Genomic DNA, 68,874 nt, shown 5'->3' with positions numbered 1-68,874 from the left:
CCGCAGTGCTGGTGCTCAGGGCTGGGACAAGAGCGAGCCGGTTTTCCTCCACTCCCCTCCCCAACCGAGCACTCCCCTGGGGTCACAGTCTGGGTCATGTGGTGATGCTGAGAGTTTAGTGGAAGAGGAAATGGGAGCTCCAGGAACTACAGAGGCCCGGCCACCTCCCTTGCTCCTAAGCCCCTGCACCAGTTCCCCTCTAAGGATAGAAGAGGGGTACAGACAGCTGCCCACCGGAGGGGCGCCAGGGCCTGGGAAGGATCTCACAGGCTCCTGGGCTCAGGCCTTCCTTTGGGGATGAAGAGGGTTCCCAGAGCAGCCAAGCCAGGGGCTCCGGGCTTAGCAGAGGGGAAGGGGCAGGGGGCGCCCCCTCCACCGACCCCAGTGCTCAGAGCTGGTGGGAGAAGGGGGCCCTATGCAGAGGGAACTTGACGAGCAGGTGCCAGAGAAGCAGAGGCTGAGGAGCAAATCACGAAGCCCAGGGGGACTTCACTCTGAGTGCAGAGAGGAGCCCAGGGGCACTCCCAAGCAGGGGAGCTTCAGTGCTGTTGGTGTTCTAGTATGTTCCTCCATCCCCCCCAGGCCTTCAGCCCAACGCATGAAGGCTGGCAGCACACGGGGCCCAGCCGGGGACCCCAGCTCCTTGCCCCTCCAAGCTAGGGCAGTCACCCCTCTGATTTGCCGTGCCCGCCCTGATGCCCTGCCTGCCGCGACCACAGGAAGCACTGCCCCAGCTCAGCACTTCCCTTTTCTGAAATCTGCCCCCAGCAGCCCGGTGGCCAGGGAAGACAGACTTCCCGCTGCCCCCCCGGGCTCTTCCCACCGGTCACAAGTGGTTTGTTCCTGAGCTTCCCTGGGCAGAGGTGACCTTCTTGCCTCAACCACAGATCAGTTATTTATCAGAACAGGAAAGATGGCACCAGAGATATGTCCTCACCGCCCCCAGGAGGGCCTGGCCTGCTCCAACGACCACACGCCCGTTCCCCACATCATACGGGGCCTGCTCACCACATCACACAGGCGTGCGTGTGGCCGGCGCGTGTGTGCAGGGCTGCACCAGGGAGGGGCCGGGTGGGAGGCCTCATGGGCAGATAGGGTGGGATGTGGGATGCACCCTGGCTCGTGGGCTCAGATGAGGCTCCCTGTGCCAGCCGGGAGCAGTCAGGATATCTGGCGTCCTTCAGATCTGATGAAAGACATCCTTTCTCCAGTCCCAGCCTCAGCTCCAAGCTTCCCCACAGGGAATACCCTGGGATAGGGCCTTAGCCAGCTTCTCTATCCCTCTACCCAGAGCGGACAGAGGGCTCACCCCCTCAGGATTCAGGTCTCACTGTGGGTGTTTGGGGTTGGATACTTCTGTGTTGTTAGGGCCATTCCATGCATTATAAGATATTTAGCTGCATCTCTGACCTATATCCACTAGATACCAGGAACAATTTTCCCATCACCACCACCAATTGCAATGATCAAAAATGTCTCCAGGGCACGGTGGTTCATGCTTGTAATCTTAGCACTTTGGGAGGCAGAGACGGGAGGATCTCTTGAGCCCAGGAGTTTGAGACCAGCCTGGGCAACATAGCAAGACCCCTCTCGCTTCAAAAAATATAAGTATTAGCCAGGTATGGCGGTGCACACCTGGAGTTCCAGCTACTCAAGAGGCTGAGGCAGGAGGATCGCTTAAGCCCACAAGGTTCAGGCTGCAGTGAGCTAGGATCATACCACTGCACTCCAGCGTGGGTGACATAGTGAGACCCCTTCTCTTAAAAGAAATGTCTGCAGACATGTCAAATGTCTCCTGAGAGTACAAGATTATCCTAGGTCAAGAATCAGTGATCCAGGTGCACCAAAAGACCCTGGCTTCCATGACTAAAAAGTTCTAGGTCTCAGTTGGCCTGCTTCACAATTTTTTTTTGTTGGAAAGCTATGGACTAAGTTGACTAATGAGCCAGAGCCTGGAGTTCTTGGGAGGTGGAGGCTGTGCCTGTCTGCAGGATCTGTGCTGTAGAGCCTGCTCTGGGGCTCTGAGCACAACTGCCTTGCAGAGCCTGGAGCCGGAAAGAGCACCCTTGTGACCGGAAGGGAGATGGTGAAACTGGGAGGTTTTATTCAAGAGCAGATCCAGGAGCTGTATCATGGAACGTAAGTGAGGCACCTTGGGGCCACAAGGCCCAGGGTTAGGGGCTTAGGCTAGAAAGAACGGGAAAAACTTCAGAATCAGGGCAGAACACAGGGCCAGGATATGAGTCCTGGACTCCCCGAGGTGGTGAGCTGGAACCGACCCCCTTCAATAAACTGCAGGGCTGGAAGGGCTGCTCTGTACAAAAGGGATGTGTAAAGCTGATCCAAAAAAAGTAGTAGCAAGGCCAACGTAGTGGCTCATGCCTGTAATCCCAGCACTCTGGGAGGCTGAGGCAGGTGGATCATTTGAGGTCAGGAGTTCAAGACCAGCCTGGGCAACATGGCAAAACCCCATCTCTACAAAAAATACAAAAATTAGCTGGGAGTGGTGGCACATACCTGTAGTCCCAGCTACTCAGGAGACAGAGGTGGAAGGATCTTGCTTGAGCTTGGGAGGTGGAGGTTGCCATGAGCCAAGATCACATCACTGCACTCCAGCCTGGACAACAGAGCAACACTCAATCTCAAAAAAAAATAATAAAAAATTAAAAAAAAGAAGTGCTAGTGAAGCTTTCTATCCTCCTGAGGCAATGACAGGAAAAAGTTAAGTGTGGATTCAAATGTACACAGTCCAATAGTTCTAAAACTCCAAATTCAGAAATTAACATAAAAATGTATATACAGCCATGGCTGGGTGTAGTAGCTCACACCCATAATCCCAGCACTTTAGGAGGCCATGGTAGGCAGATCATGAGGTCAGGAGTTCAAGGCCAGCCTGGTCAACGTGGTGAAACCCTGTCTCTACTAAAAATACAAAAATTAGCCATGCATGGTGGCACACACCTGTGGTCCCAGCTACTTGGGAGGCTGAGGCAGGAGAATCGCTTGAACATGGGAGGTGGAGGTTGCAGTGAGCAGAGATGGCACCACTGCACTCCACCCTGGGGGACAGAGCGAGACTCCATCTCAAAAAAAAAAAAAAAAAATGTATATACAGCCATGAAAGAAACTTACTTCCAAGCTACTTTGCATGGACACTTTCACAGCCCAGACACAGATCAACAGGAAAATTAACCCCGATGAAGATGAGCTCACAATAAAAAGTAATCATGAATGACGCAAAAAAGCAAGCAACTATGTCAGTGGGAGATCTTAGATCTAGAGATATTAGAACAATTTGTAAAAGACTACATAATAATAAGTATACTTAAAATAATTAAGATAGAAAAGGGAGTGGAAGACATAATAAAAATATTATTTTAAAATAACAAGTAGATTTCAAAAGAAATCAAAGAGTCCTTCAAAAAATACTCATTGCAGTATAAAATAGAAGCTCAGTGAATGGGTTATATAGCAAATTAGTTGCAGCTCAAAGGGGAATAAGAAAAATATAAAGCATATCTGAGGAAATTTCATGAAATGCAGCACACAGATATGAAAACAAGGAATATATGAGAGTCTAAGATTATTGGAGATATGAATGAGAAGGGCCAAGAAGGGCTAACACACATATAATAGGAATTGCAGAAGGTGAAAACTGGAAAACCTCAAAACCTAATTAATAATTGAGAAATTTCCAGAACTAGGGAATGAAGTCCTCACATTGAAGATGCACACTGAGTCCTAAGAAGGATAAATTAAGAACAAACACACCACAGTAAAACTAAAGACCACTGACAATTAGCCAGGCATGGTGGCACACACCTGTTGTCCCAGCTACTTTGGAGGCTGAGGTGGGAGGATCTCTTGAGCCCAGGAGGTGGAGGCTGCAGTGAGCTATGATTGTGCCACTGCACTCCAGCCTGGGTGACAGAGCAAGACCTTGTCAATACATAAATAAGCAAACAAATAAATAAATAAGTAATTTTTAAAAAGCATTAAAGACAAAAATACTATCTTGAAAGTACCAGAAAGAAATGCATACTACAAACGAATGCATACTACAAATGAATTTGCCTCACAATAGACATATCAGCTCAGCAACTGGTCAGAAGACTAGTGGATAACACCTTCTAGGTGCAAAGGAAAAATTTCCACCAAGAATCCTATGTAGCCAGGCACTGTGGCTCACGCCTATAATCCCAGCACTTTGAAAGGCCAAGGCAGGTGGATCACCTGAGGTCAGGAGTTCCAGACCAGCCTGACCAACATGGTGAAACCTTGTCTCTACTAAAAATACAAAAATTAGCTGGGCGTGGTGGTGGACACCTGTAATCCCAGTTACTGGGGAGGCTGAGGCAGGAGAATCTCTTGAACCTGGGGGATGGAGGTTGCAGTGAGCCGAGATCACACCATTGCACTCCAGCCTGGGCGACAGAGCGAGACTTCATCTCAAAAAAAAAAAAAAAAAAGAATCCTTTGCGATGCTTGCAGATGCTTTCTTTTGGAAAAAACCAAAAAGAATCCTATCTGTACCTAAACTACACAGTTTATACAGAAATAATGAATTGAGGCTGGGCAAGGTGGCTCATGCCTATAATCCCAGCACCTTGGGAAGCTGAGGTGGGAGGATCACTTGAGGTCAGGAGTTCAAGACCAACCTGGGCAACATAGGGAGACCCTGCCTCTACAAAAACATGTTTAAAAAAAAGAAAAAGAATTGGGATACAAAGACATGTGCTTGAAGCAGAGTGTGCAGTGAGAAGACTGGGGTCTTTACAAAAAGTCATGGGTGGTGAGACAGATGGCAAGGTGTGTTCATCTGGGCTTTTGGAGGATGGCCTCGCTTTGGATGGACACTTCAGATAGGAAAGTGCTGAAGGCCAAGGTCAGACTCTGAGCTACGTTCCTGAGAAGAATGAGATAAAGTGGCAAGAGAGTCCCAGCCAGCCAGCCCTGTGTCTGCTCCCAGCAAGGTGGTGAGAGTGCGTCAGAGGCTGCAAGGGACCCCTTTAGCCTTGGACCCGCTCTGGCTTGACACAGCCACGCTGTCGCTGCATCTCTGCCTGGGCCGTCGCCTGCCCGCAGGGCTTCTTTCCAGGGCTTCCCCGGCCTCCTCACCCACTGCAACTTCTCTCCTCTATGCCAGCTCAGATTGTTTTCCTCTGGGCCTCTATATTCCCTTCCCCTCTGAGACACCCACCCCTGGCTCAGTGGAAACTCGTCAGTGCTTTCCACCCAAGCCTCCCATGGCTCACTTTCCCTGGGGAGAGTGCCAGGAAGGGTGGATTTCTCAGTCCTCAGAGGCTGTTAACAGGCTTGGCTGCATCCAGTCAGGGCAGGCTGCAATGGGTCCTGAGAGCTGGCGTGCCTCCCGCTGCCCCAGGGCCCCCCTCCATGCCTCACACAGAGGGTCAGAAGGCCCTGTGGGTCGGCCTGGGGCACAGCGGGGAATGAGTGAGCCATCTGCTACGGTCATGTCAAGCTGCCGTCAGTGCCTGTATTTCCCCGGCCCGTCCTCCCAGGAAAAGTCACAGGCCTCCATCTATTGGTCCGTGGCAGCAGGAACCCTCCACACACTTCAAGATCCAGGGCATCCTCTGTTGACCGGAGCTAGACAGAACCCAACCCCACTCAGATCCGGGGCAAGATTCAGGTCATCTGCATGGTGGGGGTGGCTGCATCTGAGAACCACATCATCTGGTCCCTGTCTGTTCCTGAAATACACCAAACCCATTCCCGCCACAGGGCCTTGGCACTGGCGGCTCCCTCTGCCTGGTACACTCTTCCCCTTCTAGACTCTTGGTCAGCTCCTTCTTGTCCTTTACATCTTCGCTGAAGTATCACCCCACCCCACCCCCACCAGGGATCCTTTTCCTGACCTCCTTAGCTACAGTCTTCACCCTTACAGTCACTCACTCACTCATCACGCTGATTTATGTCTCTTGTGGCCTTTATTAAAAGCTAAACTGGCCAGATGTAGAGGCTCATGCTTATAATTGCAGTGCTTTGGGAGGCCAGGGTGGGAGAATCACTTGAGGCCAGGAGTTCAAAACCAGCCTAGGCAACACAGCAAGATACTGTCTCTAAAAAATAAAAAGTAAAATAAAATAGTAGCTGGATACAGGGTGCACACCTGTAGTCCCAGCTACTTGGGAGGCTGAGGCAGGAGGCTCGTTTGAGCCCAGGAGGTTGAGGCTGCAGTAAACTGTGATTGTACCACTGCACTCCAGCCTGGGTGACAAAGTGAGACTCTGTAACCAAAAAAAGCTGCAATAGATACCAGAGCTAACGCCAGCCTCCGGTGCCCCTGATGCCAAGCCCTGCCCCACTCTGGTGACCCCTCCCCACAGAGCTCCCTGGCCTCATTTTCCTGCTTCTCCCTGCACCAGACCTTGGATGGCTGGGCCTCACTCTCCTCACACTTTGATCCTGGGCTCAGATAGACCCAAGTTCAAGTCTCAATACCACTCATTCCTGGCCATGGACCCTGGGCAGGTCACCTCTTCTCCCTGGGCCTTGCCTTCCTCTTCTGCAACACAGGCTTGCCTTGCAGAGGTCCTGGGAAGATGAGCTGGAATAACGAACTCACGCTTTCAGGACATGCTGGCTTCTAGCAGGTGCCCCAGCAGGGCTGAGGGCCGGGGCTGCAGTGGACAGAACTGCGACCTCGGGCAATCAAGGTCTTCTCCAGCCCAGCAAGCTGTGTTTGAGGGTGGGGACATTCAGCAGAGTCTGGGGGCAATGACAGGGATGGAAATCCAGAGCCTGGCCCCCATGCCTCTGCCCTTTCCCTCTTAGGGCCTCAGTTTCCCCATCTGTGAAATGGAGCACTCAACACCTGTTTGGCCTGGTGGCTGCATCCTGCGGTGTCTGGGGACGTGTGAGCAGTCAGCATAAAGGGGCTGCTATCTGCATCCCCTTATGGGGTTAGAGAAGGAATCCCCTGTGCTAGGGAGCTGGGAGCCACAGCCCCAAGCGAGGAATGGGGAGGACTCCAGGCCCTGGTCTGGCCTTGTCCTCACACCAAGGACTGTGGGTACTGACTGGGCTGAGCCTTGGTGCCCTGCCTTCAGCATTGCGACTGCAGAAGAAGGGGCTGACTGCAAAAGAAGGGGCTGGGCTGAGCTGCACGTGACCTGCAGAACTTGGCTCGGCCCAACCCTGAGCCCAGCCTCTCTCTACCCGCACAGACTGTTTGGGGGCCTGGCCACTCCCTCACACCAACGGCTCCTGCTGCTCCCCACGGCCCCCACCCCGCTGCCTGTGGGAGCTTGGCCTCCTGAGTCTCCCTTTACCAGGCTTGCTGCACAGATCCTCCACAGTGGGGGTCTGCAGGGTTCTCGTGGGGGCCAAGGTCAGGGAACAGAGGTGGAGACCTTGTGCAAGGGAGAGTGGGGCTCTGGAGTCAGACACACGTGCTTCTGGCTGTAGATGTATCCAGGTGAGAGGGCCACGTGGGGAGAGGGCACAGGGCCACAGGCTGCACGGCACCCTTGGCTAGAAGTGCCTCTCACGGAGGGTGCCCAGCCCCGGCCTGATTCCTCTTCCCACATGGGGAAGCTGGCGCTCCTGGACCCCTCTCCCAGCCACTGCTGCTGGCCAGGGAGGAGTGAGAAGACAAAGATAGCATTGGGTTAGACTGCAATAGTAGCCATGGCAGTAGCTAGCACAGACGGAGCACCTGCTATCTACCCAACACTGTTCCAGGCCTCTTGCATACGAACCGATGTCACTGCTGTATGGTGTGTGCACAAACACGATCCCCATTTGGTGCAGACAATGAAAGGGGGACACAGGCGGGCTCTGAGGGCTGCTGGGACCAGACGAGCTGGGAATCAAAGTCAGGTCATCGGCCTCCAGGGCCAGCCCCCTACCCACCCCACAGGGAGGCGCAGCGGCCAGGGAGTGCCTGAAGAGGGACGGCGGGCTTCAGAGCTGCGGGGAGGGACTCCTGCCAGCCTGGGCTTCAGTGAGCCCCCAGTTCTCAGTGGATGAACAGGACTAGACAGGAGATCTACAATCTTCCAGTCTTCCAGGGAGTGTGCTATGCGCTGGTGGGATGGCCGCCCCTCACCCAGATGTTTGGGGCACCCTAGAGAGACAGGACAGCCATGGGACCTGCAGGCTAGGGAGGGGTGGGTGGGGCTGACTCTGTTGATGTCTCGGGGGTAGGACAGAGGGAGGAATGTCCAGGACCGCTTGGCTGATGCAGGGGCCAGGAACGGAGGGGGGTGGTGACAGAAGTCGGCAGCATGGAGGTGGCAAAAATCCCGAGTGTCAGGCCTTATCCTGGGTTCTTGGGAGCCAAGAAGGGCTCTGGAGCCAGGCAAGTGCAGGTCAAAGCTCTGTGCCCCACACGAAGGGTAGGCAGAGGCGGTGGGTAGCTTGGCAGTCAGCCTGGGGGCAGCAGGGACCCTGGAGAGCCAGCCTGGCCCGTTCCCAGCAGGTGTCTGCACCGTGGTCCTTGGGGTCCACCCCAGGGCAGGGTTGGGGGGTCCCGCTGGAAAAACCTGTGATGTTTCCCAGAGACTGGGCACTGGGTTCCCGGAAGCCGCTGCTGGGTGACTAAGGCCCTTCCCAGAGGCAGCCGCCCCCACAGCCAAGAAGAATGGCTGGCACCCACCAGGCACTGGGGGCCACTTCCCATTTTCAACCCATCCTGGCCATGAGTGTGACTCCTGCCCAGACAGCCCAGCCCACTGTCCTCTAGAAGGATCAGAGCCCAGGGTTGGGGACTGTGGCCTGCAGCTGACCAGGAGGAGGGCCAGGGTTCAACAGGAACCAACTATGGGCACTGTGCCCTCACCCTCAGTACCTGCCAAGACTGCATCTTCCCCTAGACCCTGTGCTGGGCAGGGGAAGCCTCTCAGGAATCTGGGCGCCTTTGCTGTCTTTATCCAGGTCATTACTCTAAAGACCTAGTGGCCACTACCACTGCCAATGCCAACCTTCTTCTGCCAGTAAAGCCCAGTAGGCAATGATTGGCACTGGCAGTTGTGAGTCTGAATGGGCAGTGATGCCCAGTCAGGAGTGCTGGCCACTAGGCCAGGTATGGTGGCTCATGCCTGTAATCCCACTGCCTTGGGAGGCCGAGGTGGGAGGATCACTGGAGGCCAGGAGTTCAAGACCAACCTGGGCAACATAGCAAGACCCCATCTCTACAAAAAATAAAAAATTAGCTGAGGACATGGTGGCACGTGCCTGTAACCCCAGCTACTGGGGAGGCACTTGAGCCCAGGAGTTTGAGTCTGCAGTGAGCTGTGGTGGCACCACTGCTCTCCAGGCTGTGTGACAGAGTGAGACTCCCATCTCTAAAAAGTAATAATAATAATTAACAAAGAGTTGGCCAGGTGCGGTGGCTCACGCCTATAATCCCAGCACTTTGGGAGGCCAAGGTAGGTAGATCACCTGAGGTCAGGAGTTCAAGACCAGCCTGGCCAACATGGTGAAACTCCGTCTCTACTAAAAATACAAAACTTAGCTGGGCATGGTGGCAGGCGCCTGTAGTCCCAAGCTACTCAGGAGGCTGAGGCAGGAGAATTGCTTGAACCTGGGAGGGGAGGTTGCAGTGAGCCGAGATCGTGCCACTGCACTCCAGCCTGGGTGACAGAGCGAGACTCTGTCTAAAATAATAATAATAATTAACAAAGAGTGATGGTGAATGACAGTGGTGACCTTGGTGAGCAGGGACGCCCCTAGGCAGCGACTGCCCTTCTCTGCCCAGGAGGGCAGGGCATCCACCCTAAAAATGCCTCAGGAGATGGAGCCCAGCACCTGCGCATTTGCAAGCCTGTTCCTGCTGTTCTGGGCCACCTCCCGGGAGGGAGGACAGCACTGGGGCTTCAGAACCCCACTGCCTAATCTCTGCAGCCTCAGGGAAGAGCCCCACCGGACTAGGGAGAAGCGGCTCCTTCCAGGACCGTGCCCCACCCCCTCCAATCCCATCACAAGTAGCCCAGGAGTATTCATATCTTCACGTCTTCATGGCGCCTTGGGCACTTTGCAGAGGAAGAATCCGGCTGGAGTGGTGGAATGTCACACGGAGGCAGCAGGTCAGAGGTCCCCGGCGCCCTGATGGCCAAGATGGGGCTTCTGCCCTGACCAGCTCAGAGTCAGAGAACTGGGTCTGGCCTGGACGAAGAGCCTGGGGAAGGCGTCTCCATGGCCTGGAGCAGAGGGTGGGTCTTGGCCCAGGCCAGGGCAGCCCCGATGGGCCAGGCCCCACACGGTGTGGGGGCCCCTTCATCTGAACTCCCTCATTCCAATCCAGGACGTCAGTGAGGTGGGGCCCGCAGGCCACCCTAGGCCAGCGTGAGGGGAATATGGAGAGTCAAAGACGAGGGCCCCCTTGGTGCCCGCCCAGACCCCAGAGGGTGCAGAGGGGGACTTGGCTCTAGAGGGGGCAGGAGGTTCCTCAGGGCAGCCCCAAGGAGGTGACAAGCCCCATGCTGGAGGCTTCAGGGGGCCGGCATCCAGCTCCCCCTCCATGAAGCCACCACAGCCCTGCCGCCAGGGAGACCCCTGGAAGCGCCCGTTTGCCCTGCATGTCTCCTAGGGCAAAGGGAGGGGCACCCAGCCCAGGAGGCCTGCCTGGAGCTCCAGCCTTGGCCAGCGGGGGCTGACGGGGCTGAGGGGTGGGGGAGGGGACGCATGGCTGAGGACCCTTGCAGGGTGGCTGACTGCGAGTCTATGTGGGCTTGTGCAGCCAACGAGGAGGCATGGTCCGTGAGTATAGGTGGACAGGGTCAGGGTGGCGTGTGTGTCTGCCTGTGTGTGTCTGTGTGTGTGGTGTGTGTTTGCTTGGTGTGTCTATTGAGTGTGGTGTGTGTGTTTATCTCTGTCTGTGAGTGTGGTGTGTGTGTGTCTGTATCTGTGTGTGTGGTGTGAGTGTGGTGTGTCTATCTGTGTGTGGGGTGTGGGTGTGTGGTGTGTATCAGTCTCTGTGTGTGGCATGTGTCTATCTGTGTCTGTGTGGTGTCTGTGTGTGGTGTGTGTCTGTGAGTGTAGTGTGTGTTTATATGTGTGTGTTGTGTGTATGTATGGTGTGTTTGTGTGTTTGGTGTCTGTATGCTGTGTGTGTGTCTGATATGTATCTGTGTGTCTGTGTGTGTCTATGTCTATGTGTATCTGTCTACATCTGTCTGTATGTGCCTCTGTGTGTGGTATGTGTGGTGTGTGTATCTGTCTGTGTGTGTGGTGTGTGTGTCTGTGTCTGTGTATGGTATGTATGTGGTGTGTATCTGTGTATCTGTGTGTGTGGTGTGTGATTTATGCATGTGTGTCTGTGTATGGTATGTATGTAGTGTGTATCTGTATCTGTGTGTGTGGTGTGTGATGTATGCATGTGTGTCTATGTGTATCTGTCTAAATGTGTCTGTGTGTGCCTCTGTATGTGTGTGGTGTGTTCATCTGTGTCTGTGTGTGGTGTGGTGTGTGTGTGTGTGTGTCTGTATTTGTCCACATATGTCTGTGTATGGTGTGTGTGTGGTGTATATCTGCGTGTGTGTGTATCTGTGTGTCTGTGTGATACGTGTGTGCTGTATATCTGTGTGTCTGCGTGTGGTGTGTGTCTGTATCTACATGTGTCTGTGTGTGCCTCTGTGTGTGTGTGGTATGTGTCTATGTCTGTGTGTGTCTATGTCTGTGTGTGCCTCTGTGTGTGTGTGGTATGTGTCTATGTCTGTGTGTGTCTATGTCTGTGTGTGCCTCTGTGTGTGGTATGTATGTGGTGTGTATCTGTGTGTCTGTGTGTGAAGTGTGTATCTGTGTGTCTATGTGGTGTGTGTGTGTGGTGTGTGTATCTGTGTGTCTGTGTGTGGTGTGAGTGTGAGGTGTGTGTCTGTGTGTGGTGTGTATCTGTCTATGCATGTCTGTGTGTGCCTCTGTGTGTGTGGTGTGTGTGTCCATATCTGTGTGTGTTGTGTGTGTGTCTGTCTGTGTGTGGTATGTATGTGGTGTGTATCTGTGTGTGTGTGGTGCATGGTGTGTGTGTTGTGTATCTGTGTGTCTGTGTGATATGTGTGTGAGGTGTGTATCTGTGTGTCTGTGTGTGGTGTGTGTGTGGTGTGTATCTGTGTATGTGTGTGGTGCGTATGTGAGGTGTGTATCTGTGTATCCATGTGTGGTGTGTATCTGTGTGTATCTGTCTACGCGTGTCTGTGTGTGCCTCTGTGTGTGTGGTGTGTGTGTCTATGTCTGTGTGTGTCTATGTCTGTGTGTATTGTGCATGTATGATATGTATGTGGTGTGTATGTATGTGTGTGTGTGGTGTTTGGTGTGTGTGTTGTGCATCTGTGTGTCTGTGTGATATGTGTGTGAGGTGTGTATCTGTGTGTCTGTGTGTGGTGTGTATCTATCTGTGTATGTGTGTGGTGTGTGTGTGAGGTGTGTATCTGTGTGTCTGTGTGTGGTGTGTATCTATGCATGTCTGTGTGTGCCTCTGTGTGTGTGGTGTGTGTGTCTATGTCTGTGTGTGTTGTGTGTCTGTGTGTGGTATGTATGTGGTGTGTATCTGTGTGTGTGTGGTGTGTGGTGTGTGTTATGTATCTGTGTGTCTGTGTGATATGTGTGTGAGGTACGTATCTGTATGTCTATGTCTGGTGTGTGTGTGGTGTGTATTTGTGTGGTTTGTGTGGTGTTTGGTGTGTGTGGTGTGTATCTGTGTGTGTGTGTGATATGTGTGTGAGGTGTGTATCTGTGTGTCTGTGTGTGGTGTGTGTGTGTGGTGTGTATCTATGCATGTGTGTGTGGTGTATGTGTGAGGTGTGTATCTGTGTGTCTGTGTGTGGTGTGTGCGTGTGGTGTGTATCTATGTGTGTGTGTGGTGTGTGTGTGAGGTGTGTATCTGTGTGTCTGTGTGTGGTGTGTGCGTGTGGTGTGTATCTGTGTGTGTGTGAGATGTGTGTGTGAGGTGTGTATCTGTGTGTCTGTGTGTGGTGTGTATCTGTGTGTATCTGTCTATGCGTGTCTGTGTGTGCCTGTGTGTTGGAGCATGGGTCTTCAGGAGCCCCCATCTGGGGCGGGGGTGTGGTGTGTTGTGCACAGCCCAGACCCCCTAGGACAGAGCCCAGACCCCCCAGGGCACAGCGAGGGGGACTAGGAAGTCCTCTAGGGCTCGTGGGACTAGAAGGAGGCTGAGACCCCCGGGTGGCACCGGGCCCCAGCCCTCGTGGGTGCCGGGCAGGGCGGGCACACGTCAGGACCCAGCTCCACGCCCTCTGCTCCTCACCTCCTCCTTCCCTCCAGATGTTGCCCAACAGCTGCGGGCTGGCCGCCCGGGGCGCACTTCCCCTCTCTGGCCAGCCAGGCAGGGGTCCTGGGCACCGGGTCGGAGGAGCTGGGTGCAGACCCGCAGCCTCCTGGGCACCCGCACAGTGCACTCTTCCGGCAGGATTTTCCTGGCAGCGGCTGGAATGTCCAGCCCCAGCTCCCAATGCGGTTCCATCTCCTGGGTCACCTCTGTGAGTCACCTCCCCTCTCCGAGGCTCAGTTCCCCGTCAGTGGCATGGGTGTCACACAGGCCCGGGTGGGGTCATCAAGTGCAAGGCTGAGCCCAAGGTAGGCAGAGAGGCTCCTTGGGCGCCCCCCGCCTGCTGCTTCTCCCACCTCCTCCTCTGCACCAGGCCCCGCGTGGCTGCTGGCTTTTCCCACCTGACTGGCCCAGGTCTCAAGTGGAGAAGAAACCAAGGTTCCCAGAAAGCCCAGAGGACTGCTTAGGGGAGAAGGGACGTCCAAGGTCATACCCGAGGCCAGTGTGAAATGTAGCCTTAGAATGACGTGTTGCTCTGTAGGGGCCTCCTGGACAATCCCCACCCCTGACACACACCCAGTGACCTCAGGGCCGGCTGCCCACACCTCCACCTGGCCTGGACTCGTCCAAATAGTCCCCTGCCTGGGTTGGTCCCTCCTGGCTCCTGAGAAGGCCCCCGTAAGCAGAGAGGCGGGCCCCGAGGGGCTCTGCAGTGCGTCAGCACTCTGCCCTGACCCAGCATACCCAGAGGTCAAGGTCGAAGCTGATGCAGTCAGGAGAAGCGAGGACCCTGGAGTCAGGTGCACTGGAGCACACATGCGTGGCTCTGCCTCTGACTACCTTCTCTCAGCCTCAGTTTCCAGCATAGTCTCCACTCCAAGCACCCCTCACCTGCCTGTCCCATTTTAGTGGGGGGCCCTGACCATCCTCCCTCCTCTCCCTCTCCTTCCTCCTCCTGCTCCTCTTCTTCCCCTCCTCCTGGGACAGGGAAGTGTCTCACTGCTGGAGTCTCTGAGCCACTGCCCCTTGTCCTACCGCAGACCCAGCTGGTGCCAGCACAGGACTGCTGGAACCCATGGCCTTCAGAATGCCCCATGGTGGAGTGGAGGTGGAGCCATCTCTTCCTAGGAGCAGGAGCAAGGGAAGGCGGGCCAGGAAAGGGCCACATGGTGAGCTGACCTGGACACCAGAGGGGCAGGTCCTGTTGTTCTGGCCGGATTTCCTGAAGGCAGGGTCCCTGGTCAGTGGTGTCTGCCAGGGAGCGCAGGACTCCCGAGGCTGTATCCCAGGGTGGTTTGGGATGTGGGGCTCCCAGCAGCACCACTGGGGTCCACCACGGTTTCTGCGAGACAGTGGACTAGACCCTTATCTTGGGCAGGATGAGTGGGCAGGACAGGGACCCTCCCAGCTGAGCTGCAAGGAACAGGGCTCAGGAAGCAATCTGTACAGGCCCCTTTGCATTCTCAGGTCAGGGCTGCAAGGCTGCTGGGTCCCAGATCGATCCGGAGGGCCCAGTGCAGAAAGGGGTGGGCACTTTTGTGGGCCTTGGAGAGAGGATGGGAAGCCATCCTCTTCGCTACTGGCTCTTCATTCATGGCTGGAGCTCCCAGGACCCCTGGGCTCCAGAAGGAACCCCCGAATCCTTCATCACAGCCTGCTTGGCATAGGTGGCACATCCCCCACTGCATCCATCCCCCCCCCAACAACACCAACCACTGTGGCCCTGAGTGTGGAGTGAAGAGAAGAGGCCAGGCTGGTGGGGACTGATGGCCTCACCCTCTCCCTGCCCCTAACAGCCCGGGCCAGAGCCAGGGGGTCAGCCCCTCACCCACCCCAGAGACTAGAGCAAGGGTTGGTGGAAAGACCAACAGGTTCAGGGGTCACTGTGTGTGGCCAGGTCAGAGGTCAAAGATTTGCTGACAGCAGCCTTGGAGGTATTGATCTGCTGGGGGAGGGGGCAGAACTGTGTCCCCTGCCAGGGACTGTGGGCATGGGCTGGTGGTTAGCAAGCTGGATTCAGCGGAACCCACCACAGCTGGCCTCCTGGGCTGAGGGGATGGGGGTGTCAGCAGAGGACCAGTTGTTATGCTGAAAATGAGCTCAGGGCCAGCCCCGGGCTGACACTCCAGGTTGGCCAGGGGACAACAGGGATCAGGAGGCCTCTGAGGCTCTCACAGGGTCGAGATGACTGAGGAATGAGGGGTTCAGAAACCCCAGCCTGCCAGCAGGGACAGAAGCCAGGAGGGAGCATCTTCAAAAGGGCAGGAGGCTATGGCTGGGCTGGCTTCCTGGGGGAGGGGGTGCCGAATGCAGCAAGCCTGGAAGGCCTCTCCCAGGCTGACCTGCTTCAGGGATGACCCCGGGTCCCTTCAATGCCTGACAGTGACCACAGCACCCACCTCGGCCCTCGGCCCTCTTCCCAGTTTGCTTCTATGGGATGCAGGAACCATCCCAGTGCCCCCCACCCAGAAAGATGCAGCCAGGGAGTCCAGCAAAGGTGCCATCGCCTGCCTCTGCCCAGAGCAGCTCCTGGGGGTGGTAGGACATTCCTGCTGCCCCTTCCTTCTCCCATACACATATGCCAACCAGTCCAGACAGGGGAGAAGCCTGGCCCGGAAGGGAGGAGCTGCCAGGACGGGGGAGGCAGGGAAGAGGCCCCTCCCCCAGCTGATCTCACCCCAAACACATTGGATGCAAAGGCGTTTCTCCATTCCTGGAGCCTGCCTGGGGAGGCAGAGTGGGGAGTGTTTGTCTGTGTGAGTGTGTGCACATATGTGATTTGTGCACACATCCCTGTGCATTTGCACATGTGTGCATTCATGCGCTTGTTAGTGCATGTGCTTGCATGTGCACGTGTTATTTGTGTGTGTGTTCCTTTGTGCATGGAGTACATGTGTGAACATGTGTTCATGCACATGTGTATTTGTGTGTGCCTGTGGACACGTGTGTGCACATTTGCACGTACTCACATGTGTTTGGCCCCAAGTCTGAGGCTGGGCTGGCCCCCTTCCAGTTGCTGACTGGAGAGACACTGCAGCTGTCCCTTGGAATGGCTTGGCCAGGACTTAGCCAGAAACTCTTACCAGTCCCCATGGTCCACACCCTGGCAGCTGTCCTGAAACTGAAGGCTTCTGATCAGCCCTAGCCAGCTGGCGGCATGGCCAGAGGGCAGCTCTGTCCACTGGGGGGGGCATGTAGTGGCGCCTGGCTCAGAGCAGACTCAAGCTTGAAGTCACTGGCACTGAGGCACAGACACAGGCACATGGGCCCACTTGGGCCTGGAGCCCTCCTTGATTACACCAGGGCCTGGCAGAGGCTTCCTCCTAGAAGTGACCCCTACTGGGGACATCAGGTACTGCAGACTGGCTCTACTAGCCATTGTCATAAAAATAGGCCTCAGAATGTGGTTCCTCCCTGCAATGAGGATAGCTTGAGTTTAATCTGTGGTTTTCAAATTATGCTCCAAGAAATCCCTGGGGTTCCTTCAGGTCCCTTCAAGGGCTCCCAAAATTTGAGGCTCCCCACCTCTCACCTTAAAAAAAGCATTGAGCTTTTCGAATACATTTCTCTAAAAATGTTTTTAAATATCTAGGCTAGATTTTGACCTTTCAGCTCTAGGAGTCACTTTATAAGTATGTCTCAATCAGATCTTTTTTTAGAATGATTAATTGGGCTCTAATGCATTACTGACACCATCTTCTCCTAAAAGGCACACAAAATTAATTTAGGGAAACTGGATAAGCCAAAAGCAAGAGGAGGCTGGTCCTGGTGGCTTACACCTGTAATCCCAGCACTTTGGGAGGCTGAGGCAGGAGGATAGCTTGAGCCCAGGAGTTCGAGGCTGCAGCCAGCTGTGATCATGCCACTGCCCTCCAGCCTGGGTGACAGAGTGAGAACCTGTCTCAAAAATAAATAAAAAGCAAGTAGAGTTCCGCTTTAAATACCTCTTGAAAATCAGAAGAGGCAATTCAGAGAGACAGGGTCCATCTTAGGGCTGCACAGCCTTGGGCTGGAGTAGATTTCATGCCCTCTAGTGAAGGGGCAGGTATGTGAGAGGCTCCTAGGGGAGGCCCTGCCTTGCCACTAGAAACTTGGCACGAGGGGACCCTGATAGCAGGACATCTTCATTCAATAGTCCACTGACACCTCCCCCAGGGGAGGCAGGACAGTTGAGGCCTGTCTCTCCCCAAGGCATCACCTCTTCCCTGCGATTCAGTTTCCTTCATCCTTCTACATGTCCCCAATGCCTCCATGTAACATGTGTGGCACAGCACATTGCCCACGTTTCACGCCTTGCAGTGTTTGCCTGAGGTGACTGAATGTGATTTGCTGCAGGTAAAACGCAGTTCCCAGGACCATCAAGCAGGAGCAGATGTGCTGTGGTCAGTGGCTCGGCCGTCTTGAGGCACACGACACCTTGCTTAGGCCTTGGCCTCTGCTGGAGATGGGTGGATGCTAAGGCCCAAATCCTGGTCCTACTGTGGCCAGATGAGGTCAGGAAGGATGGGGGAGGCTTGTCCTATTCAACCCCATTCATTCATTCAAGTATTTGTTGCTGTGTTTGCGGGCACTGTGCTAGGTGGTGTGGATGCCTCGGTAAACAAAACAGACCATTCAGCTTGCAGCCTAGTGTGGGTAGTGGGAGAGATGGGCCATACAAATAAACAAGTAAAAGATCTAGAAGTTCACATGGTGGTCAGGGGAGAAGCAGGGCAAAGAGGATAGAAAATACCAAGGTGGTTGGTCGGGCGCAGTGACTCACACCTGTAATCCCAGCACTATTGGAGGCCAAGGTGGGAGGATCCTTTGAGGCCAGGAGTCCGAGTCCAGCCTGGGCAACATAGTGAGACCCTGTCTCTACAAAAAAAAAAAAGAAAAAATCTTAAGAAATGTTAGTCGGCCATGGTGGTGCTCACCTGTGATCCTAGCTACTCAGGAGGCTGAGGCGGGAAGATTGCTTGAGCCCAGGAGTTTGAGACTGCAGTGAGCTCTGATGGCACCACTGCACTCCAGCCTGGATGAGAGAGTGAGACTTTCTCTAAAAAATAAAAAAGAAAGAAAGAGAGAAAGACAGAAAGAGAGAAATAGAGAAAAGAAAGAAAGAGAAGGAGGGAAGGAAGGAAGGAGAGAGAGAGAGAAAGAAAGAAAGAAACAAAGAAAGAAAGAAAGAAAGAAAGAAAGAAAGAAAGAAAGAAAGAAAGAAAGAAAGAAAGAAAGAAAAAGAAAGAAAGAAAAAGAAAGAAAGAGAGAGAAAGAAAGAGGGAGGGAGGGAGGAAAAAAGAAAAGAAAAGGAAAGGAAAGAAAGTGCTGAGGTGGGGAATGTGCTTTTCAATGGAACGGGCAGAGAAAGCTTCCTGGGAAGGTGGCATTTGGCAGAGTCCTGCAGTGGGGTGAAGGGGTGAGGAGCTCTGAGGGTTTTGGGGAAAGGGCATTCCAGGCAGAGGTGCCACCAGCACAAAAGCCCTGGGGCAGGAGCGTCCCTACTTAAGGAGTAATGTCGTGGTGCCAACTGGGTGACAGGGAGAGTTGATGAGGTGAACGAGCTTCTGGGGCTGCGTGTAGGGTCACTGCTGTGGCAAGGTCTTTGGTTTTACTCTGGGGTGTGTAGATACTGCAAAGAGCTGAGCAGCAGAGGGGTGCTGGGACAGGACCTCTGCCGCCCTTCCCTCTGCCCTACCCCAGCCAACCTTGCCCCCCAGCCAAGAAGACCCTGTCTAGGAGCCTGGCAGCTGGGACAGACCAGCCATGCCCTGCCTTGGGGACCGCTCAGCCAGGGAGGAAAGGGCCCCTCCATGATTTTTTTTTTTTAAGCAGGGTCTCACTCTGTCACTAGCGTGCAGTGGTATGATCACAGCTCACTGCAGCCTCAAACTCCTGGGCTCAAGCGATCCTCCCACCTCAGCCTCCTGAGTAACTGGGACTACAGGCACACACCACCGTGCCTGGCTAAGTATTTGGGGGGTTTTTCTTGTTTTTCTTTCCACCGTTGAGACAGGGTCGTGCTATGTTGCCCAGGCTGGACTCAAGAAATCCTCCCACACTGGCTTCCCCAGGTGCTGGGATTACAGGCGAGAGCTACCTTACCCAGCCTCTCTTGGGATTGTATCTGCTCCTCAGCCTACAGGGATGTGAGGGTTGGATCCTGTTTGACCCCCTGAGCCATGGCATCTTCTCCTCACCAGCCAGGACCAGCCTCGACTAGGACAGCCTCATGTGCCAGCCAGAAGGCTCCACTGCCCTGTGGCAGGGACGGTCCCTGAGGGTCTGGGGAGAAGGCAACACAGTCCAAGGCCCTCTGTCTCCTCCCACCTCCCACCCCTGCATCACTGCCCCAGTCCACACAGGTCCTGGTGTTTCACTGACAGGTTTGGCTCGTTCCTGCCTTGGGGCCTTAGCACGGACTGTTCCAGCTGCCCTAATGCCTTTTCCTGGGGTGCTCACCTAACTGATGCTCTTCCTCACCTGCTCACAAGGCCCTCCCTGGGGGTGCTTCCCTCCCCCAAGCCCCACCAAAGCTGCCACCTCACCCACGGCCCTTCCAGTTCCTCCATGATGTTTTCCTGTGTGTCACTGTCTCCATTACAAATTCTCTGGTTTAGGCCAGGCACAGTGGCTCACATCTGTAATCCCAGCACTTTGGGAGGCCAAGGCGGGCGATCACCTGAGGTCTGGCCAGTATGGTGAAACCCTGTACAAAAAATATAAATGTTAGCCGGGCACGGTGGCTCATGCCTGTATTGGGAGGCTGAGGCAGATGGATCACTCAAGGTCAGAGTTTGAGACCAGCCTAACCAACATGGTGAAACCCTGTCTCTACTAAAACTACAAAAATAAGCAGGACATGGTGGCACATGCCTGTAGTCCCAGCTACTCAAGAGGCTGAGGCAGGAGAATCACTTGAATCCAGGAGGCGGAGGTTGCAGTGAGCCCAGATAGTGCCACTGCACTCCAGCCTGGGCAACAGAGCAAGACTCTGTCTCATAAATAAATAAATAAAAACAAATTTTCTGGTTTCTATATTTGGCAGCTGACATCCCATCACACGTGAGCTCCGCCGGGCAGGGCCCTCCCAGTACACAGTAGGTCCTTGCTGTGCTTTGGATGAGTGGATGCACAGCAGGAGGGTGGGTACCAGCTCCAAAAGGCTGCAAAAGGCCCCCAGTGGTCTGGGCAGGGCTTTGGGACCCTAATTTGCTGAGCTGGACCTAAGGCGGATGGGGGGTGGTTGTGAACGAGGACCCTTTCCTCCTCCATCCTGAGGCCGGCAAGCACGGCAGGCGCAGGTCCAAGCTGCTCCCTTGGAGGGGCTGGCACGAGGGGGCCCCTGCCACAGGCACCCGGGCATCAGAGGGGCTGGGTGGGCTAGGAGGGATGCTGCATCCCCACCTGTCACTGGCTCCGTTCTCAGTCCGGGTCTGTATGGGCAGGAGGTGGGGACCGGGTGCTTCCATAGAGCATATGGCCTCCTGCACAGGGCAACACCGTGCCACCAGCTCCCCACTGCGAGTGGACCCTCAGACACTGTGACAGACCAGGGATTGCCCCCCAGCTGCGGGAGTGGGCATACCTGGGAGGTAAGGGGCTCCGACCCCTCCCCGGGGGTTGGGGGGGGGGCCTGCTTCTGTCCCATGGGCTCCGGGTGACACCTAGTGGCCAGGATTTCCTCTTGCACTGTGGGCCCCCAAGCCCCCAAACTCCTTGGCCTGGGACATCCCAGAAAGGAAGGGCACCCCTGCCCTAGGTCTCCACCCACAGACTGGTTCTCACGGTCCCCCGCCCCCGTGCCGGCTCTCCGGGCCGCACCCACAGGCGCACTCACACCCGCTGTGACACTCATCCCTCCCTCCCTCCCACGCACACGGCCACAGAGCCGTGTGGGCCCATGGGAAGGGGTGTCCTGGGGCCCTCTGGGCAGAGGGTCTTCTCCAGTGCCCTACCGGACCACATGAACCCCCCAACCACCCCTCACCCCCAGGAGTGCCTGCCCAGGAGCACCCCCTGTGACCAGCTAGTCCCCCCGGGGAGGGAGGCCTACAGGAGGAGCCTTGGACTTTCCACCCACCTCCTCCCAGCCAGGCCTCACGGTTGCTGCTGTGAAAGCCAACCTGGGACAGAGCCAGGAGCCCCAGGTGAACACCCAGCCAGAACCCAGTGGGGAAGGAGGTCACCAACCCAGCCAGAAGCCCAGGAAGGACCAGCCCCAAGGCGACGTCTGCCCCAACCAGGGCCCGTCTCCTGGTGGCCCTTGAGGACATGGGCATGGGAGAGGGCCCAGGAGCCAGGCCAGGCCCAGGAGTGGGCATGTGAGCATCAGCCAAGAGCGGCCTCCCTTCCGGGCCAGGGCCAGGCCACCTGCATCACACAGGGGAGCCCGAAGAACGGGGGGAAAGGCCTGTAGGCGGGGCTGCCCAGAACCCTGCCAACCAAGGCACGGGGGCACACGTGGCCAGCAGCACGGGGCGGCACCAGGCATCTGAGACCCCAGACCCAGCCCGCCTAAAGGGGCTGCCTTCAGGTGACACCACTGGCTTTTTCCTTTCAGAGCCACCAAGAGAGGAAGGAGAAGGTCACTTGCCCCATTTCCCAGTTGTAGGCACTGGGACTTGGCAGGAACTGACAGAAACAGAAGATGTGGGCACTTTGCTTCCCAGGCTTGCAGGGGGAAGCTGGCAGGGCCTCGGGGTCTCTACCTCCTGTGCCTTCCCAGGACCCAGGCGTCCCTCACTGCCATGCACTCAGCCCTGCCAGCTGGGAGGTGGCCTCATCCACTAGAGAGCCCCCTCCCCTGAAGCCTTCACCTGACCTCTAGTCCCCGCTTATGCAACGGAGGTGTCACAGAAGCCGGGCACCCACGGGGCAGGCTGGGGTCTCAGCTAGTGTTGGGCTAGGGGCCTAGTGGGCTGAGGACCTGCCGGGCGGGGCCAGCTGCAGCCTCTGTGTGCTCTTCCCCACAGCACTCACCTGTGTGCGTGGTATCGACCTTGGCTAGAGATGGGCAGGCATGGGCAGGATGAAGAGTGAGTGGGCACCCCAGTGTGCCTGCAGCTGCTGCCCAGGCTGTGCTCAAAGCCCGGGGGCTTAGGGGCTGGAAGTTCATACTCCACAAGCGGTGTGTGCCAGGGAGCTGGCCTGGAGGCCTGGGCCCCTAAAAGGGTTCTATGGGTGGAGTTAGAGGGCCCCTGCGTCCCCAGTGCCCTCCCTCAGCCCCAGTGCCCTCCCTCAGCCCCAGTGCCCTCCCTCAGCCCCAGTGCCCATCGGGATTGGCGCAGTTCTTCCCTGGTGGGCACTTTCAGATGGAGAAATTCCTATGTCCACCTGAAGGGACTCCCATTCCTGTAGAAGGGGCAGAAGCCTTGGGCAGGCAGATGAGATTCCAGGTGGCTCACAGATGGTCTCCTCCAGCGCTGGGACCCTGTCCACCCCGCCTCCACTTCTCCTCCCTCTGGTCTGCCCCACTTTAGATGGGGGAGGGGCATTGGAAGCTTCAGTGAATGAACACAGAATTGAAGGGCCAATCGAATTGAAGTTCACACTCGTAATCCCAACACTTTGGGAGGCTGAGGCAGGACAGTTGCTTGAGGCCAGAAGTTCAAGACCAGCCTGGGCAACATGGTGAGACCCTGTCTCTACAAAAAAAATTTTTTTCTTTTTAATTAGCTAGGCATGGTGGTTCACACCTGTAACCCCAGCTACTCAGGATGCTGAGCCGGAAGATTGCTAGAGCCCAGAGGTTTGAGGCTGCAGTGAGCTATGACTGCACCACTGCACTCCAGCCTGGGTGACAGAGTAAGACCTTGTCTCTTTAAAAAAAAAAAAAAAAAAATTGAACTGAGTGTCACAGCCTCAACTTTGCCACCAATATTTATAGTGCCTTTTAGGAGCCAGACTCCAGGCCAGGACTGGGATGCTACAAAGAGGAATGACTCTGGCTGGGTTAAGGGATGGTATGGGGGAGCAGGAGGCAGGGAAGGAGGAACACAATGAGTGGATGCTGCCTCCCATGGGCTACAGAAGCCGGGGAGGGAGTGCTGGCCCCAGCCTATCAAGGGAGGGACATTTCCAGAGGGCTCCCTGGAGGAGGAGGATACCTGGGCTAAGAAGGCTCCACCAACCCAAGCACTCCCCTGGAATTCCAGGGTAACTGCAGAGGAAAAGCACTGAGGACATTCGACATTCCAAGCAGCTGGAACAGGGAAGGTGGAATTAAGGGAGGCAGAAAGGCCAGCACACCGGGGCCGCTGGGAGCCACGGCAGGGACACGTCCCATGTCCCCACAGGGCCAGTGAGGATGCAGCTGTTACAGAGTAGCCAGGCCTGGGAGAAATGAGGACCGCAGATCTTGCAGTGTGTGCTGGGAAGGGAAGGAGCTTCTTGGCATCGCTGCCCCCACACCCACCCAGATTAGAGAATCAGGGAGGTCAGAGGCCCACAACAGTGGTTTTGCTTCTCCCCTGGGGTAGTTTAGAAATGTGAGGGGGTTCCCTGGCTGCAGTAATGGGGTGCTGTAGTCATGGGGTGGCAGGGACCTGCTGTGTGAGGGGCATCCCGCCTGGTGGCAAGTTGCCCCGCACCCCACACAAGAGAGGAGGGAGGTCTGTGTGGGCAGGAGGTGGGGATGGGGTGCCAACTGGGAACAATTTTGCCCCTCAGGGGACATTTCTCAGTATCTGGAGCCACTTCTGATTGTCATGACCTAGGGGTACTGCTGGCATTTAGAGGGTAGAGGCCAGGGCTGCTGCCGAGCATACCCCACTGCACAGCAGTTATTCTGCTCAACATATCCACAGCGCGGGGCATGAGGAACTCTGGTGTAGGATTGCTAATAAACCCTATCGGTAATGACCCTATCGGGAATGACTACTTCTGTTCGGCGTCTTTTCCAGATGCACAATTTCTAGGGATGCAACGAGCATGAAAGCTGATGGGAGATGGAGCTTTGTTTTGTTTGGAAATTTACCAAGAAGCATTTGCCATTTTGGAGAAACACATCCCCAAGATCACAGGGTGGCCCCAGCAGGCACCTGAGCCCTGAGGGTAACCCTGCTCCCATCTGTGTCTGCAGCAGTGACAGCCTCTGCCATTCTGTGCAACCCACATCTGAGTCCACTGTAGGTCACACCCAGGCCTCTTTCCAGTTGAATATACATAATGAAATTATAAATTACCTTCCTTTTATTTCATCCTTATTTTATTATTTATTGTTTTTAGAGACAGGGTCTTGCTCTGTCACCCCAGCTGGAGTGCAGCGGCGCAGTCGTGGCTTACTGCAGCCTTGAACTCCTGGCCTCGTGTGATCCTCCTCAGCCTCCCAAAGTGCTGGGACTACAGCATGAGCCACTGTGCCTGGCCTATTTCTTCCTTATTTTAAAGCTACGACATTAGATGGATTTTGAAAGTCTGGCTGGGATTCTATGATCTATGAATTTTACTTTGGGGTGGTAAGGAGATACAATAAGATTCTTTACAGCAGGAGAAGGAGTCTGGTTAGATGAACCAGGTTTAGATGCTCACAGGGGGCAGGGGATAGGGAGGACCACCCCAGGTTTCTTGTCTGCAGAAGGAGGATGTCCCATGGCTAAGGGAAGGGAGGTGAGACCTGGGAGTGAAGGAAGATCAATGTCTGGACCCTCAGCTTGAGCGAGGCTGGGTGCAAAGTTCTGAGGCCAGGAGGAACATCTGGGTGTGGGCAGCAAGGAGTGAAGATGGCAGGCCCATAAAGTGTCAAGAGTGAGGGAGGCCAGGCACAGTGGCTCATGCCTATAATCCCAGCACTTTGGGAGGCCGAGGCGGGGAGGATCATTTGAGGTCAGTAGTTCGAGACCAGCCTGGCCAACACGGTGAAACCCCATCTGTACTAAAAATACAAAAATTAGCCAGGCGTGGTTCTGCATGCCTGTAATCCCAGCTACTCAGGAGGCTGAGGCAAGAGAATCCCTTGAACTCGGGAGGTGGAGTTTGCAGTGAGCCAAAATCCCACCACTGCACTCCCGCCTGGGCAAGACAGTGAGACTCTGTCTCAAAAAAAAAAAAAAAACAAAAAGTGAGGAGATGGGAGCGCTGAAGGGAGCCCCAGGGCACTGCAGGGGCAGGTGGAGGACGAGGGGCTGTGGAAGGGACTGAGAGCAACCAGGTAGTTTGGTCCAGGGAGGCTCAAGAGAGGTTTGAGTGGTCCTGGGGCATGGGGTTAGCACAGCAGCGCCCACATCACGTCGCACCTATGGGGGTAGCCTACTTTTGAGATCAAAGGCAGCTCTGGGCAGAAGCCACCGGGCCCCGCTCAGTTCACGAGGCTGGCCACACCCAGCCATTGGCAGGCCTGGGTCTCTGCCCATCAAATCAACGGGGCTGGGATGAGTGCCTCAGGCCAGGAGGGGGCCAGGAAGCCCCAGGACCACATGGCCAAGCCTTCCAGGGTCACGGTTACCAGACCCCCGGGATTCAGGGTCTGGTTACTCCAGCTCCGCACTTACCAGATGTGAGGCCTTGGGCCGATGATTCCCTCTCTCTGTGCCGGGTTTTTCCTTCTTTGAAATGGGGAGATAACATAGGGCTGGCCCCACTCCCCTCTCCCCCAGACAATGTCCCATTTCCATCCCATGGTCAGGCCAGGCTAATGCACCCCTTCTGGCAGGACCCAGCCCCAGCTAGGTTGATTGGGGTCCCAACCCATGGTCAGGGCAGAGCCGGCTGGTCAGCCTGGAGAGTCCTCATCCGCAGTTCTCCATCCCTGTGACATGTCGCTGTGAAAGTGCTTCCACAGACATCCATCTGCAGGGCCTGAGTGGTGGCGCTGGGTAGCCCACTGGTGACTCACATAAGCACAGGACGGGGGGCCAGTTTTGAACCCTCCTCCAGCAGATAGCTCAGTCCCCTGCAAGTGGCTGGTACCCTGCTCTCAGAGAGGTACTCTGCAGGGAGGGTCACCCAGGCCCGAGCTGGGGTGGAGGTCTTCTGACTCAGACTGCTTTGCCTTAGACCAAGGGGGTCTAATCTTCTGGCTTCCCTGGACCACATTGGAAGAAGAAATATCTTGGGCCACACATAAAATACACTAACACTAACGATAGCTAATGAGCAAAAAAAAAAATTGTTGTTTTTCTTTTGAGATGGAGTCTCCCTCTGTCGTCAGGGCTACAGTGCAGTGGTACAATCTCAGCTCACTGCAACCTCCGCCTTCGGCTGTTAGACTTTTTTCTGGGGTCCCTCACCGACCTTCCACGCACAGTCCCCCAGCCACCGACAGAGCTGAGGATGCCGCCACCCAGGGGCCACATCCAGCCGGGCCTCCACCCACAGGGTCCCGTGAACCCATGCGTTCTCGGATCCGAACAGCCCCTGGTGGTGTGCAAAGTCTTGTTTTTACGTTACAAGCATTCATTTGTTAGAAGTAAACACGTAGATTGCCCCAATTTTTTGTACCCGGTTTTGACGTGTCTTGGAGCCTGTGGGGGGAGCCCGCCGCAGCGCGCAGCCCCACGGTGCCCGCTCCCCTCCAGCAGTGGCCGCCCGCGCCTTTCCCAGGCTCAAGGCCTCCCTGCCCACCAGGCAGGTGGGGAGGCTGAGCCCACGGGGCCTGCGGAGCCCCGACCCACCGGCCAAGATGGGCCTGGCAGGGCGGCTCCACCGAGCTGTGAGAAAGGCCAGGCCCATCAGATAAGCGCCGGGCCCTCCCGCAGCCACCGCCACCACATGGGCTCTATCGCCTCCCCGTGCCTCCCAGCCCTGCCCCGAGGCAGGTGCGCTGCACGAAATGAATCTCACTGCAAGATCTCTCTGGTTTCACTATGAATGTCCTGACCCAGGCCAGCACCCACAGTCCCTGGGGCCTCCCCTGCATCTCTTCTCTCGGGCTACAGCAGAAGGGAGCCTGAGCCGCTCTCAGGAAGGACTTCCCTGGCTCCCAGCTGACTCTAGTGGTCCCAGGAGAAGCCCAGGAATCCTAGCCTGTTCTCCCCAGCCCTCTAATACAGGATCCAGCAGAGGCCCGGACTCTGACATCGGGAGAGTCAGGCCACTAGGTCCAGCTCAGGCACCTGGTCTCAAGGACCGACGCGGAGGCTGCCCTCTGGTGGCACGTTTTGGAATGGCGGGTGTCCTTAAATGGAAGGATATGGGTAAAGGTCCCACGGAGAGGGTACCCTGGTCCGGGAGGCTGGCCCCACAGGATGCAGGGCTCGGAACTCCTGGAAGGAGAGGAGATCCCGGTTCCATATCAGAAGTCCAAGCCCTACCTTCTCATGTTCCCTACTGGGCTGCACAGGGCCGTGAATGCAGTGGCTTCAGGGGAGGACATGGGATGACAGGAAGATACAAGAAACCTGGCCTCCCTGACAGGTCACCCCCTCCTCCATGCCCCTCTTAGGACCCCAGGACCTGGGAATCAAGAAAGGCGAGTTCAGACAAACTGCCCGTCCAACAGCTGTGGGCACCGAGGGATCACATGCTGCCCTTTTCCTCTCCACCTCACAGGGAAAAACTGAGACGCTCCATGTCCAGTCTGTAAGTCAATGGCAGAGCCGGGACCAGAACCTGCATCTCGCAGCTCCTGAGGCAGACATTTGGAAGCTCCATGGAGAACCTGTGACGTGCTGGGGGCAAGACCAGGTCTCTGCCTTTGAGCCTGGGGAGGTGGCAATGTGGACACAGAATGGGCACGTCTTCCATTCTGGGGACCAGGAGGCTTCCTGGCCAAGGTGATGCCTGGCCTGACTCATGAGGGACAAGCATGAAGGTGTGACAAGGTACGGCCAAGGAGGCAGCAGGAGCAGGCAAGGTGTGACCAACGCCTGCTGTATTTGGGCACGCAGAGTCGGAGTTACTGGCTTGAAAGAGAGTGACCATCCATCCAGTTTGCTGCGACGTCCTGGTTTATATCTGTCAGTTGTACCCTGCTGTGATTATAAATAGTGCCTCCTTTCACTTGCAAACCTGTCTCAGTTTGGACCATGAATTAAATGATCTCCCTCCTGACGCCTGCCTGTGGGGTCATTCACAGCCTGTGGCTGCGCTGAAAGAAGAGGATCCGAGACAGGGCGGGTTCCATTTGTACCTCGGAGCAGCAGCCCTGGGTTGGGGAGGAGCTGTTTCAGCCCCCAGGACGGGGTGGGGGTGCAGTGCATGGGGTGGTGGGGAGGTGGTGAAAGGCCCAGGTGGGGTGGTCGGAGCTCTGGGTGTGGCAACTGGGATCCCGACCCCACTCACAGGAGGGATGTGTTGGGGCTGGGTGGGATGTCACAGCCTGAAAATTACAGGGAACAACACCCTGTGGTCATTCTAGAAGCCCCACCAGCTATGCAGGCCAGGCCAACCTTAGACCTGGGCAAGGGGGTCCCTGCTGTGGACCCCGTGCCCTGGAGAGCCAGGACGTCACCAGCAGCAAATGCAAAGAATTTTTTTTAAAATTTCAGTCTCGTAAGAGTGTTTTAAAGGTTGATAACTGAACAACAGTGAGTTGTTGGAGAGGACAGATGCGAAAAAAAGACCCCACAGGCCCAAAGATGTGGGGCTGAGTGTTGAGCGCGTGTGTGGATGAGTGTGTGAGTGGTTGTGTGTAATTGCAAATGTGTGGTGGTGTGAGAGGTTCTGTATGGTTGTGTGTGGTTGTGAATGTGCGGTTGTTTGTGTGTGTGTATGAGTGTGTGAGTGTGTGAGTATGCAGTTTGTGTGGTTGTGAGTGTGCAGTTGTGTGTGGTTGTCACTGTGTGAAAGTGAATATGAGTGGCCGTGTAGGTGGTTCTGTGTGGTTGAGTGCATGTAGTTGTGTGTGTGGTTGAGTGTGTGGTTGTGAGCATGAGTGTTTAGGAGTGTGTGGGGTTGTGTGTGGTTGTATGTAGTGTGTGGTTGTGTGCATGTGTGTGACAGTGAGTGTGTATGTGGTCATGCATCTGGGTACGTGAGTGAATGTGGTTATGCATGTGTGTGAGTGTGTGGTTGTGTGTGTGGTTGTATGTAGTTGTGTGCATGGGTGTGAGACTGAATGTGTCTGTGATTATGTATGTGTGGTTGTGCGTGTGAGAGTGTGTGAGGTATGAGTGTGTGGGTGTGTGCATGTCAGTGAGAATGAGTGTGTGGTTGTGCATGTGTGTGTGAGTGTGTGGTTGTGTGCGTGTAAGTGTGTGAGAGTATGCAGTTATGCGTGTGTGACAGTGAGTGGTTGTGTGCATGTATGTGAGTGAGCGTGTGATCGTGCATGTGAGTGTGTGAGAGCGAGTATGTGGTTGTGCGTAAGACAGTGTGTGAGATACAAGTGCGTGGTTGTGCGTGTGTATGAGTGTGGTTGTGTATGTGTGAGTGTGTGAGTATGCGGTTGCGCGTGTGTTAGTGTGTGGTTGTGTGCATGTATGTGAGAGTGAGTGTGTGGTCGTGCATGTGAGTGTGTGAGAGCGAGTGTGTGGTTGTTCGTGTGTGTGTAAGACAGTGTGTGAGATATGAGTGTGTGGTTGGGTGCATGTGAGTGTGTGAGTGTATGTGGTCATGCATGTGGGTGTGTGAGTGGCTGTGCATGTGTGTGAGTGTGTGGTTGTGTGTGGTTGTGTGTGTGTGTATCTGGGCAGCCTGGTGTCCTGGTACCTGTGCTCCTTCCCTGTCCCGTTCCTTGGTGAGATTTTGGGGAGGAGATTAGAATGCCCTGGAAATGCCAGGTTGGAAAAGCGAGGTGGGGAAAGGGTGCCCAGGCCAGCCCCCACTCAGGAGGGTGCTCACACCCACGGTTCTCGGGCACTGTCTTAGCTCCCACCCCAGTGGATGACGGCCATGAGAACCAGGGGAGACCACGCCCCAGGGGCGGGCTGCAGGGCCGGGTGTGAATGAGGGCTGCATCGTGGGTGCAGTTTCATCTCTAACTTGGAAATATGTAGGCCTCCTGGGTGAGGGGCTTGCGTGTGTATCTGCGCCCTTGGCCCACCAGTACAAGGGTTGAACATGGTTGTTGTTGAGGAGGTCCAGGGAGGGTGCAGAGAGGAGGCAGGAAATGCAGGGCAAGGCCAGAGAAGGTGGGGAGAGAGAAGGAGGCAAGCACGACAGAAACAATGTCCAGGGCTGAGAATCCATGAGACAGAAGCAGAAAGGAGGCCATAAACTAGCAGGTGCTTGCAGCTTCGAGAGGGAGTGGTTTGGGGTCAGGACGGTAGAAACCAAGGAAAGACTGGGGCTGCCTGAGGAGATACCTGGGCTGGACGTGGGAGTGTCAAAGGAGTGTCAAAGAGAATGGAAGTGGCGTAGGAGGCTGAGTGAGTTTAACACCCACGAGGGAGTCAGAGCAGGCCGCAGACCCCCTCCCAGCATGCAGATCCTGACCCACCCAGGACCCTGCCCAGGCCATGTGTAATGTCCCATGTTTGTCAGAGTGTAACCTACACACACACAAACATGCACCAATCATCTAGTGTTCCCCTTAATGAATTTTCATAAACTGAACATACTCGTGAAACCAGCACCCCGATCAATAAGTCAGGCATGATCTGCACTCCAGGGCCCCTCCTCAGTTCCTACCCCCAAGTTCCTGCCCAGTTCCTACCCCCAAGAAGGTAAGGATAAACCTCTATCTTGACTTCTAACATCAGCATTCATTTTGCCTATTCTAGAACTATAAATGGAATCATCCCAGAACTGGATCTCTTGAGCCCAAGAATTCAAGACTAGCCTGGGCAACAGAGCCAGACCCTGTCTCTACAAAAAAATTTTAAAATTAGTCAGGCGTGGGGGTGCATGCCTGTAGCTGTAGCTGCTCGGGAGGCTGAGATGGGAGGATCTCTTGAGCCCAGATGTTGGAGGCTGCAGTGAACTATGATGGTGTCATTGCACTCCAGCCTGGGCAACAGAGTCTCCGTCTCTTTAAAAAAAATTAATGGAATCATCCCAAAATGTAATCTTGTGTCCAGCTTCTGTTGCTCAACACTGTTTATGCGATTCACCATGTTGCAACATAGTAGTAATTTGTTCATTTCCTTTGTAGCACAGAACTCCGGAATTTACATGTACTCTAAACATGTTCATCCATTCTACTGTTAATGGCTATCTGGGTTGTTTCCAGTTTGGGGCTACTAGGAAGACTGCTATGAATGATATCGTAAATGCCTTTTAGTACATTTATATATTTATTTCTGTTGGACACATACCTAGGGGTGTATCTTAGTTCGTCCTCTCCAGAAAGCAGTGCCTGGGGCAAAAGCTTAGAAGGTACTTCTGTTTCGTTTTGTGTTTTTAGAGATAGGATCTGGCTCTGTCATCCAGGCTGGACTGCAGTGGTACCATCATAGCTCATCACTGCAGCCTCAAATTTCTGGGCTCAAAGGATCCTCCCACTTCAGCCTCCTGAGCAGCTGGGACTACAAGCATGCACCACCACGCCCAGCTAATTTTTAAATTCTTTGCAGAGATGGGGTCTCACTATGTTCCCCAGGCTGGTCTCAAACTCCTGGCCTCAAACGATTCTCCCCCATCAACCTCCCAAGGTACTGGGATTACAGGCATGAGCAAGGGTGCCTGGCCTTAGGTAGAACTTAATTGGGGGATGCAATTGCAGGGAAGCAAGAGTAAGGGGGAAAGGAAGTGAACAGGGATGGCATGAGAGCCAATATGAGGGTGAGTTTCAGAGCTGGCCACCACTTGGTGCCAAAGGCAGCTGATGCTGAATCTTGTACTAACATCTTCCAAGAGGTTTTTATAAGGAGTATGATTCATAAGGGTCCATCTGGGATGAGGTAGAGGGAAGAATTTATCCACTGACTCCCATCTGCCATTTATCCATCTGCCATTGTCCAAGTGAGATAGGAGAACGGGGAAAATGAGGCAGGAAAATAGGAAACGGAATTGAAAGTTGGATAAAGGGCAGAATAAGTAAAAGCAGAGAGCAGAAGAAGCAAGGTGAAGGGGCAGGTGAGCAAGAAGCCACACAAAAAGCAGAGGTTCAGCAGCCAAAACAAAAGTAAAATAAAAAAGTGAGCAGGGCTGGGTGCCGTGGCTCACGCCTGTAATCCCAGCACTTTGGGAGGCTGAAGCGGGAGGATTACCTGAGGTCAGGGGTTCAAGACCAGCCTGGCCAACATGGTGAAACCCACTCTCTACTAAAAATACAAAAATTAGCCGGGCGTGGTGGTGGGCGCCTCTAATTACCAGCTACTCAGGAGGCTGAGGCAGGAAAATTGCTTGAACCGGGAGGCAGAGGTTGCAGTGAGCCACCGAGATTGCGCCACTGCACTCCAGCCTGGATGACAAGAGTGAGACTCTGTCTCAAAAAAAAAAAAAAAAAAAAAAAGCGAGCAGTATCCCATGGCCGGCAGGATCCTGACCAAACCAGTAAGGGGCTGCTCTTCAGAGATGGGCATGCGCATTGGAGAGAAAAGGTATCCTTAACATAACCCCGTTATGATAATCAGCTACTTAAGGTTCATGCATATGAGCTGCATATCATGTATGTACTTAGGATTATGGGATGGAGGCAAGGTGCAAGCGCACGGGGGCCAGAGTAACTAAGCAACACACCTGTCAATCAAAAAGATAGACACTGGCTAGAGATTAGGCAGCCTTGGGAAGAGGGGGAAAAAAAACAACATATAGAAAGACCCAAAGTACACCAAACTAATGCTGATCTCATCTCACAAAGATCAGTCCGCTCTTCCTCTCCAACAGTGGAATACTGCACTTAATACACTTTTTGCTATCTGTATATGTCTCGTCCAATTCTTTGTTCAAGTCGCCCAGATCCTGGAACTGTGTGGCACCATTCAGTAACACAAGGATAGGCCCGAGTGTGCTAACTCTCCTGCATTTCTGATTGCAAGTTTGTGGGTGCCAGATTGGTCCCTTATTATCTCATTCCTCAGGGGCATCAGAGAAGCCCTGAGGGTGATGGGGGGTGCTGGCAGGTTGTACCTGCACCTGAAGTGGGAGGAAAGGTGGCAAAGCCTTTTCACCAAGGTGAGGCTAGGGGCTGGGGAGGTGGCGTGATATCCAAGAGGAATCTAATACAGAGTGGAGATGCTGGATTTGGAGGTACTGCCAAATGGTTTTCCAAACTGGTGGTACCAAATCCACATCCTTGCCAACATTGGGTGTGTAATTTTCACCATTTTGGTGGCTACTCGGTGGTATCTTATTCTCGTTTTAATTTGCATTTCCCTGATGACCCATGAGGTTTGAGTGCCTGTTCAGGAGTTTAACAGTCATTGGACATCCTCTTTTGGGAAGCACCTATTTAAAGTCCTTTTTTTTTTTTTTTTTTTTTTTTTTTTTTTGGAGATGGAGTCTCACTCTGTTGCCCAGGCTAGAGTGCAGTGGCATGATCTCAGCTCACTTCAACCTCCGCCTCGCAGGTTCAAGCGATTCTCCTGCCTCAGCCTCCTGACTAGCTGGGACCACAGGCACTCACCACCACCCCCGGCCAATCTCTGCATTTTTAGTAGAGACAGGGTTTCACCATGTCGGCCAGGCTTACTCGAACTCCTGATCTCAAGTGATTCGCCTGCCTTGCCCTTCCAAAGTGCTGGGATTACAGGCATGAACCACCATGCCCGGCCTATTTTAAAACTTTTTCCTATTGATTTGATACATATTTTTCAATACAACTCATATGCTTATATTTTTAGATATAAGTCCTTTATCAGCCATATGTATGGAAATAACTTCTCTCATATGTGGCTTACTCTTTCCTCTTTAATCATGTCTTTTGACTGACAGAAGTTTCTAATCTTAATGTAGTCCAATCTGTCACTTTCGTACTGTGTTTCTTGTGTCTGTTTAAGAAAATGTATCTATTCTCTCCCCTGAGTTTTCTTCTAGCAGCTTTGATGTTTCACCTTTCACACGTACATTTCACATGTACATCACCTGGGACTGGTTTTAGGGTATAATGGAAGGGTGACATTAAAAGGGTTTTGGTTTTTTTCTTCAATATATAGATCCACCACCACTTATTGAAAAGCCTGTCCTTTCTCCACTGTTCTGCAATATCAACTTTGTCATAATAAACCAGGATGGGTCTGTTTCTGGATTTCTGTTTTCTTCCACCAGTAGATTTGTTTATCTTTGCATCAATGCCACACTGTCTTCCTTACTGTAGTATAAGTCCTCCAGATTTGTTCTTCTTCACATACTCTTTAGAATCAGCTTGTTGAGTTTCATCCCTCCAAAAAAGCCTTGTAATCAACAACAAAGTTGTCTGGTGCTTTGATCAAAATTACATTGGATGTATTTATCAATTCTATAAATCAATGTGGAGACCAACATTTTAAATTCCAATCCATGAACATGGTATATCCCTCCATTAGCTTATGTCTTTAACAATTTCTCTCAGAAATGTTTTGTAGTTTCTTGCATAAAAATTGTACACATCATTCACTAGAATTATTTTTAGGTATTTGATTTTATGCTATTATTAATTTCATTTTCTAATTATTTCTAGTATATAGAATACAATTAGTTTCTGTATATTAAACTTCTGTCTAGTGACTTTGCTAAATGAACTTATCTTCCTTAAATTAACCTTTAATTTTTTTTCTACATACTGAATCACATCATATGTGAATGGCAGCTTTATCTCTCCCTTTACTATCTTCATACCTTTTTACTTATTTTTCTTGTCTTATTGCTCTGGCTAGGACCTCCAGTACACTATTGTATAGAATATTGATGAGTGCCAACATCCCTTCTCATTTTCAATCTCAGTAGAAAAGCATTCACATTTTCACCACTAAACATGATGTCAGCTGTAGGGTTTTTGTTTGTTTCTTGGTTTCTTGGAGATTTGTTTTTAGGTAGATACTTTTATCAGATTGAGGAGGTTCTCTTCTGTTTCTATTTGCTAAGAGTTGTTTGTTTACATCACGGATGACTGTTTTTTGCATCTGTTGAGGTTTTCCCTTTTTCTCTCTATTAATGTGGAGAATCATGCTGATTGGTTTTTGGATGGTAAACCAATCCTACTAACCTTTTGTTCCCATTGAAATTTGCAGGTTCTAGTTCAATTCCACGAAAAGGACCTCCTGAGCTATGGGGCCTGGCTGACAACATACAAACTCCATCCTGCGCAAAGCCCTAGGCCGACCTTTCCCCCACAAACGCATACTCCACATTCCAGGTCCCAGAGAGACACCCTCGAAAAGCACAGGCTTCAGAGCTGCGAGGCCTGCGCCAGCCCCTGCCCCTTGGCAAGCTGCCCCTGATTGCACCAGCCCTGGCTAGACCCTCTCCCGGCAGATCCTAGAATTGCAAGGGCAACTGGGGGGCTGGGGAGAGTCAAACCAGAAGGTCGAGGCCTCTGGCCCCTAACACCCGCGACAATCAGGGGTCTCCGGAGCCAGGGCTGCCCCTACCCTGCGCGAGGCTCCTTTAAGAGAGTCGGCCTCTGAATGGTCTCTGGGGCTGGAGGTGGAGGGCGCCAAGAATGCCGGTCTCCGACGACAGAAGCGAGAGGGATGCAGCTTCGCCGGGTGGCCTCCCCCTCCGCGTCCCACCAGCACGTCCACCCTGGATCCTCCCGCTCCTACTCCTACCCCAAGTCCCCGGCCCCAACTTCGAAGCTCCTGTGTGCCTGCAAACGCCGGCCCCGCCCCGCTCCCACCTCCACGCCCTGCCCCTGCCAGGGACCCGCCCCCGCCCCGTCCCACCCCGGTCCACCCTGCAGCCGTCGGACCCCTGGCAGGGCCCCAGCAAACCCGGAGGCCGCCACTGGGGGGAAGGACGGGGCGCCCGGCGAGGCCTCATCCACATGCAGGGGACGGCGCGTCGCGGCGGCCGCCAGGAAGAAACAAAGGCTGTTCCGCCGCCGGCCGCACAGTGCCAGGCTCGCCCCGCCCGCCGCCCCGGTGGCCCCGACGCGGCCCCCCTGGATCTGTTCCGCCGGCCTCGGCTGCACAGTCCGGACGGCTTCCGGGAGGAGGCAGCCTCCCTCGGATCCCCGCACTCCCGACCCCCTCCCGCGACCACAGCCTCCTTCTCCGTGTCTCCCGGGCATTCCAGGTCGCCTGGCCTCCTTGAGCCGGGCTGGATCGCGCGGGACCTGCACCAGAGACCCGAGTTCTAGTCTGCTGACCCCTCACTCTGACCTGGGACGAGGAGCCTGTAGTGGAGACCTCAGGCCAGAGGTGGCCCAGAGCCTGATAGGGTGGGCGAGCCGTGTCCAGGACTCGTCACAGGTCTTGGGTCCCCGTGATGAGGATGAGAGCCCCCGAGATCTTCAGGCCTTTGATCCAGGGTGCATAGGACACCCAGACCCCTCAGAGGAGTTCCAGACCTCAACCCCCACCCCTCCTGAGGTTGTCCGCCTGGGAGCCTCGGGGGGCACGAGAAAGGGTTTGGTCTCAGCCCTGCACTTGCTCGGCGATCGCTACTGATCTCTGGGCCTCAGCTTCCACCTGTAGAATGGACTCACCCTGGGAGCTGTCTCCTACACACACACACACACACACACACACACACACACCGTGCAGGCATAGAGTACTAAAGGGAGCACACACTGCATCCCCACACGCGGCCAGCTGTTATTCTTGCCGTCCCCCTCGGCCTCCCTGAGAGCAGGGATTGTCTTGTCTCGGAGCTCTGCTCCCCAACCCGGCCCCAAGAATGGATGTAACTCAGGCACCTGGAGGGTCCCTTCCTTCGCCCAACTGGGAAGTCCTTCCTAGATCTGCCCCAAGTCCTCTCCTTCCTTCCCAGGCCGGGACTGGGGGAGGGGGCGTTCCCTTTAAGGGAGGTGGGGGAGGGGGCTGTGGGCCGGCCCTCCTTCCGCCCCTCCCGGGCCCCCGCCGCCCGGGGCCCCCAGTCCCGGGCCCGGCGCCAGCGCATGCGCCCGCCTGTGGGCGCTGTCCCGGCTGCGAGGGCCGTGAGCTCACGGACCGACGGACCGACGGGCGGCCGGCCGGACAGACGGGGCAGCGCAGGGAGCGGGGACGCGGCGGGACAGCGACATGGCCGGCCACACGCAGCAGCCGAGCGGGCGCGGGAACCCCAGGCCTGCGCCCTCGCCCTCCCCAGTCCCAGGCCCCGTCCCCGGCGCCTCGGAGCGGGTGGCGCTCAAGAAGGAGATCGGGCTGCTGAGCGCCTGCACCATCATCATCGGTGAGCGGGACCCAGGCGGGCGGGCGCCGGGCGGAGGCCGAATGAGGGGCGCAGCCGCTCCGAACGAGGGGCGTCACCTCTCCGGGCGCTCGGACGGGTCTGCCTGGGGAACCTGCGGTCTGGCCTCAGAGAGCGCTATGACCGCGGGGAGGGCAGGGGCTGCTGGCCCAGGGTGCCAAAGCTCCGTGTTCCCACCTCCCGGCCGCCTGCACCTGGGGGAGTTTTGGGTCCCCTCCACCGCTGGACTCTTCCTCCTGACTCGATTTTGCTGCGGGGCTTTTGCAAGGCAGTTACCCTCAGTTTCCACATCTGTGAAATGGCCATGACTGCAGTCCTGCGATTAGCGCAGGAACTTGACCAGTGTAGGGGCTGGTCAGGCTGCGGCAGGCTGAGCTCCCCAAGTTCTGGACTGTGGGTCAGAGTACCTACTGTGTGCAGGGTCCAGGTGCCATGCAGTGCAGTGACTTAATTCTTGGAAAGCAGGAGGGCCTATGAGTAGAGTGAACAAGCGCAGCCTGCGCAGAAGGGACGGAGGTTCAGAGCAGGCAATGACTGCAGGGTTTGGCAGCAGGACCCAGGAGAGGGGGCGGGTTAGCCAGCAATTGGGGGCAGCAGTGGGCAGACCCAGCCTGCAGAAGGCCAGCTGCTCCCTGAGCTGGGATCCTGGTGGGCACTGGACACTCGCCTGGTCTGGAGGCCTTAGACTCCAAAGTCCCCACCTGAGAATGGGTCCATGTCCTGCCCCCACATAGGGGTTTCTGGGTAGGCAGAGAGCTCAGAGGTCATGGGAATGGCAGTGGTATTTTTCCACTCTCTGTCCCAAGTCATGGATACTGACTTGTTTCTTTGTCTACACGGGGTGCCTCTGAGCCCCTCCAGGGAGGGACAGGAGAAGTGGTTTGGGGGGATGAGTGACTGGGGCCTCGACTGTTCTCACCTTACCGCCAGCCAGTCTTCCCGGTCCCCTGCCAGTGAGAGCCACTTGTGTCTTCACTGCCTTCCCACCCTCAGACCCCTGGAGATGGAGAAAGTTTGGGGGCTCAGTAGGGCAGACCCAGGGTCTTCACCTCGTCCTCTCCCACCCCCACATTAGCAGCTCTTCACATCCAGAGTTGCCCCTGAACACAGCCCCTGGCCAGGTCACTCCACCATCTCACCCCCTCCCCTTAGAATGCTGTCTCCCAGAGCCTGGTCCTGACCTGGCCCTGGGAGCTTCTTGGCCTAGGATGCCCCTGCCTGACAGACGGTCTGCTGGAAGGAAGGGCTGGTTCCAGGGATTTGGCCAGGGTGCTGGTTAGAGCTTTTTCTTGGCCCACACCCTCTCCAGGAACTGTCCTCCAGGGAAGGGGAAGCTCACACCATGAGTGGGTCATAGGATTGAGACCATGCCTAGAACCAGCTACAGTGCCAGGCAGGTGCAGAAAGACACAGCTCTGCCTGGGCTCCTCAGCTAAGCCCAGCATCCTTGACCTGTCTTCCTACTCTATCCCCTCCCCACATCCCATCCTCCCCAGGCCACAGGGAGGCTGCCTGGCTCCTTTCTCCCCAGAAGGGGGCCCTGGTGGTGGTGGTGGTGGCGGTGGTGGTGGTGATGGTAGAGGTGGTGGTGGTGGGAGTGGAGAAGGCCAATGCCACTATCACCCTCCTTTTCCAGGACAGACTCTGTAAGTTTCCCATGCAGCCCAGGTCTGCCCTGACAGCTCCCCTACCCTTCAGTTCCTTCCTGCTGTGCCAGGTCCACTACCTTGGCCTCCAAACCTTGAACACTGAGCCAGGGTGAAGGGCCACTTGGCCAACCAAGGATGCTGGATTCAGCTACAGAACCCAAGCCCGGGGCACTCAGTGGTGGTCTTGGGGAGCCTTGGTCTTGGCCTGGCCTGGGGAGCCTTTGAGGATTACAGCAGGCAGGAGGCTGGACGAGGCAGGAAAAAACAAGGAGAGATCAACCTCAACCAGAAGGTGACAGGAGGTGGGGACTGGGCAGGTGAGGACTGAGCTGGGGTCTGCACTGCCTTCCCTACCTGATGTACTAAGGGTCTCCCCTCCCCAGCCCACCCCACCTTTCTGCCCCAGGTGGGCTCACTCTCTCTCCACCAATACCCTGGGGAGCCTGGTCAGAATCAAAAATGTCTGCAAAGTGTCATATTTTAGCTCTAAAAGTCAAGAACTTGACGTCCTGCTTCCTTTCCTTTCCTTTCTTTTTCTTTCTTTCTTTTTTTTCTGAGACAGAGTCTGGCTGTGTCCCCTAGGCTGGAGTGCAGTGGCACAATCTCAGCTCATTGCAACCTCCACCTCCGGAGTTCAAGTAATTCTCCTGCATCAGCCTCCCAAGTAGCTAGGATTACAGGCACACACCACCATGTCCAGCTAATTTTTGTATTTTCAGTAGAGACAGAGTTTCACCATGTTGGCCAGGCTGGTCTCGAACTCCTAACCTCAAGTGATCTGCCTGCCTCGGCCTCCCAAAGTGCTGGGATTACAGGTGTGAGCCACCCTGCCCAGCCAACGTCCTGCTTCATAATCTACCTTGGTTTGTTATTGTTATTGAACATGTTATTTCCAAAACTTCCACAGTGACCCTCCTAGGAGATCCTATCACTCTCTCCCTCGTGTATACCCTCTGCTCCAGCTCAGACTGGGAATTGAGGCTTTCGAGAATGGGAATACCTGGAAGGGCGGGCTATGGGCTGGTGTGAGACTCACATATAGTGTGTTTAGGGCAGTGCCCGCCGGCCACTGCAAGCGCAGATGGAAGGGAATCGGCCAGGCTGGAGGAAATAGAACTGGCTGGGGCAGGGGCTCTGCAGGACATCATCACATCCAATATCTGTTCAGAAAAACACCTCTTACTACCTTATGAAAACGTGTTCTTCCTTTATCTCATTTGAATCTCATGCCCACCTTGCAAGGTAGGAATTTTTATACCCATTTTACAGAGTGGAAACTAATGTTGGAAGTGAAATGATACTGCTCCAAGGGGTAGGCTCAGGATTCGGAACCAGATTTGGGCTGTGTTCCCAGTCCAGTGCCCTTTATTATTTTATTTTATTTTATTTTATTTTATTTTATTTTATTTTATTTATATTTTATTTTATTTTATTTTATTTTATTTTATTTTATTTATTTTATTTTATTTTATTTTATTATTTTATTTTATTATTTTATTTTATTTTATTTTATTTTATTTTATTTTATTTTATTTTATTATTTTATTTTATTTTATTGAAACAAACTCTTGCTCCATAGCACAAACTATAGTGCAGTGGCATGATCATAGCTCACTGCAGCCTCGACCTCCCAGGCTCAAGCAATCCTCCCACCTCAGCCTTCCAAACACCTGGAACCACAGGTGCCCGCCACCACACCTGGCTAATTTTTGTATTTTTTGTAGAGACTGGGTTTTGCCATGTTGCCCAGGCTGATCTCAAATTCCTAGGCTCAAGTGATCCTCCCACCTCAGCCTCCCAGAGTGTTAGGGTTACAGGCGGGAGCCATCGTGCCCGGTCCCAGTGCCTTTTATACTGTTCTGATGCTGGGCAAATTGGGGCCAGAGTCAGAGCCCTGACGGGGGAGGGTTGGGGACCAAGCTGGGAGCTTGTCCAACTAGGCTTCACTGAGCTCCTGCTCCACTATGGGTGGACAAACAGACAGATGGCCAGGGAAGTCTGCCTCCCCATCGGCGGCTGGACTCACAGGGCCTCTCATACTGACCCAGGAACCTCGGCCAGCTCCCTTGCTGGATCCACAACCCAAGGAACACACCCAGGTCCTCCAAAGTGGGAGTCCCCCCTGGGTCTGCTGACCAGGCCCTTCCTCTGCTCTCTCTTTGACTTGAGAGTCCGGCTCCTGCAGGGGTTTGTGGGCCAGATGTGTGTTCAGTGACTCAGGAGTTGACATCATGAACCTCAACTCCTCAGGAACCAATCCCTGCTCACCCAGCCTCAGCCAGGACCCTCCCTGGTCTCCAGGGCTGCAGGTGGCTGGGCTTCCCAGAGGGGTGGACCTCTGCAGAACCCCAGCCCCTCCTCACTGGGGCCCTGAGGAGCCATACAACTGTGCAGGGGCTTAGCTGTTCCCCACTACAGTTCCATTTACAGGTGAGGAAACTGAGGCAACCTGCCCTGGGGTCAGATGCCCTCGGTGTGCTCCAGGACCCCAAGGGAAGCCCCAACTATAATTTCGGGGGCCTGCCAGTCCTGGGCACACTCATCCATTTATTCAACCACTACATACTGAACGGTGTCAGGCACTGGCTTACATGCCAGAGACACCATGGGGGGGTCAAGACAGACAAAATCCATCTTCTGGTGTGGGAGTCCCGCAACAAGATGAACAAGCTGAATGTGTGTATTGTTAAGTGCTAAGACCAGACAGTCAAGCCAGGAAGGAGGATGAAGAGAGCCAGGGTGGGGGCTTTCAGCTTGGAAATGAGCTGAGATCTGGGGTAGGGTTCAGTGTGAGCAGGGCATTGCAAGCTATGTTAAGGGCATTGCCTTTTGCTCTCTGTGAAGCAGGAGCCCTGGGCTTTGAGCAGAGGGTGATGGGATGGGGCTTACAGGGCCCACTATGGAGAAGAGGCAGTGGGGAAAGAAGTGGGAGGAGGAAGGCCGGTCAGGAGGCTACCTGGGTCTCCCCGGGCAAGAGACCACGGTGGCTCAGGGCAGGGCAGTGGCCATGGTGGTGTCAGAGGAGGTTCCATTCCAGATGAGTTTGGAAGATGAGAGCTGAAGGATTTGTGATGGAATAGAAGTCCTGGGGGAGAAAGAGAGGAATCATGGGTGACTCAAGGTTGTGGCCCAAGCAATTGGGAGGACGTTTTGCCATTTATTCATCAGGGAAGACCGAGAGGAGCATTTTGGGGGCAAGGAGGTAAAAGTCGGGAATTCCGTTTAGAACATGGAAAGTCTGTGATGTCTGCGGCTGAGTGGTTCGTTGCATATACAGAGTTCATTTAGCAGAGCGGTCTATGCTAGGGATATAAATTTAGGAGTTGCCAGCAGAAGTCAAGGTAATACATGAGGTCTACCTATCTATCAAGAAAGCATAGAAAGAAAAGAGAAGAAGCCCCAGGACTGAGCCCTGGGCACCCAGTGTCTGGAAGTCAAGCAAGATAAGGGATTCTGAAAAGGAGAAGCCGGTAAGGCCGAGGGGAGGCCAGGAGGCCGAGTGAGGAGGAAGCAATCCACTTGCCACATGTTGCTGATGCGTCAATAACGTGGCCTAGGGCTCGACTGTTGCGTCTGGCAACGTCGAACTCACCGGTGACCATGAGAAGCCTCAGCCAGGAGACAGGGCCCTGGGCGAGGTTTGCTTGGCTGGGCTGGCTGAGCCGAACGAGCTGGAGAGGGCTGCACACTTCCGCTCATCTCCTGTCTCCAAAGGAAAGTGGGTTAGGCTGGAGTCAGGTGCCGGCCAAGTGGCAGTTCCAGGCACATCCTGGATGTCCCCGCTCACCTCCTTGGGGTGCTGCCCAGACCTCAGTAGTCACAGCATCCCGGAGAGGTACCTGACACAGGCTTACTGTGAGGATGTGAGGACACCCGTGCGCTTGTGGGGGGTAGGCTTCACCCAGGCCGCAGCCGATCACCCCGGGGTGTTGGGGTCCCAGGTGGCTCAGGTCTCAGAGGAAAGATGGGGCTGCCTAGGGGGTCTCCAAGGCAGATGGCAGTGCGTAGTGAGATCCAAAAGCACTTCCCATGGCCTCTGATGTGCCAGACAGGATCAAGAGAATGCCTGCATCAAATAAAAGAATCCCTTCCCAGCCATCATCCAGGTACCGTGGCCGTGGGGCGATGTCCAGACTGCAGGGGCCAAGGTGGCTGGTCAGGGAGAGCTTCCTGGAGGTGGCGCTGCTTCAGGGAGACCAGTGAGCTGGGCAGAGGCCTACCACAGTGAGAGACAGGTTCCCTGAGCAGACTGTTTCCTTGGCCCAGCACAGATACGCAGGGTGCATCCCCTCTGCTGAAGTCAAGGTTGGACTAGCCCTCTGCTGCCCCCTAGCCCTGTGGCCCCACCTGGCAGATGGGGAAACTGGGGCTCGGAAGGGCAGCACTGGCCTGAGTCACAGTCGGGTCCAGAATGTGCTTCAAGGCATGAGGACTGGTGCCAGTGTCCTGGCCTGACAGGCCCTCCCTGCCCCCTCCCCAAATCAGACTGCACACTCCCCACACACACCACAGGAGGTGGCTCACTCTGCGACTCGACCTCCATGGGTCACCCCTGTGACCTCAGTGGTCTGCCGCTGCCTCCAGAAATAGGTCAGCACGCACCGCAGCAGCCACAGGGAACAATGGCCCTTTCTTCGTTCCTCCAAGAAGCTGAGTAAGCCCCATCAGGCCAAACATCTTAATGTGATAAAAGCTACCCAGCGAAGGCTCAGGGAAGAGGGGCGGGTGGTGGAGACTCTGGGAAGTCCGACTTGGGGGGCAGTCACTTCCTCGCCTACCTGCCCAGAGCTCTGGCCCACGGAGGACCTGCAGGGACCACTGAGCTGTCATCCCACTGGGTGGACAGGAACATGGAGGCCTCAGAACCTACATCTCTCTGGTCAGCCATGGGTCAGACACCCAACAGGGGCTCAGTGGTATCTCCAGGCCCATCCCGTGCCCCCTCATCCTGTTCCACTCTGAGTTCCTGCCCCTCTAAACCAGGTTCCCCCAACGGCTGGGCTTCTTCATTGCTGCTCCCCGAATCAGGTAGATCTGCTTGGCTGAAATACAGAGTCTGGGAAGGGAGACCCTCCAACCTTCCCACACCACTGGGAGGAACCCAGGGCAGCCCCCTTCCAGCTCCACTAATCTGGCCAGGTGTGGTGGCTCATGCCTGTAATCCCAGCACTTTGGGAGGCTGAGGTGGGTGGATCACTTGAGGTCAGGAGTTCGAGACCAGCCTGGCCAACATGGTGAAACCTCATCTCTACTAAAAAAAAAAAAAAAAGAAAGAAAGAAATCCACCGGTCCCTCCCATACCCCTCCTATAATCGTTGGAGCATTGGAGGCCCCCATCCCTGTCCACAGCCCCCTCCCTCCTCCATGCCCAAGCCCACAGCCCCGGCTGCTCCATGCAGTGCCCCACCCATCCTTCATGGTGCCGGGAGCAGCCAGTGTGCGGAGTGCGTGATGTGATTTTCTGCCACCTTCAAACATGATACTGAGGGAGATGCTGCAAGTGGTCTAGGCCCAGAGGGAGAAATCCCTGAGGATCTCAGAGACACTGGCTAACGCCTGTGGTCCTTTGAGCCACAAGGGAGAAAGTCCTGAACTGTGGCCTGAGGCCACGTGTTCCAAACAATAGTGGCCTCCCCACCCCTGGCAAGCCCAGTATCTGAGTCTTCAGCCACTGGGCACAAGGCTAGTGATACAGCCCTGGAAGATAGGGTGCCAGATGTGGCTTACCCTGGAGCTCCACCCAGGAGGCCCCGCCAAGCAGAAGCATGGTGGGCTCTCTGCAGGGTGGGTGGCTCAGGGCCTGGGATGCTCCCAGCGTGAACATGCTCAGCTCCTTCCAAGGCCACCCAGCCCCCGCTGGCTTCCAACCTCCCTGGCTTTCGGCAAATCCCAGTCCGCCAGGTCCTGAGAACAGAGGCCCTGCTGCCGGATGGAGGGAACTCAAAGGCTCTTTAGAATCCTTACAGCCCACCCAGGCCTGGGTCCCTCTGCTAGATGAGAAAGGCGCTTCTCTCTCTCCCCCGAGAAGTAGACTAAGGGTACAGCTTACCTCTGGGGGCTGGGGCACAGGAATTAGTTTGTCCTTATCTGGATGTATTTAGGGCTCCTGGGATGTGACTGGAAAACTGAGTGGGGCGTCGTAGCTGTCCAGACTGGAAATCTGTGTCGGCTGGGGGTGGGGGCAGTGGGGGAGCACCGTGGACAAGGAGTGAATACAAATTGGCGGCTACAACCGTGTCCTTATCCAGCCCCCTGCGGGCCCGGCAGGTGGAGGAGGCGGGCTTCCGCTTTGAGGGAGATGGACCCGTCCTCTCAGGACCTGGTCAGGTGTGGCCATTGCATAGAGAACGATGTTGGTCCTACCAGGACCTACAGGTTCTACCAGGGCTGTTTGTTCATATGGCCTGAGGTTCTGGGTTTATTTCTTCTCGGACAGGCCCTAGTGCAGATCTCTAGTGAAGTTACCGGATTCATGTGCACAGATGGTGAGACCCATACAACCCAGAACACTGTCCCTCTTTGCGGAGCTCAGGGCTCAGCAGGCACTCAGAGTCTTGCTCATCCTGGGAACCTACTCTACGGACCGTAGTTGGCCCCTCTGAATGTTTCCCATCATGTCAGAAAGCAGAGGGGCCGGGCACAGTGGCTCTCACCTGTAATCCCAGCACTTTGGGAGGCTGAAGTGGGTGGTCGATTGAGCCCAGGAGTTCGAGACCAGCCTCAGCAACATAGTGGGACCCCTCAACTCTACAACTTTTTTTGATTAACCGGGTGTGGTTGCACTCACCTGTAATCCTAGCACTTTGGGAAGCCAAGCAGGGAGGGTCACTTGAGCCCAGGAGTTGGAGACCAGCCTGGGCAATATAGTGAGACCCTGTCTCTACAAAAAGTAAAAAAAAAAAAAACTGGGTGTGGTAATACACCTGGAGTCCCAGCTACTAGGGAGACTGACGTGGGAGAATCTCTTGAGCCCAGGAGTCCCAGGCTGCAGTAAGCTATGATTGCACCACTGCACTCCAGCCAGGGTGGCAGAGCGAGACCCTGTCTAAATGAAAGAAAGAAGCCGGGCACAGTGACTCACGCCTGTAATCCCAGCACTTTGGGAGGCCGAGGCAGGTGGATCACTTGCGGTCAGGAGTTCGAGACCAGCCTGATCCACAGGGTGAAACCCCATCTCTACTAAAAAAATACAAAAAATATTAGCCAGGCGTGGTGGCTCATGCCTGTAATTCTGACTACTTGGAAGGCTGAGGCAGGAGAATTGCTTGAATCCAGGAAGTGGAGGGAAGGAAAGGGAAGGGAAGGGGAAAAGAGAAAGGAAAGGAAAGGAAATTGAAGTAGGAAGAGAAGCCCAAACCTGATGTGGTCAAGGAGGGCTTCATGGAGGAGATGCTACTTCCTGAGCCACTCCATGAGTCTGGACTTTGGCCGGTGGGAAAGTGGCAGGAGAGTGGTTGAAGTCCTGTATTAGGGGCCAGCTCTGGCCAGCGGGCTGGAGGCAGGACAAGTGGCTGCAGGCTGATACGCCTGGGGCTCTGAGGTAGACGGGAGGGCTGAGCATGGGCCTTGTGGGGTGCCTGGGGAGCCACCGTCTGCCGTCGCTCAGGTGGTTCAGCCTCCTCACTTTGCTGGCCCCGCCTCACGGGGGCAATGGAGGGCTGAGGAAGTCAAACAGGGCCTGTCTCTGGCAGAGGGGCCTGGCCAGCTGAACGAGGTGCCATTTCCTATTGAGGGACTGAGGAAGGGGCAGATGATGAGCCCAGAATGGCACTTGCTGGGCTTGGGGGCCAGTGGCATTCAACACCTCCAGCCCACCTCCTGCCTCCTCCTCCTCCAGGAAGCACCCTGGGCTGTCTTCCTCCTGGCAGCAGGCAGATCCCCACACAGAAGGCCGGGCTGCGAAGGGGACCCCAGGCCTGATGCCTCCCCATCTCTCCCCCCGCAGGGAACATCATCGGCTCAGGCATCTTCATCTCGCCCAAGGGGGTCCTGGAGCACTCAGGCTCCGTGGGTCTGGCCCTGTTCGTCTGGGTCCTGGGTGGGGGCGTGACGGCTCTGGGCTCCCTCTGCTATGCAGAGCTGGGAGTCGCCATCCCCAAGTCTGGCGGGGACTACGCCTACGTCACAGAGATCTTCGGGGGCCTGGCTGGGTGAGTGTGGGGCACCGGCGGGCAGGGGGACACCCTCTTGGGAATGGGATGGCCAAATGAGTCCTGGCGTCAGTTTCCACTCCTGCTTCCGGCTTCCTAGGGAGGTAGTGGGGGTGGATGGAGAGAAGGTGTGGGGGTGCTGGACAGCCTTCTGAGGTCAGGGCAGGTGGAACTGAGGCCCCCTCCACCCCACTGATGTGTGCTGGGCACTCCTGCAGGCCCCTGGGCCTCTCTGGATCTCCTTTTAAATAGAGGTCCCTCTGAACCCCACCCCCTGCCTTGTACTTAAGGAGGGGGGATTCTTACTGTCTGAAAACCCTAGGTAATGTGAGTGCCCAGGCGAGGAGGGGGCCTCAATTTTGGTAAACCCATATGTTGCATGAGGAGCAAGGAAGGAAGTGTGATATTCTTACCATATACCCTGCATAAGGTCCTTTTTTTTTTTTTTTTGAGACAGAGTCTCGCTCTGTTGCCCAGGCTGGAGTGCAATGGCGTGATCTCAGCTCACTGCAACCTCTGCCTCCCGGGTTCAAGTGATTCTCCTGCCTCAGCCTCCCGAGTAGCTGGGATTATAGGCACCCGCCACCACGCCTGGCTAATTTTTTTGTATTTTTAGTAGAGACGGGGTTTCACCATGTTGGCCAGGCTGGTCTTGAACTCCTGACCTCAGGTGATCCACCCGCCTCAGCCTCCCAAGTGCTAGGATTACAGGAGTGAGGCACTGCACCCAGCCAGAGGTCTCCTTTCCATAGCACCCTGCTATCCTTCCTTCATTCACCAGGGAATATTTGCTGAGCACCTACTGTGAGCCTGGGGGTGGGGAGGCAGTGATAGAAAGGTCTGTCCCTGTACTCAAGCTGCTCACAGAACAGAGAGGAAGCAGCCCCTTAAATGGGATTAAGGCCTGGATGAGCCTTGCTCTGAGAGTGTATACAAGAGGCAGCAGCTACACAGCAAAGAGAACGGTGTGCGCCATCTAGGGAGGACTCCCAGGAAAGTAATGCTTGCCCTGAGGCTGGGAGGAAGAGGATTCTCCCCACCTGGCCTAGCTGACCAGCGAGGAAAGCATCCCAGGATGGGGGAAGTGTGAACAGAGGGTATGGTGGCCCAGGTGAGCGCAGGGAGTCTGCTGTAGCTAGAGGTGAGGTCAGGTTGGGTTTACCGCAGGCGCCGGGGCTTGGAGAGCATCAGGGGATTGAAGCTGTTGTATTTGTCCAGCTGCGTTGTGCCAAGAGCTGCAAAGGTACAGGCAGATTCTAAAATCATTTAGGAGCCTGATTCGAGAGGATAGAGCAGCCAGCATAGCAGAGGGAGAGGTGGGTGCAGCGGAGGTGGCACCCACTTCCCTACTGAGAGGCTCCTAGATGGTCTGGGGCTCAGAGGAAAAGTCTGGGCTGAAATTTACAAAGTTTGGTTCTGAGGGATATGGGCCAGGGATCCTTAACTGGGCAGCCTTGGATGGGGAGACCTGCCAGGGCTTGCACGCTGCTGTGGGTGCATCTGTGGCAGTCTCCTCTGGGGAGAGGGTCCTCAAAGGGGCTGGGACCCAAGAAAGCAGAATAATCATGCTTCGGGCCTGGAGAGGACGTTCGGGAGGGAGAAGAGAGCCAGGACCTCATCCCTGGACACGGAACATGCGGGGATGGGCAGAGGGGATGCCTGGCAGGGGAGGAGGGCCATGGAGCTAGGATGTCCCAGAAGCCCAGCAGGGATGGTTGTGCAGAGCAAGGGGCAGGTGATCCAGAAATGGCTGATGTCCCTGATGAGGCAGTCCTCTCCCTGGAGGGCTGGCCAGGGGCTAGGACCACCCCCAAGGGCAGACCCGCCCCTGGGTGCAGGAAAGCCCCTGAGAACAGGTCAGACTCACAGTCTGGGTGCCCTGCAGAGGCAAGATTTAGGTAGAAGGGGCATCCATCACTCTCCACCCCCAGCTAGGGCTCTTGGTAAGGTCTAGTCTCTGCACCCCATAGGTCTCCCTCAGGGGGAACACAGCTCAGAGTCACCCATCTTCAGCCACAGTACTCTGCGAGAGCCAGGGCTGAAGCTGAGAGGTCTGGGGACAGGGACCCTGGCTCAGGAGACAGCCTCCGTCCAATGGGGGGCCTAGTTGTTATTAGAAAAGCGTTTGGTGGCTGGGCGCAGTGGCTCACGCCTGTAATCCCAACACTTTGGGAGGCCGAGGCGGGTGGATCACGAGGTCAGGAGATCGAGACCATCCTGGCTAACACGGTGAAACTCCGTCTCTACTAAAAATACAAAAAATTTGCCAGGCATGGTGGCAGGCGCCTGTAGTCCCAGCTACTTGGGAGACTGAGGCAGAAGAATGGCATGAACCCAAGAGGTGGAGGTTGCAGTGAGCCAAGATCATGCCACTGCACTCCAGCCTGGGTGACAGAGCAAGACTCTGTCTCAAAAAAAAAAGAAAAAAGAAAAGAAAAGCGTTTGGTGCCTATGTTGTTCCCAGCGCCTGCCCCACAGCAGCCTTGTCAATGTTTAAGTACGTGTAACACCTTCTCTGTTAAAACTGTCTATCAATGCAGCCGCAAGACCTCAACAAGGTCAACCCTGCCTCCCTGGACCGGTGCTGGCCTCTGGCAGCCTCGCCAGCCCCCGGGTGCCAGGCCCAGGGCAGCCCTGCTGCACACATCAGGGCCAGGTTGGCCGGGAAGGGCTCTGGGCAGCTTGAGCCACTCCCGCCCCTGCTCCTTCCAGCTTTCTGCTGCTCTGGAGCGCCGTCCTCATCATGTACCCCACCAGCCTTGCTGTCATCTCCATGACCTTCTCCAACTACGTGCTGCAGCCCGTGTTCCCCAACTGCATCCCCCCCACCGCAGCCTCCCGGGTGCTGTCCATGGCCTGCCTGAGTAAGCATCCCCTTTGGCCCACTGTCCCCAGATCAGCCGCCTGCCCGGGCCCCATCCTGCCCTGAGCGGGAGGACAGAGGGGTGAGATTTCCCTTCAGAAAATTCCAGCTGCTATAGGGGATGCCATTCTCAGGCCGCCTGGGCTGGACTTGGCCATGGTCCACTGTGAAAGGTCCCGGCCTCGGCGCCCACCCCCGCCTTCCCTCCGCAGTGCTCCTGACATGGGTGAACAGCTCCAGTGTGCGCTGGGCCACGCGCATCCAGGACATGTTCACAGGCGGGAAGCTGCTGGCCTTGTCCCTCATCATCGGCGTGGGCCTTCTCCAGATCTTCCAAGGTAGGGCCGAGTCGGGGTAAGGGCCGGGCTGGGGAGATGGTGCTGACCCCCGACTTCTGGGCCTCCAGGACACTTCGAGGAGCTGAGGCCCAGCAATGCCTTTGCTTTCTGGATGACGCCCTCCGTGGGACACCTGGCCCTGGCCTTCCTCCAGGGCTCCTTCGCCTTCAGTGGCTGGAACTTCCTCAACTATGTCACCGAGGAGATGGTTGACGCCCGAAAGTGAGTGGGGCCCCTAACTAGGCCCTGGGAAGCAGCCAGGCCCTCTGGTGGGACAGGCAGCCTCTCCGCCCAGCCCCACTGCCACCCAAGGCTCAGGCTGGTCCTCGGTGGCCCACGCCTGTTGCCCTGCAAAAATGGCCCTGGGAAGAAAGCCGGGGGGCTTGCATTCTAGCCTGGCCCTGTTCTCTCTGGCTATGGACACGTCACAGCCCCTTGCAGGGCCTCAGAAAGGCTGAATATCATCATCCTGCTGTAAATAGATCCAGAGATTTGCATTTGGCCTAAAATTATGCATATGCACACAATATGGTCCCTACAAATGAAGCCAATGACTGCGTCTGATGCTCAGCCAGGGATCTCGACAGTGAACCTTTGCAGCTGAGCGAGCTGGGACTGGAAAGTTCCAGGAAGACTCTGGGTCTGTGGACTGGGCTCTGGGGCCATTTTGGGGAATTTTCCAGGCTGATTTTGGCTGTATGCGATTTTATCTTTCTGCACAGACATCAGACCCTGTCCTCAGGATGTGATGGGGCCCCTCCCCCATCTCCCATCCTACCAGCCTGTGTCCAGGTGGGGGTGGGGCAGGGCAGACAACAGGGTCCCTTTGTCTCGGGCAGCAATGCTGCCCCCTTTCCTGCCCCAACATCCCCAGCAGACACAAGAAATGGAGACTATGAGCTGCTCTCGTGGCTGGGTCTCGGGGGTCCTGCACCTTCAGGAGCTGACGCTGACGCACTCCACTGCCTGTCCCCAGGAACCTACCTCGCGCCATCTTCATCTCCATCCCACTGGTGACCTTCGTGTACACGTTCACCAACATTGCCTACTTCACGGCCATGTCCCCCCAGGAGCTGCTCTCCTCCAATGCAGTGGCTGTGGTGAGTGGGCCCTTGCTCGGTCCCTGGCTCCTGCCCAGGCCCCTGCCCCGGCCTTACACACGGCCTCTCTACTGTGCCCACCCAGACCTTCGGGGAGAAGCTGCTGGGCTACTTTTCTTGGGTCATGCCCGTCTCCGTGGCTCTGTCAACCTTCGGAGGGATCAATGGCTACCTGTTCACCTACTCCAGGTGACTGCACTGGGGAGACGTGGGCATGGGGAGGGAAGGCTGGGGTGCAGGTGTGCGCCAGTCATGCGGTGGGCCAGAGGAAGGGACACCTGCCAGGGGGAGGGGTCTGCCTGAAGCTGGGATGATGATCCCCACACAGTAACAAGTGTCTGATCACAACTGGGAGACAAAGAAAGCAAGAGGGAGGCAGGTTGGATGAGGGGAAGAACTGTCCAGTGGGGCTGCTGGGCCCGGAGCAGGAGGTCAGAGGCGACAGCTTAAGAGGGACATCAGGTCCAAAGCTGAGACCCAGGATGTGGCCAGTGCCCATCTCTGTCCCCAACGCTAGGCTGTGCTTCTCTGGAGCCCGCGAGGGGCATCTGCCCAGCCTGCTGGCCATGATCCACGTCAGACACTGCACCCCCATCCCCGCCCTCCTCGTCTGTGTAAGTTGGGGGACCTGGGCCAGGCAAGGCGTGGAGGCAGGGCTACCCGGCAATGCAGGACCTTCCGGGTAATGGCAGGGGTGAGCCATTCCAGGGTGGGGGTTGGGGGTGGGGCCAGGGCTCATCCTGCAGGGGCGTCAGGAGGCAGGCTAGGGGCCAGCCGTCAGCCCCAGGTCCTCTCCCAGTGCGGGGCCACAGCCATCATCATGCTCGTGGGCGACACGTACACGCTCATCAACTATGTGTCCTTCATCAACTACCTCTGCTACGGCGTCACCATCCTGGGCCTGCTGCTGCTGCGCTGGAGGCGGCCTGCACTCCACAGGCCCATCAAGGTGAGGCCCTGGGACGGCTGGCCCTGTGCCGGGTGCTGCCAGAGCCACTCCTGCATCCACAGTGGGCACCAGGGGCAGGTGGGATGGGAGATGCCAGCTTTTCTGGAGTGTTGGGCCCTGCTCAGGGCTCTCTGTGCACTGAGGCATCCATTCCTCATAGCAGCCCCATGAGGACAGAGCTTTGAATGCTCCCAGTGTACAGATGGGGAAAATGAGGCTCAGGACTGGGCACAGGGGCTCATGCCTATTCCAGCACTTTGGCAGGCCGAGGTGGGAGGATTGCTGGAGCCCAGGAGTTTGAGACCAGCCTGGGCAACATAAGGAGACTTCCTCTCTGCAAAAAGTTAAAGATAAAAGGGTTAGCCTGGTGTGGTGGTGCGTACCTGTGGTCCCAGCTACTTGGGAGGCTGAAATGGGAGGATCGCTTGAGCCCGGGAGGTTGAGGCTGCAGTGAGCGGTGCTAGGGCCACTGTACTCCAACCTGGGTGACAGAGGGAGACCCTGTCTCAAAAAAAAAAAAAAAAATTAAAGAAAATGAGACTCAGGAACTGTTCAAGGTCACAAAGGCTGCCAGGATTCCATGAGCCCACACAAAAACAGAAGACCATAGCCTGAGCTAAAAGCAAAGCCCCCCATGTGTGTATAAATCCTTAAGTGGAGAAGTGCTCAGTGCCTGAAATGTGAAACACCAAAAAATCACTGACCTCCGGCCAAGTGCAAGCCTCAAGTCCACACGCAACTGCTGTGTGGAGCTCGGTGCCGCTGAGACTTTGAAAAATCCTCAGCAAAACTGGCCAATGGCCTGACCCATGAATTGGCCTCCAACACACTGGGCTGTCGCCAAGAGGGGGTGTAGTGGGTGCAATTGCCCTTCAGGCCTCAGCTCCCAGGGAAGGGAGGAAAATTCCCCAGACCCCCAGGGGTCGGGGGTACAGACAGCTGGAGGCCCTGCACCATCGGTGTTTCTGCTCCCCCTTCCCCAGGTGAACCTTCTCATCCCCGTGGCGTACTTGGTCTTCTGGGCCTTCCTGCTGGTCTTCAGCTTCATCTCAGAGCCTATGGTCTGTGGGGTCGGCGTCATCATCATCCTTACAGGGGTGCCCATTTTCTTTCTGGGAGTGTTCTGGAGAAGCAAACCAAAGTGTGTGCACAGACTCACAGGTGAGCCAGGCAGCTGCAGGTCACCCAGCACAGGGGGCCGGGGCCTGGAGACCAGACCTCCCTCTTAAAGGCTCACCCCAGAGCAGGGTGTCCTAGCAGCTAAGGTGGGAACACAGGGCCCAGCCGCCACCAAATGTCTCTTCCCAAGATGTACCCAAAGTTTCCAGAACCACGGGTACCGACAGAGCAGCTCCCTGAAGACCCCTGCCCAAGGGGAGGTGTCCGGAGCTGGGGGTCACCCCTATCCCGAGAGGTCAGGCCCCAAGGTCCATCTGTCTATCCTCAGAGTCCATGACACACTGGGGCCAGGAGCTATGTTTCGTGGTCTACCCCCAGGACGCCCCCGAAGAGGAGGAGAATGGCCCCTGCCCACCCTCCCTGCTGCCTGCCACAGACAAGCCCTCGAAGCCACAATGAGATGTTTGTAGAGACTGAAGCAGCTGTTTCTGTTTACATGTTGTTTATTGAGGAGGTGTTTTGGCAAAAAAGTTTTGTTTTGTTTTTTTCTGGAAAAAAAGAAAAAAGATACGACTCTTAGAAGCCTGTTTTAAGGAAGCCCTAAAATGTGGACTGGGTTTCCTGTCTTAGCACTGCCCTGCTAGCTTTTCCTGAAAAGGCCTATAAATAAACAGGGCTGGCTGTTCGCTCGTGCTATGGGGAGTCCCTGATGGGCACAGACGGGAGTGGCTGGGGCATACCTCGGTGGGTGCACACATGTTGCTGGCCAGGAAGATGCCGTGGCAGGCCCTGGAGGAGGCTGTTGACGTTAGGGGGCTTTGCTGCTTGACACAGGCGCTCCCTACCATGGCACCCAGAGTCCCCCTGCCCTAAAGGGATGTCGAGGATGGGGGAGCAGCTCAGTCCACCCCTACCCCAGGCCCCTCGATGCCAGTCTGAGCTCGGCCACCCAGGAGAGCTCAGGGGCTCCCGGCTGGGATTGTCTTTCTTCCCGTAAATCACCACAGAGTGAAGGTCAGGACTTCAGAGCCCACAGTCTCACCCTGGCTTACAGGTGGGGAAACTGAGGCCCTGAGATAGGATGGAACAGACGTGGCCACTGCTGTTGGTGCCTCGGCCTCTCTGTCCCCAGAAAGCACAGAGCAGCATGTCCTGGGGGCTTTGAGGCCTGCAGGGAACTCCAGGGGCTTCCTGTACAGCAGGCACACACCCCAGCCCTGCCACAGTGCCCAGGAGATTGGACCCTCAGGGAGGGCAAAGGGTGCCTGCCTGGCCAGGGGCATGAGGGTTTGGCAGGAGCCACCCAACCCAGGTCCTCCAGAGGCCTTGCTGGACAGGAAGAGGGTGACGCGTGAGCAAAATAGTCACCACGGATGAGACCCAGCGTCCCCATGGCCCGGCCCCATCCTCATGACAACTCCCAGCTCTAGGGGCGGCTGTTGCCACTGCAGGGCAGATGAAGCAAAAAGGCTCTGGTCCCCTGCTTCTCTGGAAATGGGTTCCCAGAATGGAGTGGGGGGAGAGAAGTGAGACCCCAGGGTGCTTGTGTACACAGGGACCCTGCAGACGGGCTCACCGCTCCACTCTTCTCCCCCCCGTTCAGTCCCACAGCTCCTGCCCACCAGTGCAGCCAGCTGGCTGAGGGCCCAGCCCCTCCGCTGGGGTGCCCGGAGGGCCTCTCCATAAGAAAGGACGCAGAGGCAGGGTAGAAATGACTGTGTATTCCCTGGTTACAAAGCGGGGCTGTGGCGGTCACCAGCGAGCCCAGCGGTCAACAGACCAACAGGGCCTCATCATCGCTGGCCTCCAGCATTGGGGAGCAGGTGGGCGGGGGGTTCCTGCAGACCCCCAGTGGCTCTGGCGAGTGGGGGCCCAGGGTGCTGCTGGCAGTGGAGGCCTGGGGGTGCGGGTCCTGGGCCGAGCAGGGCTCCCGAGGTGCATCCGCAGGAGCTGGGCCGTCTGCCAGTGGCTCCCTGCAGACCTTTCTGTCCTTGTCCACAGGCCTGCACTCTGGGTCTCGCAGGCCCGAGGGCAAGGGTGGCCCCGAAGGTCCCACCTCCGGTGCACGGCCGGGGGCACTGGGGGGCCTGTCTCCGGCCGCCCTGGTGCTGCCTGTGTCCATGAGCGGTGCTGGGGGGTCGGGGGCAGCCCCTGGAGCAGGCTGGAGGAACCCATCGCCCAGCACGGTCTGTGAGGGGCGTGCTGCGGTCAGCAGTGGGATCTGGCCTCGGGGCGCCCGCGGCCGGTGAAAGAGCCGGTTCCAGAGGCGGCCGAGGCGGCGGCGGGAGGGCCCCCGGCGGGAGGCGTGCCGACGCATCTGTCTCCGCATGGCTGTGCGAAGATTCTGCAGCACAGAGGCCTGTGGGGTGGAGCGGGGTAGGGGCGGGGGGATGCGGCTGAGGGGGCAGACAGGCTGCTCAGGGGCAGGAGTCAGCACACCCCCAAGGGACCTGAGACCCGAGAGACCACCTTGTCCACCCTCCCACCTGGCCATGGGCCCTCAGGTCACCCTGCGCAGGCCTTGCCTCCCGCTCCTGTGACCCCTGGACCAGCCTCCTCCGTACACCGTCCCAAGTGGCCCCGGAGGGGCCTCACGCCCTCCGGGGGCTCACCTGGGACGCACTGTAGACAGGAAAGTCCTCCACGGGTGGAATGAGGCCCTGGGCGATGAGCTGACCATAGGATGGGGGTGCCTCCCGCCGCACGAACTCAGCCTCCAGGCGCGTCATCTGGGTCTCGAAGGCCCTAGAAGCAGTAGGCGGAGGGCGACATGACTGGGCTGCCCGGGACCTGCAGCAGCAACAACAGGATTCCGGGACTACCCTCCACCCAGACACCCCAAGATGTAGGGACCCCAGTGTGCACCAGGGCAGCCTCCATGTAGCTAGTCCAGGCCCCCGTCTGCAAACCCACAGCTGCGGGGACAGCAAGCCTGGGCGATGAAGAAGCCCGGTCCCCTGGCTGCGGGCACAGCGCCCACCTGTACTCCTGCGTGCGCAGTGAGTAGAGCTTGAAGGCGCAGCCCAGCGCGATGACCAGCAGCAGGCCGCACACCAGGCTGCCGATGAGCGCCGCCGTGATGACCTTGCGGGGCACGGCGGCCAGGCACCCATGCTCATCGCTGCCATCCTGGCAGTCTTCCTGGCCGTCACAGCGCCACGTCTCGAAGATGCACAGGTTGGTACCGCAGTGGAAGGTGCCGGGCTGGCAGGAGAAGCAGTTCTTCTCATCGGCGCCGTCGGGACAGCTTTTCTGGTTGTTGCAGCGGTCAGCAGGCGTGTAGCACAGACCACTGCCACCCTCGCAGGGGTACTGGTCGGGCGGGCAGGCAGGGCAGCCCTGCTCGTCTCGGCCGCTGGCACAATGCCACCAGCCATCACAGCGCTGTGGCTCCGAGAAGCAGCCCTGGTCGCCCGGGCTGCCCCCGTCACTGTCACTACTGCTCCCGCACGGCTGCTCCCAGGGGAGGCAATAGCCCTTCACCTGGTAGGTGGCATTGAAGCCGTGGCCGGCGCTGCGGGCGCGCGCGTGGTAGGCCACGGTGAGGCGGCCCTGGGCGGCCTCCAGGCTCACGGGCCGGTGGTTGCTGCGGTAGGACAGCGTCTGCAGCAGGCGGTCCCCGCGCTCGCCCAGGCCCTCGTATACCTGCACGTAGTCATCGTAGCCCAGCCGCAGTTCCAGCTGCAGCAGCACCCGCCGGGAGTCCTGTGTGTCCACCAGCCACGTGCAGTGAAGGTCTGACGGCCCGCGAGCGGCGCCAAACAGGTCTGGGGAGGCAAAGGAGCCGTAGAAGCTGCCCAGCCGCCGGCCGCACGCCAGGTCAGGGCAGCCCGCCTCATCCGAGCCGTCGCCGCAGTCCTGCAAGCCGTCACAGCGCCGCTCCACAGGCAGGCAGCGCGTGGAGCGCGCCCCGCTGCATGGGAAGGTCCCCCCGGGGCACAGGCTGCCGGGAGGCTCGGAGGCCGGCGCCGAGCAGTTGCCCTCATCAGAGCCGTCTCCACACTCGTCCACCGTGTTGCACTGCCACGGGCCGGGCAGGCACTTGCCGTTGTCACAGCGGAACTCATCTGCCTGGCAGGATGCCTGGCCCAGCTTCCCTGTGGGGTGGAGACGTAGCAGGGGACAGTCAGGAGACAGAAGAGCCTCCCTTCGGCCAGGGGGCCTGGGGCCAAAAGCGGGCAGGTGGTTCCCCATCACTGTGGCAGCAGAGACCCCTCCAACACCAGGGTGGGCTCAGTCCCTGACCTGAGCCTGGGGTTAGGGGTGAGTTCCCAGGACTAGCTGAGACTGGGAAGTGGGGCCAGTGACCTTGAGAGGTCCGAGGCATCCGCATGCCCAGTCCTGCCACTGTCCTGAGATTGACAGGGCAGTCAGGGGACATCCCACAGGGAGCCGGGGCCCTGTGGACGGTGCCGCCCCTGTGGGCCGGGAGCCTGTGGGCATGCACGGTGTGCTCTGTGGTGCCCTGCCTGCCCTGCAGCCGCCATCACCTCGGATGTAAGACAGACGGAAGCCCTGGGCCTGGCCGGAGCTGGAGGCGTCTGAGTGGAAGAAAATCCAGACATGGTCGCGGGCAGAGATGAAGGCAGGTGGGATGGCGGAGCCACAGAGGCGGAAGGCCTCCTGGCGGGGTGGGGCTGCTGGGCCCAGCAGGAGCCAGTCCAGGGAGCACTGGTGGGACTCCTCCACGTCAAAGTTGCGGAAGCTGCGGGGGGCAGAGAGGACCCAGACATGAGGCGGTAGGTGGGACCTCCATGGGCGAGGACCAGCAGGGAGTGGTCAGGCTGGAGCCACGGCCAGGACAGCCAGCCCTGTCTCGGCCGGCTGCCCCCACTCCTCATGTTCCAGACTGCCTGGTTCCTCCACTCCCAGCCACTCTGTCCCCACACTGTCCCCATCCAGGTGTGCACGGGAGGCTCCATGAAGAATTGCGACATCCACGCAGGTCATTTCCAGCTCTGCTGCGGCTCCCCTTCCCTCCATCAGTGCACACAGCACCCCCAGCCCGAAGCCGAAGTGGAGCAGGAAGTCAAGAGCCCCCTGCCCCGACACCCTCCCCAAAAGGGCAGCGGCCCAAGGGCCCAGAACCCTCCACCTCGGGACCACTGGGATGGGCCCAGCACAAAGTCCCAGGCATGGGAAGTGAGGGTGAGACTGTGCCCACAGGGCTGGCCAAGGCTGCAGCAGGTTGACAGCTTGTCATCTCCGGAGATACACTGGCCCTGAACCACCTGGCCCTTGGGGAAACTGAGGCACAGAGACTAGGACAGACCCTGCCCATGCCCATCACATCCTCATGCATTGCAGCTATGGAGTAAGTCAGGGGTTGCACTTTTTGGGCTCTGGCATTTAGGAAAACTATGGCAGATGGAACCTATAGTGACTCCCCAGCCAAATGTCCCTGTGACCACCCCTGGCCAGGACCACCGCTCACTGCCTGGCCCCCTTTCCCTCTGCATGTCCCTGCAGCTCGAGCACCCGGGCTTTGCCTGATTCACTCCCCTCCCCAAGGCCCCCTCCAGAAACCATGCTCTGGGCTCAGTGCCAGCCTGGCCCCCAGCCACCCCTGCAGGACAGAGAGGACACCTCTACCACCTCAGAGACATCAGACCATGCCCACCAGTCCCAGGCTGTGTTCCCAGTGGCCTGTGTGCTGGCCCTGCCTTCCTGGCAGAGCTCAGTGACTGAGAACCCCCACACCCCATGAACGAGGCTCAAACCAGGAAGAGGTCCAGCTTGGGCACCTCGCCACAGAGGCCCGTGGAGACCCAGAGCACTGGACACACTTGCGTGCATGCATTCACATGTGCACATACATGCTTATGGCTCACGCATGGTTACACCTGTTATCTTACATGCATGCGCACATACACGCTCTCTGCGCCTTTGCAGGCATGGCTCGTGCACATACATGTGCTCACACATGCAGTCTCTCACGTGTCCTTTATGTCTCCTCCGACATGGGCTTTTCCATGCACACAAGCACACGTGTGTTCACATACATGCACACACACACTCACATATGCACACACACCTACTTACATGTGCTCACATGCATGCGCACACCACACCTGCTCAAATACCTACACACGCCTGCCTCACACACACACACATCTGCATGCACACACACCTACTCACAAATGCTCACACACAAGTACACACCCATACACCTGTTCACACCTGCTCACACATGAGTGCTCACACCTCACTCATATGCTCACACACATGCACATGATCCCACACCTGCTCACATACATGTACACCCTGAGGCATGTGCCCTCCACACCTGCTCACACACACACATTCTCACCCACCCCATGCACGTGGGCCCACGTTGATTCCTTCCGACACCCCCGGGTGCCCCTACCTGATGGTAATCATGTCACCACGGTCGCCCTGGATGTACCAGCTGCAGTTGGTGCCTGGCGGGTAGTTGAGGGGCCAGGCCGGGCTGTAGATGACCCCACGCCGCTCCGTGTGCTGCTCCAGCTTCCCACTGCAGGCCGCTGTTGGGAGAGGAGGCTGAGAAAGGCCGGCCCATCTTTGGTTGGGATGCAGGTTGCAGTGGGGGGGAAGGGGGCTTCAGCACAGGCCTCCCCCATGGTGGGATCGAGTCCAGCCAAGGGTGGCCATGGCCAAGGGCAAGGCCACAACTTGTGACTTCATGGAGGTGGTGTGTACGGGAGGCCAAGGAGGGCGCCCTAGACTTGAGGCAGCTGTAGCCCCCAACCCTATGCAGTGGACTACAGCCTAGGTCCTGTCCCCCGCATCTCTGGCAGAGCTAGGAGAAAACCCACCAACAACCCCTCCTGCCAGCCGGCACCTCCAAGGTGTAGCCTCGTGGCCTCGGGTCAGTGGAGAATCCCACACCCCTAGGCCTGCCCAGCCGGCATAGCCCATCCTGCGATGGCCCCCTGCCTGCCTTCCCTGAGGCTTGCTCACTCAACAAGTATTTACTGAGCACCTACTACATGCCAAGCATGCATGGTAGGCACACTGAGTAAGGTGGGAATAAGGCCTGCTCTATGGAACTCATAGGCTGGGGGTGGGAGCAGATGAACTTTACCCAGAACCCCTCAGTGGAATGAAGATCCTACAACAGGCCTGAAGAGAGGTGGCAAAGTCCAGCTGTGGCTGGAAACGCCACCTGGATCTGATCACACCCTGTGCAGAATTTGAGTTTTATCCTGAGTACAAGTGGAAAGCCACCAAAGGTAGATCTCGGAACCAGGTGAGGAAACAGGCTCAGAGAGGGTCAGCGACTTGCCTGGGGCCACACAGCTAGGGAGACGCAGAGTCAGGAATCACTGTAGTCCTCTGGGGGCCTCAGCTTCTCACTGCAGCACTGAGCCAGCATGCACTCGTGGAGTGCCAACTGTATACCGCTCAGGTTGAGCAAAGCATCACACCCGCCAGCTCAAAGGAGGAGCCCTCCATGCCCAGCCCCATGGGCCTCGCTTTAATCCATCCATTCTCCATGCTCTCTGCTTCTAAACCATCCAGGGCAGTGTGGTGAGCCTGCCCTGCCCCGCTGTGCCCTGACCCTCCCAGGACCAGGCGGCTAGCCCCTGCACTTGACCACACCTCCCACTCCACAGCACCCTGACCCTTCCCCACGCTGGTCCATCTGATTCTCACAACAGCCTGAGATGAAGGCAGGGCCCATTTTGCAGATGGAAAAACTGAGGTGAGGGACGACCCCTTTCCCGAGCCCAGTGACACTCTCTCCTCACTCTCCCATGGCTGGCCCCTGGCACTGTGACCTTGCAAGCCAAGTTCTCTCCGGTTCTCAGCAAGACTCTCTGGCACCCAGCTGCAGGAAAGGAAGGAGAGCCCTCTGGCTGCTTCCCATGCTCTTAGGACAAAACCACAATTCACTACAGCAGCGCCAGCCCCCTCCCTGCCCCACACTCTGCCTCATCCCTCCCATAACCCCTAGCCCCCCGGACCTCTCTGATCTCTCACATTGGAGGGGACTTTGCCCTGGAGGCCCTGGTGGTCCCTAGTGGGTGCTATCCCCACCTTCTTATCCCATTCACGGACTCCTCAGCTTCCACCCCTAGCTCCAAGGTCCCTTCCCAGGGAAGCCCTCCGGGCTAGCCCCCGCAGAGCTCCAGCCCTCCATCCCTCCCCCTAGCCTCGGCCACAGAGCATTTCCCTTTTGTTGTTGGGACTGATGGATGAACGTCACACAGGCAGGCAGGGCCGTGCCATGTCCCGGGGCCCTGCACAGTGCCTAACGCATGGCAGGTGCTCCAGAGATGTGGGTCCCTGAGTGGACGGGTCCATCTGAGGACCTGCTGGGCAGCTGGAGCCATGAGCTGAGAGCTGAAGCCAACTTCCCCAGGGGGCCTACTAGGACCATGAAGGCCCAGGTGAGTCGGGACTGTGACAAATAGGGAGCCAGTAACCCCCATGGACAGCTCGTGAGAGCATCAAGGATAAGAACGGAACTCCTGGTCCTAAAGCAAGGCTGGCCACCACTGCGTCACCATCAGACCCTTGACAGTCCCAGGTCAGTGAGGTGCAAGCCAGCACCGCTCCACCTGGAACTCATGCATGGCCCTGGGAGGCAGCCCCCACAATGAGCCTCCGATCCTGCCCCCAGAAATAGGGCACTGTACACCCTGCTCCCAGCCAGGAAGGGCAGGAGATAAACTATCAGAAAGGAGTCTCAGGGTGCAGCCACCCAAACATGCAAAGTGGCCCCGGCCCCAGCCTGGTTCCCTTTGCCGGGTGAGGCTACTGGCCATGAGGACCTCACAGAGCCCTGAGGTCCTGAACTGGGATTCCTTGGGAGGTGTAGGGTTAAGAAATCCAAAAGAGGCCGGGTGCAGTGGCTCACACCTGTAGTCTCAGCACTTTGGGAGGCCGAGGTGGGGGGATCATTTGAGGTCAGGAGTTTGAGATCAGCCTGACCAACATGGCAAAACCCCGTCTCTACTAAAAGTATAAAAATTAGCCAGGCGTGGTACTGGGTGTCTGCGATCCCAGCTACTCAGGAGGCCGAGGCAGGAGAATCGCTTGAACCCAGGAGGTGGATGTTGTGGTGAACCAAGATCACACCACTGCACTCCAGCCTGGGTGACACAGCAAGACTTTTTCTCCAAAAAAATTTAAAAAAAAGAAGGAAATCCAAAAGAAGAGATCTTTCTCATTGGAGGGGGCCGAACAGGAGGTTCCACAGAAGGGAAGGCCCAGCGAGGCTGAAGTGGTATGGTCCCCCACAGTGCATCTCTAAAGCGCATGCTAAGCTGAAGTGTCAGCCTCTGAGTCAGCGTGGCTGGGAACCTCCCATGTTCACCTTTTTGCTGAGGGGTAAAAACCTGTGAGGTCCCCTGTCCTGGAGGACAAGGCCAGGGGCAGGGCAAGGCGCTGTCCATTCCTACTCAGCCCCGGAGGCCTCCCCTAGGGGACAGACATAGACCTGCCCCTCTCCTTGGGGCCCTTGGGGGCCAGGTGTCTCACCCACGCTTTCTGGGAAAAGCCAGGTGTCACCTGCCACCTTTCTCTCTTCCCACTCACTTCAGCCAGAGCCATTCTCCCTCATAGACCTATGTCTGACCCCTTCATCCGGGGTTGGGAGGCCACCAGCCACATCAGGAGCAGAGGAAGGGACAACTGCCAGCTGCCCTGCCTCTCAGCAAAACCCTGACAACGGGTGCCTCCAAACAGCCTCACCCCTGGGGGCCCCCCGGAAATTTCCACATCAGGGAAACTTGGTTAAACTGTTTGCTCTTCTCCAAAGCGGGTTGGCAGAGACCATGGTGGGTGCAGCAGCAGCCCAGCCTCATGCAGAGGGGATGGGAGGCAGGAGGGAGGCTGGGCTCTGTGCAGGGAGCTGCAAGTTCTAGGCAGGGACTCATTTTTTTTTTTTTTTTTTTTTTTTTTTTTCTGAGACAAGATCTTGCTCTGTCTCCCAGGCTGGAGTGCAGTGGTGCGATCACAGCTCACTGCAGCCTCAACTTCAAGGCTCAAGTGATCCTCCCACCTCAGCCTCCCAAAGTGCTGAGACTACAGGTGTGCCCCACCATGCCCAGCCTAGGCAAGAACCCTGCTTGACCTGAGGCAGACGTGCATGTGGTAGGGGACAGGGTCAGGGGTTGCCAATGAGGAGAGGGATCTCCAGGAATGCCCCGTGGAGGTGAGGTTCATGACAGGCTGTGTAGCAGCGGGCAGGCAGTGAGGGCAGATGGGAGGACTGCATGATTTGCGGGATAATGGGGAAGAGGGAGGGGTTCGGAGGTGTTGGGGGCTGTCAAGAGGTCTGTCTGAGCTTTAGCTGGAGGTGACCTGCCTTCTCTCAGGCAGAAGATGGCCTGGGCCCTCGGAGCCATGGTGGCCCACACAAGTAGGGAAGGAATGACCAGGTACTTTCGGGCCAGTGTCCTTTCCTGGTCCACAGAGTCATCAAATATTCCTGAGAGGACACTGCAAGGCCTGAGAAAGCACAATTTGCAGATCCAATTTCCAAAGTTGATCAATACCCCCGCCAACCTGCCTGGTGTAATCCGACGACGGGGAGCTGGGAGTCCCACCCCAGACATGCCGGGGAAGCCGCCAGCTGCCTGCAAACTGCATGAAGCCCCTGCCCGGGCCCTCCCCGTTGGAGCCACAGTAGCTTCAGGGCTGAGCCCAGAGGCCAGGGGGATGCAGGAGGTGTTCTGACCAGTCAGGGCCCAACATACCTGGGCTTAGGATGGGGTTTGCTGAAGGGTAAAAACCTGTGAGGTCCCCAGGTAGCCCTGCTAGACCCTCTGGAGCAACTGAGCCTAGTTAGGGTGGAGAAGGGGCTGGGGGAATGTTTCCCAATCCAGGGTCCCACACAGCAGGAATCCCAGGGAAAGCCCTGGAAATGCAGAGTCATGGAGCTGTGGTGGGAAGTGGGTACCTTGGGCCACCTGCAGGTGGTCAGTAATGCTGGAGGTGTCAGAAGTGGACTCTAGGACAGCTAGGGTCCCAGACCACCACCCATGGCCTTGCGCACTGGGCGTGCAGCTCCCATCACAGAGGGCACCAGGGGTGAACAGCAGCCCCTGGAGTTTGGCAACGTGGACCCTGCTGGGGCCTGAGGTCTTGACAGCTAAGGACAACCAAACGCAAGGACCTGGACAGTGTCCTCCTCGCCCAAGCTCCATGAGTGGCCCTAGTCCCCGGGGAAGCACTTTTCTAAAAGTGGAGTATATACACATTTGGGGTGACACACCCACCAGCAGGAGGGTGTCCTGGGGCTCACATTCATAAGCTGTGACACCTTCATTCCCCCTTCCCCCGACTCTACCATGGCCACAGACATCTGACCCAGGCTGGGCCAGTCAGCCTTTTCCTGGAAATTGGGATGGGAGACTGGGCCTCCATCAGTTGTGTGGACCAGGACAGCAGACAGGGCTGGGGCTAGGTCAGCGCTGAGCAAGGCCCGGCCCTGGGCCAGCCCGAAGCATCACAGGAGGCCGGGCTCCTGAGAGCACAGCTCAGGGCAGAGAGAGAGGGAAAGAGGCCCAAGCCTGCCAGAGGAGCCAGTGAGCACAGCTTCTGTGCACCCTGGGCCTCCCCCTCGACCACAGCAGGGGTCCCGCTGCCTGACAGCTCCAGGTCCTTTCTCCAGCAAGCCGGGCCCTGCACAGAACTAGAAACCCAGGCACCTCCTGCCCCACCGAGCAGAGCAGCAGGCAACGAACAAGTCAGAGGCCCCCATTGTTCTCCCGGGCTGCACCTTGACCTCAGGTTTTGGTTTTGGTTTTACAGACAGGGTCTCGCTCTGTCACCCAGGCTGGAGCACAGTGGAGCCGTCATAGCCCACTACAATCTCAAACTCCTGGGCTCAAGCAATCATCCTGCCTCAGTCTCCCGAGTAGCTAAGACTACAGGCACATGCCACCATGCCCAGCTAATTTTCAGATATTTTTTGTAGAGATGGAGTTTCACTATGTTGCTCAGGCTGGTCTCAAACTCCAGGGCTCAAGCATTCTCTTGCCTTAGCCTCCCAAATGCTGGGATCACAGGCATGAGCCACAGCACCTGGATGTCGAGACTTTCCCACGGAAGCTGTGATGCAGCTTCTAACTTACACCTTTCTTCCACCCCTGCTTCTGCTTGTCCAAATCTAGTAATTCCCAGGTGGCCCTGCGTGGCGTGGCATGTCCCCTCCTTTCAAGAAAATTAATAAAGCCTTCTTTCCCTGGCATGGGCCTCTCTGTGTCACCCCTCAGTCATACCCCTATAAATTAAATCCTAGGAAGCCCATGGCCTGCGTGAGGCACAAGATGTCAATTCCACGGGACCCTCGGCAGCTTGCCGGTGGTATAAAGCCACCACGTGCCAGGCACCACACTAAGAGCTTGCCTCACTGGCTCATGGAATACTAAGAGCCAGGTTTTGAGTAGACCTTGTTATTTCACCCACCTTACAGATGAGGAAACTGAGGCTCAGACAAGTTGAAGCCTGTCCAAAGCCAAACAGCTCCTTTGTGATGTAGAAAAGATGCACACAGGAACTCGGGGTAGTGCCAGGACCCTGAAGGCCTGTCCTCAGGGACCACTCACCCAAAAGGGACCGAAGGAGTGGAGGAAGGAGAGAAAGTGCTTACTTACCTAAGGCAGGAACCGCACTGCTGAGTCTCCCAGTGAGAAAGATGTTCACTGTGGGAGATACAAAGAAAGGGTCAGGGGTCCCACATACCTGCTGGGGACCAGCAGCAGCCCCTGAGGGACACCACAGCTAAACCCAAGGCTGGCCCGCTGGTCCCCTTCCTCTTACAGGGCAAGGCCCAGAGCGCAGCCCAAGACTGCCCATCAAGAGGGCCCCTACCACCTCACCCCCACCTCCCTGCCTCCATGTTCTGTTATCCAGGCTGGAGTGCATAGCTCACTGCAGCTTCAAACTCCTGGGCTCAAGCAATCCTCCCACCTGAGCCTCCCAAGTAGCTGGAACTACAGGTGTGCACCACTATGCCTGGTTTTTTTTTTATTTTTTATTTTTGTAGAGATGAGGTCTCACTGCGTTGCTCAAGCTGGTCTTAAACTCCTGGCCTCAAGCAATTCTCTTGCCTTGGTCTCCCAAAGTGCTGGGATTACAGGCACCTGCCACCGCACCCTGGCCTGCTCCTGCAACTTTGAAGGGCTTCCCCCTACCAAGGGGCTTTGCTCGCCCAGCAGCAGCAGAGGCAGGAGGGGAGGCAGTTCTGATAATCCCCATTTACAGGGCACGCAGCTAGTGACGGAACCATCCTCTTCCCCCGTGCGAAGCTGACCTTGAGGAGGAAAGCAGAACTCCCCAGCCACCCCTCAAGCACCCACCTCCATGGGGTTTGGCCCTTACTTTCACCTTCTGCTCTGGCCCGGGGGGTTACGGGCCCAGAGTCGGGGGGTGGGGGGAAACCCAACTTCCCAGGGTTCAGGATGTGGGTCAGATCCCGCCTGGCCAGGAAGCAGGAACCGCTGCCCCCACCCAGGACACCCAGGCCCCCTGGACAGAGCCAGGCCAAAGCCCCTGAGCATGGAGCGCCTGTCCCCCTGCTCTGCTCACCAGGGATGCCAGCACCCAGCAGCTCAGAGCCCAGCACACATGACCCCGCACCGAGGTTGGGGTGGGCGCGCTGGGGTTACACCCTCAATGCTCCCCAGTGGCACATTCCCACTGAGCCAGGCTCACACAGCTGGGGCACGGGCCTGCCAGAGCCTCGGAGCTCCCTGAGGCCTGGGGGTGATTACTTTGTCATTTCAGTGGCTTCAGCAAACCTGTCAGGTTACAGAGCCCTCACTGGTGACATCACAGGGTGTCCCCTAATGACCCCCAGTTCTTATAATGGCCTCCCTCCTTCATCACAGTAAATAAAGGAGCCATGTGGGTTGGGGATTTAACTCCTTCTCCTCTCGCCTACACAGAGCGCTGGAAAGCTGGACAGAAAAACTCCCAGACAGGGCGGGAGCCCCTCCCACCCCATGCCTGGCCTTGACCGGTCCCTGGCCCAACCCAAGCACCCTCCTAAACTGAACAGGCCTGCCTGGGGGCTGAGAGACACAAAGGGAAAACAGGAGTCCCCTGGAAGCCGCCTCCACACTGGCACCCTCCTCCAGCCCTGCCCCGCACCCCGAGTCCCCATCTGCGGCTTACACCAGCCCCCACCCCAACTCCGGGCCGGAAACAGTTTCTTCTTCAGGGGACAGCCGGCCTGGCCTTTGTCCCCAGCTCCCGGGGCCCCCTCGTCTTCAGGCTCAGCGCGGGCGGGCCGGGTTGAAGGCTGCCGCCTGCACGAAGGGCCGCCTGCCAGCGCTCAGCCCGGGCTCCGGGCGCTACTCCGAACGGGGCGGGAGCCGGGGCTGCGCCACCACAGTCGCCCTCCCAGGCCCGGGGCCAGGCGGGCAAGCGGTGCTGGCCCCTCTCTGGGTCTCCGCGCGGGAGCCACCGCGGTGGGGGGCTCGGGATGCCGCGGCCGGAGAGGGGGTCGGTCAGGGCGCGGCGTGGACTGCCATGCGGGGGACCCGGACCTGCCCGGCCCGCGCGGCCCACTCACCCAAACAGACGACGGCCAGCTGCGCCCGGGCGCCCGGCGCGCCCTCCAGCCCCGCGGCCGCGCGCTTCTCCATGCCGGGCCCGGCCGCCCGCGGGCGCCGCCTCCTGCCCCGCGGCTCCGGCTCCGGTTCCGGCTGCGGCTCCGGCTCTGGCTCTGGCTGCGGCTCGGGCTCGGGCTCGGGCTCCGGCTGGCGTGGCTGCTGCGGCCCGGGTGCAGGCGGCGGCTCCCGAGGCGTCTTTGTGCGGTGGCGGTGCAGGCCCGTAGGGCGCGCGGGGCCACATCGGCCGCGGCGTCACGGGCCCTGCGGGGGCTCAGCGGCGGCCGCCAGGGAAGACCCCCGCCCGCCGCTGCCCCCGCGCCCCGGGAGCCCCGCCGCGGCCGGCCTGGGCCCGGGGACCCCCGGCGCGCCCATGCCCCGCGGCGCGCAGCCCGCCCGGCCCCGGCGTCCCCGGGCCGCCCCGCGCTGCGCCCAGCCCGCCCGGCCGGGTGCCGCCGGTAGAGAGTCCGTGGGTCTGTCAGTCCTCCCGCCCGGCCCCTCGCCCGCGCCCGGAGCCTGGAGGCCGCGCTGCGCCAGCCACGTGACGCGCCCGCCGAGCCGCAGTGGCGCTGGCTGGGCGGGCGGAGGCGGCTGGGGCGGGCCGGGGGCGCACGCCCCGCCTCGGGGTGCTGGACAGCTCTGCGCACCAGCCCCGCCCCGCCCGCGCTCCAGCCCAGTGCTCCAGGCAGCCGGTGCTCGCCTGGCCTCCTCCCGGGCCCACGAATTGATCCCTCCTGGAGCCGGCTGTGCTGAGGAGGACCGGGGAGCGAGGACTGGGAAAAGGTGGGAGAGAGAGGGCTGCTTAGGGACCTCATAGGGGTGGCACAAGGCTAAGG

The 68,874-nt window shown here is 56.9% G+C and overlaps 2 protein-coding genes across 2 annotated transcripts; one reads left to right on the top strand and one right to left on the bottom strand.

The window, feature by feature from the left end:
* The first annotated feature begins 37,005 nt into the window (after positions 1-37,005).
* On the top strand, positions 37,006-54,175 carry SLC7A10 (solute carrier family 7 member 10). Its single transcript, XM_004060457.4, has 11 exons — positions 37,006-37,303; positions 46,916-47,120; positions 49,833-49,984; positions 50,196-50,321; positions 50,390-50,543; positions 51,298-51,421; positions 51,507-51,610; positions 51,939-52,035; positions 52,221-52,370; positions 53,354-53,531; positions 53,818-54,175. Exons 1-11 carry the CDS (start codon positions 37,153-37,155, stop codon positions 53,946-53,948), a joined length of 1,572 nt encoding a protein of 523 aa, XP_004060505.3. The 5' UTR covers positions 37,006-37,152; the 3' UTR covers positions 53,949-54,175.
* A 1,020-nt stretch (positions 54,176-55,195) lies between these two features.
* LRP3 (LDL receptor related protein 3) lies at positions 55,196-68,360 on the bottom strand. Its single transcript, XM_031003939.3, has 7 exons — positions 68,002-68,360; positions 66,080-66,127; positions 59,857-59,995; positions 57,980-58,194; positions 56,470-57,586; positions 56,102-56,234; positions 55,196-55,848 (listed from the first exon to the last, which is right to left on the bottom strand). The coding sequence occupies exons 1-7, from the start codon at positions 68,072-68,074 to the stop codon at positions 55,261-55,263; spliced, it is 2,313 nt and encodes a 770-aa protein (XP_030859799.1). The 5' UTR covers positions 68,075-68,360; the 3' UTR covers positions 55,196-55,260.
* Positions 68,361-68,874: the final 514 nt, after the last annotated feature.

The sequence above is a fragment of the Gorilla gorilla genome, chromosome 20 (genome assembly GCF_029281585.2).
Source record: "Gorilla gorilla gorilla isolate KB3781 chromosome 20, NHGRI_mGorGor1-v2.1_pri, whole genome shotgun sequence".
Classification (NCBI taxonomy): Eukaryota; Metazoa; Chordata; class Mammalia; order Primates; family Hominidae; genus Gorilla; species Gorilla gorilla.
This window is presented reverse-complemented; position numbering and strand designations above follow the sequence as displayed.

What these genes read in the sequence shown, in the direction of transcription:
- SLC7A10 (XM_004060457.4), top strand. Translation starts at nt 37,153, where the DNA reads ATGGCCGGCCACACGCAGCAGCCGAGCGGGCGCGGGAACCCCAGGCCT. An exon ending in CGCCTGCACCATCATCATCG is followed by an intron (nt 37,304 to 46,915) that starts GTGAGCGGGACC and finishes CTCCCCCCGCAG; the next exon opens with GGAACATCATCGGCTCAGGC. An exon ending in GTGTGTGCACAGACTCACAG is followed by an intron (nt 53,532 to 53,817) that starts GTGAGCCAGGCA and finishes GTCTATCCTCAG; the next exon opens with AGTCCATGACACACTGGGGC.
- LRP3 (XM_031003939.3), bottom strand. Translation starts at nt 68,074, where the DNA reads ATGGAGAAGCGCGCGGCCGCGGGGCTGGAGGGCGCGCCGGGCGCCCGG. An exon ending in GCTGGCCGTCGTCTGTTTGG is followed by an intron (nt 66,128 to 68,001) that starts GTGAGTGGGCCG and finishes TATCTCCCACAG; the next exon opens with TGAACATCTTTCTCACTGGG. An exon ending in CAGTGCGGTTCCTGCCTTAG is followed by an intron (nt 59,996 to 66,079) that starts GTAAGTAAGCAC and finishes CTCTCCCAACAG; the next exon opens with CGGCCTGCAGTGGGAAGCTG.